The 72,089-nt window shown below is 40.0% G+C and overlaps 2 long non-coding RNA genes across 3 annotated transcripts; one reads left to right on the top strand and one right to left on the bottom strand.

The window, feature by feature from the left end:
• Positions 1-4,370: 4,370 nt before the first annotated feature.
• On the bottom strand, positions 4,371-8,776 carry LOC135308874 (uncharacterized). 2 transcript variants are annotated; one of them, XR_010369272.1, is made up of 3 exons: positions 8,629-8,776; positions 8,405-8,504; positions 4,371-6,949 (listed from the first exon to the last, which is right to left on the bottom strand). It is a non-coding gene; the product is annotated as an uncharacterized LOC135308874 (long non-coding RNA). The 2 variants fall into 2 exon arrangements; XR_010369266.1 differs by having other exon boundaries at positions 4,371-7,510.
• A 30-nt stretch (positions 8,777-8,806) lies between these two features.
• LOC135308871 (uncharacterized) lies at positions 8,807-27,923 on the top strand. The gene is made up of 3 exons (XR_010369265.1): positions 8,807-9,079; positions 17,599-17,732; positions 22,653-27,923. It is a non-coding gene; the product is annotated as an uncharacterized LOC135308871 (long non-coding RNA).
• Positions 27,924-72,089: the final 44,166 nt, after the last annotated feature.

The raw sequence follows: 72,089 nt of genomic DNA on the forward strand, positions 1-72,089 counted from the left end.
ACCAAGGTCATTCTACTATGTGTTTAAAAAAAAGAATAAATCTTTGCTGATCTCATTGTAGAAGATCTCTTTGTAGAGAACACATTTAACTTTCCTTAAGGAGAGGTGTATTGCAAAACCAAGGCTGGCACTGGTTATTTAATGCTTCATAAGCATAAAGCTTAAGCTTAAACATAAGCATAAAGCTCACTTTCCTCTGAAACTCAGTTTTGGTGTTTGGACCATTTTGTTTTGTTTTGCCCTTCCTCACTGAGGTGTCAGACACCTCACCTGCCCTCTGTGGGCATTTTTGGGCAGCCCAGCTGAGAAGGGTCATTGCTGCGGCTGAGAGCTCTTGAAAGAACTGATGTTTTCAACATCACTTCTGGGAAAAACCTCTCTCTTAGCTGTAGGGTTTTTGGACTCAGTCTGGGAAAGGGCAGCACTGAATCATTCAGGTCCCATGAACTTTAGCAGGCACAGAGAATGAGCAACACCTCCCAAAAGCAGCAAAACAGAGCAATGGGCAGGGAACAGATAGCTAGGAATAGTTTAGTTGGAAGGGACCCTCTGGAAATCATCTACTATTTGTATGAACAAGAGGTTGCAGGATGATGCTCCTTCTATGGCTGCTCTGGCATGGAAATCCTCACAGTCCTCTGCTGAAAAAATTATTTCCACCATGACCCTGAGAAACATTTCAGAAATCTTTCTCTTCAGGGAAAAAGTTGTGGCCAAGTGGCTTTAAGCAATCATGTTTCATAAATTTGTTGAAAAAACATACTGCACTTACAAAGAAAACCAAACTGACAGAGAATCTGTCAAAATATATAAACACTTGTGTATATTTTAATTCCTGATTTTTTTAAAATTTTGTTTCTCTCGAAATGTGTCTCAAAGTGTAGGAAGGCCAGATGAAATTCACAGAGAAGCCCATTGAGCTCTGTGCAGCTGGGTGTGCCCACGTTTGCTGTCACCCAGCACTGTGGACAGAAGTATCCCATCAACCTGTTTCCTGATCTAGTGGATTTCCCCTAATTCAGAAACAGATCTTTTACAGCCGCTTTGGAGTCTGCACTAGAAAAACAAGAACAACTTACTCAATGAGAAAGTAGTTATTTTGCACACTTCGTTGTTATTCACAGATTGTCATGTGTATCCAGAAAAGGGCAGTGGAAATCATAAGACTGGAGCACAAGTGTTATGAGCACAGCTGAGGGAGCTGGGGTTGTTTACTCTGACAAAAAAGGAGGCTCAGGGGGGACCTTATCACTCTCTATAACTTGAAAGGAGGGTGCAGTGAGCAGGGTATGTGTCGGTCTCTTCTCTCAGGTAGCAAGTGCTGGGATAAGAGGAAATGGCCTCCAGTTGCATCAAGGGATGTTTAGATTGCATATTAGAAAAAACTTCTTCATGAAAAGGATTGTTGAGCACTAGAACAGGCTAGTTCCCAAGGAAGGAGTAGAGTCACCATCCCTGCAGGGACTTAAAGAGTGGTAGGTGTGGCACTTGGGGATGTGATTTAGTGGTGGACCCAGCAGTGCTGGGCTGAGCAGTTGGAACTGATGATGCAAAAGGTCTTTTCCAATCTAAATTATTCCATGATTTATGTGGGTGCATGAAACACCACAGATCAATGAATTGCTCTGAAAACATTGAGCGATGATCTGGGCTGCAACTTTCCAACACAAAACTTTTGTACCACACCTCTATTTCTGGAAGAAGAAAAATTTAACTTTATTTGGAAACCTGCCCACACAGCATAAACTTAGAACCAGTCCCCAGACAAGTATTTCTCTGCAGAAATGATTGTGCTGCATCCCTCTGGTGATAAATATGAGAGGCCCAGCCCAAGGGGGAAGGAGAGAAGACAAACAGCCTAATAAAGTACTCATCCTGAATAATTCATTAGATTAAAAATGGAAAGCAATGTATGCATTTAATAAATTGTGTTTGTATTAATTATGTGGAGGGAAATGAGCAGGTCCTGAAGAGTCTCCCTGAATCTGTTGGTCAGTGCTGGAGCAATGCAGGAGTGATGCCAAGGTGATGCCAAGGCAGTGCTGGGGCAGTGCGGGGCTGCTGCCAGGCGATGCCAGGCCAGTTCCGGCTTGGTACCAGCTGATGCTGGACAACGCTGGGCAACACTGCAGTGATGCAAGGCAATGCCAGAGGGGTGACAGGGCAGCCAGGCAGCCCTTGGCAGGAGCTGCCAAGTCAGTGCCAGGGCAATGAGCAGCAGTGCCAGCTGCTGATGAGTCAGTGCCAGGGTGATGCCAACTGGTGCCGGGTGGGACCCGGTGCTGCTGAGCATTGCAGTGGTGCTGGGCGATGCCAGGGCAAAGTCAGGAAATGCGGGTGTGGCCTGAGCGCTGCCAGGGCAGTGTCAGAGCAATGCCGGGGAGATGCTGGGGGGTGTGAGAGCGATGACAGCTTGGTGCCAGGGCAAAGCCAGGTGGTGCCATGACGATGCTGGGGGTGCCAGTACAATGCCATCTCGGTGCCAGTACGATGCCAGCTCACTGCCAGGGCGATGCTGGCAGTGCCAGCGTGGTGCCGGGGTTCCAGGGCGATGCCAGGGCGATGCTGGGGGTGCTAGTGCGATGCCCAGGGTGCCAGGACCATGCCTGGGGTGCCAGGGTGATGACACCTCAGTGCCAGGGCGATGCCACTTCGGTGCCAGGGGTGCCAGGGCCATGTCGGGGGTACCAGGGTGATGCCAGGGGTGCCAGGGCCATGCCGGGGTGCCAGGGCCATGCCGGGGTGTCAGGACCATGCCGGGGGTGCCAGATCAGTGCCGGGGGTGTCAGGATCATACCGGGGTGCCAGGGCCATGCCGGGGTGCCAGGGCCATGCCCGGTGCCGTCCCTGTGCGCGGGGGCCGCGCAGGCGGCCGGCGGTGCGCTGGCGCCCCCTGGCGCCGCGCAGTCTCCGCGCCCGCCTGCGGAAACACGGCCAGGCGGGAGGGGGGGTCAAAGCAAGCCCGGCAGCCCTTGTGCTGTCAGTGAAATTGGAAATTATTTAAAGTTGTAAAATAACAGTCCAATAAAAACGTGCGTCTCATCAGCAAAATTCACTGTGTTTTCAAGCTTTGTTATTCCGTTGCTTTGAAGACGTAATCTTCACTGTCCCAAATAATTTTTCCCCCCTTCTGAACCGATCCTTGTAAGTACTGTCGTTGTTTAGGTGTAAACAGCCCAGCTGCCCCATGGAAAAACTTTTTCATTTTGTATAGCTATATGTTTGTTTCATTTGGGCTTTAGTTCCACTCCCCCCCCCCCCCCCCCCCCGCCCCCCCCTTGATTTGGTTCTGGGTTTTCATTTATTGTTTTTTTAGCTTTATTAAATCAATTTTTTTGTCAAAAAAATCAGATGTGCAGGAGTGGAGATATCAAGCTGCTGTGGTGGGCCTGCATTCCCTCAAAAGCTAGTGATGCCTCAGAGCTGTTGGCTTCTGTGTGCCCCCTTGTTTTGGAAAGATGCTTGAACAAAGTGACTCACAGTCCTTTGGATGCTCTCTGCAGCATCTGCAGTTTTTGAAAGAGCAAATGCAGTTTATGCTATGCCCTACATTTTTCCTGTTATCAACTTTGTCCACTTAGAATTTATATTCATTGTATGTTCAGTGCAGAGCCAAGCAGTTAAAAATTACTCTCTACATTTTCAATTTTCTGAATTTGTGAAAGCATTTTACTTCCAAGTCTGTTGAGCCTTACTTTCCAAGCAGGCCTGTTGTGAGGCATCTTTATGCAGACCATGCAACCTAAAAGTATGGGGGCTTCTCCTCCATGCAGAGTGTCTTTTATCCACCTGGCATTCCTCTCCCACCTTGGCTGACCTTCACCTCTCAATTTGAGGACCACCTTGCCCTCCTTTGCTGATGTTCCTCCACATTACTAGAGGAAAGGTGGATTTTGAGACATGAGTGTATTATGCAGAGCAAGGATTAAGCCTCATGAACTACTACAGACACCAGCATGCAATACTGCAAACTCACAAGTCTCCTGTCCCACCCTGTGGGGGATCTGGTTACTGTATTGTTGGAGATCTTGTGAAGATCTCAGGAGGCGAATGTGTGGAGAGAGGATCGAGGATCAAGTAGATTAATATTACCTTTCATCATACTATTAATCCTAATATTAAGGAAAGTATAAAAAACGGGAGGACTCTTTTCAACAGTCATTTCTCTACAAGGACAAAGACAAACAAGCCAGGTGTGTCTCCCCTCCAAAGTCATTTACAGCAACTCCAGGTGAGAGATGTAAGAGCAGCAGAACAAGGAAAGGTAGTTATATCCAGATGAAGTCAGAGAATAGGCAGACTTGCAGCCATGGGATGGCAGCATTGGCAGGTCCCCAACAACATGGAACAGGAGCTAAGGGAGAGGATTACAAGTCAGGGGCTAAGGGAGAGGATTACAAGTCAGGCAAAGTTCATGGTGAAGATCATCTTGTTTGATGAAGACAATGCCACTGTGGAAGGTAATGATCTCCTGTTGGACGTCCAGATGGAAATTACATTGTCCTCAGAAAGCTGCCTGTTCTGTAAATCTCAGTTCATGGGCAAGCTCAGAGAACAGAAGTCCACCAGGGAAGTGCTCAAGATTGCCAAGTGTTCAAAGATCTCCTGTGAATTTCCTCAGGATTCTGAAGGTGTCTGACCAGCTGATTTCTAGGGACAATTTACAAATTTACAGTTTGGGACAGGAATGCAGCAGCCAGAGGCTACGGGGCATGGTCATTTGGGGCTGTGTCCATCACCTCCTCCTCCAAGGCACTGAGCAATACCTGACACAACCTTTCCCCTGAGACTGGAGAATCCCCAGAAAGTCTTGTCCCTGGGTGCCCTGTAATGTCCCCACTGACCCCTATCACTATCTCCGAACCCATTCCCAGCTAATCTCTCCTAACACCTTTTCTAATCTAATCTAAATAGCTTCTGGCAAACCCACTGATTCTGATTGTTAATTCTCCAGCCTCTCTGCTCGATCTGGCTGCTCACACAAGGCTGTCCCCTTTCTACTGGTGAAAGAACCTTATTGCCAGGTCAGAAGTCACACATCCCTGGGCACAGTGAGAATTAGTGGCTTTCCAGACAACGAGGTAGGACTTAGAGGGCATAGCATGGAAGTAGTGCATCATCATTGTACCTGGACAAAAGATACATGTTCTGATGCTGAGATGAAGCCTGTACATGTGTGGAAGAAGATCATATGCATCCAAAACAAGGTTTGTAGCTTGTTCAAACATTGAGTGCCCCTGCAAACCTTGAAAGGCTGGATAGGAAACAAGACACTGCCACCAAATACTCATCTAGGAGACTACATTAGGGAAATTAAGCATAGTACAAATTCTTCTTCTTTCTTTCTTTCTCGGGTAAAAATACTAGGACCTTTAATTTGATTGATTCATTGTTTCACTGTATATTTTCATAGAAACACATGGACATATTTTCATATGTTCATATTCTTCATTCTAGAAAACAGTGCTAATATTGTTTTGCTGTAGAATTTTTCAGATATTTTAGATATAGTTGATAAGTGCGTTCTTTTTTCCCACATCAAAACTCCCACAGAGCAAAACCTTTTACTATTGAAATTTTTTGGATGTTTGTGGAAGGTTTTAAGTCAATTTAATGTAAAACTCCTTCAGATATTTGAATGGTGAAATTAGCAAAAGCAACAAGAAATCTCAGATACTCCCTTTGCATGACTGGGTCAATTAGTTGAAAAAACCCTAATTAACACACAGTGTCTTCCATCTCACTCCAGCTCCTGTCTTAGGTCCTCTAATTGCCTGGGAAAAAGTGTCTACGCTGAGCAGCTGGGACGTGGAGGGGAGAAATCAGAAATGACACAAATTCAGTACTGCGCTACTGCAGGTAAACAGGAGGCAGGCTCACCATGCCACACTAATGAGTCCAATTATCGATTGAAACACATCTGGCTTGCCATGCTCCTTTTTGCAGTTTGCAGAGCTGTGGGGTCATGTAACCCAGCTCAATCCAACAGGGAGAAACCTTCCCCTGCTCCCAGCCCAACGCATCTAATGCTCTCCACAAGGCTGCATTTGTCACCAATTAGGGTGACAGCTGACAAAGCAAACCCTCTCAGAAATGATCTGTTTTCCTGTTTACCATGCTGCAGTAGTTTGTAGCAAAACTTACCCAGAGAAATTAACACTGGTATTAGGCTGCCATGGAAAACTTGTTGAATCATAATTAACATGTTAATATGGATTGCCTGAGCGATTTCTTGTAACAAACAATTCTGTCCTTTGAAATAAATGGGTTGGATCTTTCGCAATGGTGAGACATTATACCTCTTTCTCCACTCCAAGGTAAAAATCTACCTTAAAGGCAAAAAGGCCCTGGTTACAAGCTATTACCTTGAAGAAGACTATTAAAATATACTGTAGAAAATCTGAAAAGAATTTCTGTCAGTCTGCCCAATGCTGTGGTCCTGCAGTAAACTTGACTTGAATGAGGCTCTTTCAGCTCACCAAAATGGGGGTCAATTTCCTTCCCAAGGACTTATTTTCCTTTGCACTTACCCCCAGCCTTGGTGGGACTATGGCTGCAGCCCCACAGGCGACTGGTCTGTGTTTGGTTTCAGGGACCAGGAAGATTTGACAGGCATTCACAAAAGCATTTAAGCTTTCCAGTTCTCATTTCGACTGCCAATTTAAGCTTGCGTGGGTCTATCTAAACACTAGAATTAACTTTTTAAATTCAAAGAGCTAATGTTTCATGGGTGGAAATTGCCTTGAAACACCAGTTGCATAATCTGTCAATGAGGAGAAAATAGATGCAATAAATATTTGACAGAATATGCTAAGGACGTTTACTCACACTTTTGCAATCATTTCCAGTTAATTTCAGCAGGATCCTGGACATTTGGAGACTGGATTAGCCTACTGGTGGTGTTCTTCAGGGCAACTGTTACCCAGGAATCATTTCCAGACTTAGTTTTCTGGATAAAAATGCACCACAATGAACAAATATGCAGCTACCATCATACAGTCAGCCCAGAGTGAATCATTTTTCACAGCAAGAAAGTATTGAAATTTGAGAAGATTATGGATCTCAGGAAAAGGGCATTTCTATAAATAATTAGATTAGAACCAACAAATATGAAATTTATATTGAAAAATGTGACTGTTTATGAGATGTGATCTGTGGTTGCAGCTAAAAGAAATGTTCAGAGACAGATTTCAAAAGCAATGTGCACTTTTCAACCTCCTTCTGCCAAGAGAAAAAGCCTAGGTTTTGGGTTAGAGCAGAAGCCACACTTTTTAATGTAAAGAGGCGTTGTAGGGGACACAGCACCAAGGGGGCTTTATGCAAAAGGACCCTGAGATGAAAATAGCCAGAGAAACTGCAACTTTTATGCAACATCTAATGATCCTCTTATACTTACTAATGGCCAGACCCAGATGCATATAGAGTGGAGTGCTGAACTGCAGCCCTGTGGTCTCTTTGGCTTCTACTGTAGCACTGGTGCAACTTGGGCTGGACAGGGACACTCCTCAGCCTGGTGAGAGCAGGGTCACAGAGAGAACCAGAGAGTCCCAAGACTGAGGATATGCCTCAGATGAATCCCAGCAGGGCATCAGGATGCAGTATCCCTGCCTCCCTGCATGGCACATAGGCAAGCAGGGCACTCTGGCTGCAGCTAAGCACGCTCTACAGCCCAGGCATGGCCCAGCTGGGTCCAGGCTCAAAGCACCAGGACCACACAAAGGGGGGACTTGCAAGGAGGAGCTCATCCATGCAAGCACAGCATGTGCCTAAATCCAGCAGGCACAGGATGCCTCTTTGGTCAGTGTTCAGGGTCAGGTAATTAGCTGGTTTAAGCCAGCACAACTGTTCTGGCATTTGTGGAGTCATGCAGATTTAAAGCGGCTGAAGACACAGCCCAATTATCAGCAAGTAACCACATTCTGAGGCTGTAATTTCAGCCTGAATAAAATATGAGTGTCTTATGTGACAATTAGTTTTCTTGTTAGAGTGATGGCCTCATGAAGCCTCATTTCCCTCTGATGTAATGCACATCACATTGCACCTGCTTACCAAACACATAGGCCTGCCTGAACTGTCACTGCTGCCACTTCATGTGCTTTTTTTCTCAGCTCTGACTGATTTTTTTTCCTGCCATGCCTTCGCTGTTGTTTTTCCAGTTGCAGCCACAGTGCTGTGCTGTGGAGTGCCGCCCACACAGAAAATGCTGCCATCACAGACTCTCCCCACTGCTTTGGGAGAGGCTGCCTGATGTCCTAAAGCAGCATGCAGAGGTATCCCTGGGGTACCAGTTAAACACAGGTGCAGGCACAGCACAGGAGAGCAGCCCCCAGGTCCTCAGGCAACCTGAAGACCTCACTTTACACCTTGGTGGTACCTACCCTGAGAGATTTTAACTGCTCCTTACCTGTAAGCTAAACATCTGGGCGTGCTGCATCCCAAGATTTGAAGTGCAACCTCTTTTTTATTAGAACAGCAAATCTCAGCAAATTGCTTTCTGCTCCTCTCTGGAAAGTAAGACAATCACACTTTAGAGCTCAAGGCTTGCACTTGTTTTCCCCACAGTGTTTTCAGCATCACAGTCTAGACATTACTGCATTTACTGTGCTATCCATCTCTCAATGCACATACGTGCTCGCCCTTTTGCACCATCTGGTAATCCCTGATACACTCCATCACTTTATCACCCAGGAAAGCAAAGAAGGAAAACATTAGGAGCACAAAGGTGCTCTATGGGTTTATATAAATTAAGCATAGCTTAATCACTTGATTTCATTGGTGCAACATTCCTATAATAAGCCTATACTGACCCCTTCAGAATGTTTTCCTTAATAAGCACAATAGCTCTATACCCACCTGTGAAGAAAGATGAGCAGGTGTGCAGACCTACTCCAGGCAACAGGCTCCAGCTGGGATCACTCACCTCTCTACTACCCACAGCTACAAGGGAGCAGGACATGCCTCTGTTGAGAGGCTTGGTAGTCAGTGCTTCTATCTTAACTGGCTTGGTTCTTAAAGTTTAGAAGCAAGCCAAGGCAAAGCTGCACTGTGATCAATGGAAAGCAGAGATTGAAAGGAAAAGGTACTGTGGCTGCCAGTAGTGTGCTCTTAACACTTGTGGTTAAGGGGGGCTTTTCTGTGGGGTTGGTTGCCTTTTTTGAGAGGAGCTTCTCTCTTCCTGTGCCCTGGGCTGACATCCCTGTTCTCCTAATTACTTCCCTTATGTTCCTACCTTTTTTTAGGCTTGATCTCTTCTTTAAATGCTCCTTTTCTAAGTGAGCCCTGGAACAAAAGTTTAGAAAAATCTGGTATTTGTGTGTCATAACTCTTCCTGTTTTGTTTTGTTTCTGTCCACTTTTTTTTCACCTGCTTCCTCTGCTGTTCTCATGCCCTTGAATCCTGAAGCCTCTCGAGGATAAGGCCAAGTTCTTTGTGAGTTGCTGGAACAGTAACTTTCCATTAGAAGCCCTCAGGCATTGTTCTAACATATGAAAAATGTGATGATGTTTTTTTCATGTACTTTGTGACTTACTGCTGTTATTGCTTGCACAACTAATGATTACTTGATGTGTGGTTAATTAAGGAATGTTCAAAGTGTTTCCTATTGTTGTGTTTGTGAAACATGAATGTCTGAATGATCCCAAACTGTAGACAGCAGAAATTCTCAGATAGCATTGTAATCCATTAATCAAATTTAAAAAAAAAAAAAAAAAAAAAAACACAAAAAAAACAAACTCCCGGAAGGAGAAATTGTCATTTAAATGATTGCTACTTATTCTGGAAATGCATAATTCGGGCATACAGCTAAGTGATTTATTCTGTCCTGTACCATAAGGTTTCCAAATCGTGGTGGAAATCCTCACATGAAACAGTGATAAGTTCCAGAGAGCAGAATTTTTGTTTCTGTGTTACTTGCAATTACAGAAAAAATATTGTGAAGAGCACAATGCTTTTCAATTAAACACCTATTTGTCAGATGCAAGGTACCATATTCAAATAGAGGACTAGGAAGAACTAAAGGGGTTGAGTTGTCATTTTGGTTTTGTTAGATGCTGAAAAGAACCCAGAAAGCATTGAATCTGAGAACTGATGTTTTCTCCAAGTTTTTCCTCTCCCTGGCTTAAAGTACAGGATACTTGCTCTTTGGAAAGTGAAACTCGATATCAGCAGCTGTGAAGGGTTTCATTCTTAGGGTGCTGTAGTGCTTTGTTATGTGTTTGCCTTTTGAGGAACTTAGGTAATAAATTGGAGGTAATACTGGCAGCAGAGTGGTGAACCAGAACCACTGGGGCACTGTCTGGGCCCTTATCTCATGTGGGTGAGTGAGGAGAAAAAACATACCTGAGCAATGGGTAGGGAAGTAAGAGTGCACCCTTGCTGCTGCAGCCCGCTATGGTGGCAGGTGTCTTGAAAGAGCTGTTGGATATGTAATTAGGATGACAGTTCTTTATACTGCAAGTTGTGAAGGTGTATGCATCCTTTTCATAGAGTACCTGTTGATTTTGGGTAGGATTTGCTACCCAATATCTTGGTATACTGCTGTACAAACCTTTCTGTCCTCTTCCTACAATTGTTTCCTGCTAATGGTATTTCTGCTCCTGTACAAGTAGTGTGTTCTTGATGTCTCTTTCTGGAAGTGTCAATCTGCTTTAATCATAACAATCTCTGCACTGGAACGAAGAGTCACTGACATTAAACAGAAGCAGAGGAAACCCCACAAGTGGAACAGTTTCTTCCCTGTGTAATGCAATGTTATAACAGGCTGGGAGAGGGAACATTTGAAGTGGCAAAGAAAAAGAACAACTCCAACCAAAATAGCATTATCTCTTCATTGTCTGTCAGTGTCTTCTCCCCTGAAGTTGGGAAAAAGGCCTATTTCAAAAAGGAAACGGCACAGTATGTCCTTTGAAGCTCTTGGTGGCAGTGAAGTGTCACAAATATTTCAGTGCAGAAACTGCAATGGGATTCTGAACATCGGGTTGAGAGTGGAGTCTGAGGACATGTAACATGAATTTTCCTGTGCTGGCCAGAGGCTCCACTGTTATTCTTCCACATTATTTACACCACCTGCCTTTAAATATCACACTGGGGATTTGTCTGTAGATTGTCTGTTCAGTTTGTGCTTAGATAAATGGTTCAATAACGAAGGTAACCAAAAGCAAAGTATATGTTACACTGAAATCCCCTCAGCTTTGCTGTGTGCAGTTGCAGCCCTCACCTCTCTGTATGTCTTTTTGGATTAGTGTTCAAGCTGTTGAAATGTACCTGATATAATTCACAGCATGATCCTTTGAGAGAAGGAACACTATCTTTCCCCCCCACCCCTTTCTGTCTTTAACCAGGGATGCAAATGACTGAGTACCTCTGTTTTGCTGAGGAAAAGTTAATGCTATATAAGTCAGAGTACAGATGTGCTGTTAGCAAACACAAAGAAGCATCAAGGTGCTCCTCCATGTGTTTTTCCAACACTGTAGCGAGGTGGAAGATGAAAAGTGTAGGGCTTTGGCTGCAAACTGGCCAGCAGCTGCCTGCCCTGCTCTGCTGGCTGTAGCTTGGTAAATATTCCCATTTCCCATTTTCCTTGTCCCGATGGTTGCTGCTGATAGCTGCTGACAGACAATTAAAGCTGCTTGGCATAACACTGTCTGCAAGTGTTTGCAGAAGTGGAGTGGAAGTTTCACTTAGGGAGATTAGAGGGGAGGAGCTCTTTTATGAAGACAGATGAATTCAAAAGCAAATGTATTTACAGAAACCTTGTAAAATGCCATTTTTCAAAGCACATAGATAGCATTTTGACCTATGATAAAGATTTCCAGTTTATCTTTGTTAGAAAAGAAGGCTTCTCCCCTCTTCCATCTCCAAGAGAGAAGTTTCCAAATAAGATCAGTCAGTTGTGATTTATGTTTTGCATTTATCACTTTGTAGGCTTTGTTCAAAAACATAATTATTACTTAAATTATCCAAACAAGACAATTCATTTATTCTGTTGGCTAGTATTGTGGGACTCTTTTATTCTTAATGGGTTTCTGAGTCACTTCAGATGTTCCTATGCTTTTTTTGTTGTTACTCAGGATTTGGAAGTTGCTCCATGGCCTTTGGCAGTGTAGATAGTTTTCCTTCTGCACATCACCATGCTGCTGAACATACCTTACTTTTTCCTTTCCCTTCAAGGTTGGCATAAGGCAGTAAATAATTACTGGCTCAACCACCATTCTTCACTTAGAAAAGCAAACTATTTTGAGGATGTTGCCACAGTAGTCAGTGAGCCTCTGTGATCTAAGTGCTGCAGTGGTGAGGATTGTGGGCCTGAATCTTAATGCCTTCCTAGGCACACCCAAGATGTCTGTTTATGGACTCACTTGGGCTTTTTCATGTATTATCCTATTAGTTCCTGCTGTTTGCTTCCAAGGGATCACTGCCTGGACCCATAAGCTCTTTCCTGCATCCAGGTACCCTGCTGCTTCTACTTGCAAGTGACCAGGACAGTTGCAAACTTGCAAAGTACAGTATGAGCAGGAGTGATGGGGCTGAAACAGAGGTACCTTTCCATTGACAAAATCACAGTTAATCTTTGGTTTTGTTTTTATTTCTACCTACCTTTCCCCTTGCTCTCTCCCCTCTGACCTCCTCTCCAGAAGGAAAGCAGCACTTTGTGTCTCTGTGTTCAGGTGAACACTTTCTTCACTAAATATTTCAGAGAAGCCTTAAAAGCTTCAGACTGTCAGCAGAGTTTACTCTCTTGGGGCAGCCAGAATGCCTGTTTTTCACACACATCTGATGGGCAGCATAACACAGTCAAATCCTGCCCAGTAAATTTGGTTCTATGGGGTGGCTTAGCAGAAGCTCACACAATAACAAGGGTTGCTGGCTTCATCAGGCCCCTGCTAGACTGAGCTGTTCTGCTGGAAATACCTCATACTTTTCCTGGAAAAGCCTAAGAAAAGCTGTGTGGTAACCAAGGCCTGGTCATCCCACACTCCTTTTGTTCTCATCAGAATACACAGCCTGGGTCTGCCCTGCCTCATTCTCCTCTTGGTAATGCTACTGCAGAAGGAAATATGGTCTGGCATGTACCAGAGGGCTGGTGAAAAGGTAGAGGTGATAAAGTTACTACAATAAGCATACAATCCTCCACCCTGCCCTGAGGGGTGCAGAAAGTCAAGGGATCTTTGCAGGAGAAGGGCAGCACTGTGCTGCGTGCTGTGGTGGGCAGTGGGGACAGGCAGGCTCTGCTGATGCAGAGCTCCACAGAAGTGGCAGCAGCTGCCTGGCTGGCAGGCAAGGTGCTGTCTGCATTGTCAGCATGATGTTGTTAACAAGGGAAAGGATTTCTTTATGTGTGGATGGGAGCAAACTGTGGTCCAGGAAAGTGCTTGCATGGCGGTGCCCCTGGCAGCTGGTGGTGTCACTGCCTGCTCCAGAGACTGCAGTGACCCCAGAGCAAACACCTCAGAGCTGAGCCCAGAAAGTGAGTGTTGTCTTTTCTTTGAGCACAGCTGTGATATAGCAGGGCAAAGATTCATTCCATGGTGATTCCACTCCATTTTGCCTCCCAAGTGCAAAAGGAAGGATTTGGCTTTTCAGGGATTTAGAGTATGAGACTTTATGCACAGTTATGTGATGTCTTCAAACAAAGAGTGGTAATGTTTAAAAAGATAACTTGGTGCATAAACTACTAAGAAATAGAACTGGCAGAGCTGAGGTGTGCTTGTACAAGCCTGTATGTTCTGTTGCTTTTTTTAAAATTAGAAGCACCTGGTGTATTGACAACATTTCAATGATATTCTGCTTGGGGCTTATTTTGAGGAATCATATCAATAGTAAATCACATTAACAGATATTGCCAAGCATGCCAGTATTACAGCTTGTCTTAAGGTAGATGTTGGATCTGTATGTGAGGTCTAGAAATAGCCTGCTATGGTAGAAGGAAAGTTTGAGTCAAAGAGCTTATGTTTTAGCAGTCAGGGAAGATAGCATTTCTCAACTGCTTCTCCCCTCCTAAATAACTGTGTCCCTCATAGTAATTGCTCCAATTCTGTTCTGTGAACTGTGACTATGTAGTTAATGAAAGTTGAAATGGGAGCTAGAGAATGAAGTACAGTTCTGAACACCCATAATAAGGTAGAATTAAATAGTGGGACCAGAAAGCGATATCCCTGCTCACAATGAGGACCATCCTCTTTCTGTGCTAGCCTCATTAGAGAAAAAGGGACTACAGAGACTCAAGTTCCATTTAATATGAATTAATCTACCAACAGTCTGGTCTAGGATTAAAAGCGGAATTAAGTTTTAATGGAGCATAAACACTTTAAGGGTTTTCCATTTTTTCAAATTTGTTCCTTTCCTGAAAAAAAGGAGATAAGTGCTTAATGCAAATGTGGGCCTGGGTAGCACACACTGAGAGTGAGGGAAAGATGATGAGTGAAGAATGAATTTTCAAATAGAAGGAGAGGAGATGGATGACAAGAGAAGTTAAACAAATAGCACATAATTAATTCTCACAATTTTACCTAATGCTTTGTGACATGGCTGTCACTAACATTGTCAGAAACTACAAGTGAAATGGGATTCAAAAAATTTCCAGGCAGCAGTGATCTCATTGTGTTGGAGGAATATTTTTTTTAAGATGCCCATCCCTGGCTATATACAGCTCAAATATACATGAAAGAGGAGCTTAAAAATCTTAAGTTGTTCTGTAGTGACTTTCATCTTAGATCACTGCTCTCATTCCAACTAGCCATATACAACCCATATGATTTTTTATATTGTATTTATTTTTATGTGACTGCCCTCCAGGGCACTGTCTACAATTATAAAAAGTCCATTGATGCATTTGATATATCAGTATTATCCATACACCATTGGGACATTTTTCCCTATTTGAAAGCATTTGTTTTCCCTGTTAATGCACCTGAGACTGTCAGTGCCTATGGAGCAGAGATTGGCTTGTGACTTGTTATTTAGGATTTCCCCCCAGCCCCACTATATTTAGGTAATGCTCAGCTGGGAAGAAGCTGCTCAAATCCAGCAGGTTGAGAGGGGGTGTGAGCAGAGCTGAAGTGCAGTAAGGAGTAGAAAATAGCAGAGAGCAGAAAGAAAGGATCAGAGCTTGGTAGAGGGCCAGAAAGGAGGAAAGGGAGAAAACTGAGGCTTGAGTTTTTTCCCAGAAGAATGGTTAAGGAACTTCAGTGATGGACCTTTCCCATCTTAGCATTAAGTAGGTGAGGAAAGAAGCAGGGAGTGCGGAGGAGTGGAGGGAGGTGCACAGGGATTCATGGTTGCAAACCCAGAGCAGGACAAAGGCATGGAAGATGGTGTTGTAAATCCAACAGCAGGCAGATATTTATAAGATCTTGTCAATGGAAACAATGTATATGAAGATCCAGTCAGAAATGGACTTTGGATCATTATTGCACAGGCCTTACAAGTTTGTCCAGCTGGACTTTTACTGGGGATCAACTAGTTACCATGACTGCTAATGCAGTTAAACATCTTCACATTGGACCTGGAGACTCTTTGTTAAATTTTCAAGCAAATAGTATACTATTATCAACCCCAGCTGGCCATGTTGGGTCCCTAGCTGGCTGTGCTGGCCGTGTCTTGTTAGTGGTTTACCGGAAAAAATATTTTTGTAGAAAAGGTATAGCTCCTTTGGCATAAGCTAAAAGAATAATAGTATTAGGCTCCGGGACCAGACTTGCTGAATGTCTGAAACTATTGGCTGTCTGATAAATCAAGACTGTCCAGTACCTGGACATGCAATGGCCTGGGATGTTCAGTAGATGTGTTTTAGAAAGCAGTGTAATAATTTGATATTTGAGTAAATATGAAATGCTATTAGCCTAGGCTTTCATTACTCTGTTTTGTTTGTAGAAGCCAATAAGTAGACCATGGATTGTGGAATCTGAATTGAAGTAAGATATAATATCTATAGAAAAAGGTTTTTCACAGATCTTTCATCATCTAGTGCTAATTATAAGATGGAGGAAACTTAAATGTGTTTGCAAGTGGTGTCAACTGGCTTCATGTGCTAAATGAAAATATGTATCACCAGACACCTTGGATTTGTGATTAGAAAATCTTGGCCACATCCTCACCCACTGTTGGCTCAAGCACTTGAATCTAGAGTTGTATTACAGAATTCAGATTTTTCTGGACACAACATGCATGAGTCAGTTACACAACTACTAGGAGAGAGTTATTGTGATTTGGTCTCATGGGAAATAGCTGACTGTGAGTCTTGTTTCTCTTCTTAACTTTGATAATACAAATAAAAAAACCCCCAAACTTTTATTGCAACTCTTAATTAATTCTTTCCTGTGTTCTGGCTTAAATTACTTGTACAAGAGGTCTCCAGGTCACTTGCTTTAAACCTTGCTCATAAAAGGCTGTCAGAAATTCTCACAAACTTGCAAAGCAGAACTCTTCATCCAACAGATTAGTATCTGGAAGAGACAGCATAGTTAGGGGTGAAAATTCTGATGGATGTGTTATTTTCAGGATGTTTAGCATCTTCTTTTAACAGATAAATAAATATTCAGTAAACTGCAAATGTTAGCAGGCACATCTGACTGGAGTACGGGTTGTCAGCCACAGAAGAGTGTGCAACAAATAAGCACTTGCTTGATAAGACTGTTTCCTCTCTCTGCTTTTCCCTCCAAAATGTCAGGGACATATGACTGTCACAGCTATTGGCAATGACACTGATGGCTTGAAAAGGGCAGTTTCTAACTTTTGAGGTCAACATCGGTGTCTAAAATTCTATATCTGTTCCAATCTTTGTCCTAATGCTTTCCATTTACCAAGTTTGCAATAAGCTGCAGAGTTTTACTGGGGGTTACTCTGAGGAAACTGCACAGGGGTGCCAAAGCCCCAGTGGTTGCAGGGAGGGGACAAAAAGAAGAATCAAAACTCCTGACCAGGTCAAGACCATTCAGGGAGCCAGGCTGTGGCCATTCAAAAATCACTAAAGGAATAATCAAAGGACCCTTTCCACAGACAGCAAGTGGGACAATTCTCACTAGGAGCCCTTTGAGGAAGGAAGAAAGATGCACCAAATGAAACCATCCTCTGATGAGACACTAAAAGCATAATACTGGTTACAGCAGTAAAAAAGATTATACTGAAACTTTGTCTAGATTCTGGGCCAGTTTCAGGGGTCATAAAAAGCAACTGAACAAATAGCTAAATTGGAAGCCAAAGAGAACTTTTTATCTTGACTTGCACCAAATTTTCAATAACCATAATCATTAAACATAAATCCCTCCTGGTTTAGGAAGATGGGAAACTTTATACTTCATAGAGATGAAAGTCAAGCAAGAATTGTTTGATATTCCATGTTTTTCAGTGACAAATCAATGCTGAGAGCTGCAAAATGTCTGAATATATTTCTTGGGGAAACTACAGAAGTGTGCAACTTCTAGCTGCTGTGGGATGTTAGAAGGAAGATTTATCCAAATTGCTGGTGACTATTCTTAGTCCATGTATTCTTGGTAAAAACTGATTTGCAACTGTCTCCTGGGTATCACTTACCTAAAAACTGAAAATTAAGCTGCAGGAGGATAGAAGTGACTAAAACATTCCCATATTCTCCTTTACAAGGGATATAAAGGGATGGAGGTCGGCACCATATGTACTGGTGGGCTCTAATCTGCTGGAGCTGCCCCACTCTTGGTGTGTGTGACAACCAAATACAACTTACTGGTGCAGCAGAGCACATTGCTAATATCTGCCAGGTGACTTGATTTTTTTTTTTCCCTGTCTTTCCCCTTAAGAACTTAGAAAAAAATTTTATTCTGCGGACAACCATGATGCTTGTTGCTATTGAAGGGAAGACAAATGGGATTTTGCTTTGCTGGGGCTGGGGTGTAAGTATGTGGACCTGGGGTCAAGTTGGCAACAGTACTGAAAGTTCTGTGACTTTTTTTTCTAAAGGTTGTGGTAATCATTTAGCTTAATAATTGGATGTTTTAAAAAATGTTGGGCAAAAGCATGTTATAGTCAAACTGTGAAGAGCTATCAGTCCTTGAAGGGTAGGAGATCAGATTCACCAACACCTGGTCTTAAGTTTTGAATAAGGAGGCAGAAGCTTCCAAAAGAGAGAGTCTACCTAACATGGCAAATTTCTTCCCCACCCCACATATTTGTTTGTTCTTGTCAGGGGTCTTTTTTTGTGGGGTTCTTGGCAAGGACAATGTCCCAAGAGCTTTGGCATGAGGCTGCTGAGGCTGGAATAGTGCCACAAGCTGTCTTGCACTAGGCTTCATCTTGCTGTGGAAAGGCCAGTGCTCCAGCAGCAGTAGGCCTAGAGCTACAGAAATTGAGGCAGATGAAAATCTGGACATTGAGGAAATAAGATGTTCCAGTGTAAAAGATGCTTAAATTAGAAATATCATCTAACATTTGTTGGTTTAAGTAAGTCAGCTTCTTTTTTATAGCTGTTTTATAACCAGATTTCTGTTACCATTGGCTCAAGTGTTTCCCTGTGCCTAGTCAGCCCTTGATGAAATGAAATGTGTGTCATTTGTGTCCCTTGATAGCTCCATGAGCTTCCCAAACTCTGCTGTTGCTTGGGGATGTGCTGAGGGATACAGCTGGAAAAGAAAGTGGACTCTTGGGCTGACTGCTGTCTGTCTTATGAAAGCAAACCCTGGGCTTGACAGTGGCCCTTCTCCAAAGCAGCAAGAAAAAAATCCACAGCTCCAAAGGATAAAAATATCTTTAGGTCCCCAGTAGCTCCAGGAGAACAGCTGCTTCACAGCATGTTAATCTGTTACATACTCATTTTCCCAAGAATGTTGAATAGATTTTTTTTTTTTTTACTGTTTTGAAGAACAGTGTGAGGCAGGTAAATTTTTGTGGGCTTTTTTATTTTAAAGTTATGTAAATGTATGCTTTGGGAAGACTTGTATGAAATGTTATTTATATACTTGGGAGACTGTTTGATGAGGTATTATTGTCATTTGCTCTGTGATTCTAGACACTCTGAAAAGGCCTTAATGTCACATGTTAAGCACAAATAGAGATGCAGCAGAACAGGGGAGTGATTCATAAGAATAGCATTGTGCTTTCCTGCTGCTGCTGCTCTGTTCATGATTTGTAGGAAAGCTATAGTGAAAAGCAAACCTGCAGCTTAAAAAGGCTTTTCAGGTCTTAAATTACAAAAACCTCTCTGTTGGCATGGCTGACTGCTTCTGAGCTTTAAGCTGTCCAGTTTCCCTCAGATGACCTAACTTGTGGTACTTTCATTAGCACAGTGCAGTTTGGTCCCTGGAAAAGAAACTTGCAGGCAGAGAGCAAGTGTGGCTGTTCACAATGCTCAGGGCTCCCAAAATTGCAGGAAAGTTGGTGAAATGCCATATGTAGCTTGTGTGAGAACTAGAATTATGCTGGAGTCTGTCTGCTTAAAAAAAAAAAAACCACACCCAACCCAACATACCATTCAGTTAGAGACTACAGAGCCCAATCCAGCCTTCAGCCAAGTGGTTTTCTTGGCAGGGGAAGGTGCCACATGGAAGTTCCTGTGTGTGTCCACACAGTGACACAGATTGGGTGAACCTTTTCTGCTCCCTGAACATGCATGCCTGAAGCAAGTGTAGATCTCTCTGCAGGGTTATGGAGACTGCAAGCCCCTGTCTCACAGCACAATCCAGAGCTCAGGAGAAAGGAAAGGTTCTATTTTCTGCTGCTTCTAAAGTGTCTGAAACTGTCCACTGCACAGTTTTTGGAGGAGGAAATATATAGTGTTATCTATATTTTCAGATGTTATGGTCACAAGAGACTATTCAGTTGACTCACTTCTGGTCATTTACTGTTTAGGGTTTTCTTTGCATGATGGATTTCAAGAGGTTATTTCCTACATTGGATTGAGTGATCTCTTTAAATATTTAATCTTTAAAGACTCCAGTCTCTGCTGAGTCTACCACCTACCAGATAAGATCTTTCAATATCTAATTATCCTCACAGCTGAGAAAAGGCACCTTATTTCAAGATTGAATTTGTGGAGTTGTTTTTCTTTTGTTTTGTTTTTTAATGATTTAACTCTTCTTTCAGATTATTTTTTTTTCTGAAAATCCTTGCTGCTACATTAAAAATAGCATGAACAAATCTGAAATATATAGGTATATTTATAACCTTTGTATTTAATTTTCAAAATTGTGTTGCTTAACAGAGCAGGTTTTATTAAAAGAACAACACAACTGGGAGGAGGGATTACTAAGGTCTAATTAGTAAGCCTGCTCTCACTGATTAAACCCAGAACATTTGGATTAACAAATTTTCACCACTTTCTCTTGCTTTAATTGCTCCTTGCATGTGTCTATCTACAGTGTCTTTATCAGTTCCTGACCAGGTCTTCCAAGTCCTTGACTTTGACAGCCTGTGTCCTATTTTGATTCAAATGTGTATCTCAACACTCTTTGGAATGAGCTGTTTAGCTGCAAGCCCTTTAAATGTGATGTGAACTTCTGCCCTTGGAGGATGCAGAACACCCGTACTGGGTCAGACCAGAGGTGCATCTTGTCCAACAGCCTCTTTCCAGGAATGTCTGAAACAGATGCTTCTGGGAAGACTATTTAAAAAGAAGAAAACCAAACCAATCTCCCTCTTGGCTGTTCCCCAAATTACCAATGCAAGTCAGCGTAGATGCCAAAGCAGGAAGGCCTTTAGAAAAGTAGAATTTGGACGTAATTTTTGCTTCTAGGTCAGGCATGAGGTTATTCATGGATGGACACATCCAGAACCACACAATACTATTTACTGTGAAGTAATGTGCATGATGATCAATTTAGGCTTTCTGAAACTTCAATGTGTGAACTAAAAAAGCTCTATAACAAAGTGTGTGAAAAATGTTGTTTTAAGGTTTTTTCTTTTACAGCCCAAGTAAGGCTAAAATAAGCACATAAACAAATTGTCTTTCCATTTAAAGGAGAAAAATACAAGGGAAAAATAGAATACTTAGTAGTGGTAGAAGGTAAGAGAAGAAAAGGAGGAATAAAATGGAATGTTTAAGTGTTACCCGTGCATGCTTTATTGACTTGATTTGATTTCTAAATGGAGGAAGATGATGATGCAATCAAGGAAAAAAATTCTTGGCTACTGATTCTATGTATAACTCTAGCTGCAGACATTTTTAGATATTACAGCCATTTTGCATTGAGCCTACCCATATGAAATACAAATTATTTCTCCAACACATATCTCTGTGCAACCCCTTTCTCATATTTAGGATAACCAAGTTTCTCTCTTTGTAACATGAACTGGACTTGCCACTCCACAGTATGGAGAAGGTATAAAAGAAAATCATAAATTTGTAGGAGAAAAAAATATGCAGTTTTTTGCAAGCCTCCTGCCACTACTGAAGGGCTGTGCTATAAATTTATGCTTGTATCCCAGGGCAATTTGGTTTCAAATGGGTCTACCACAGACATGCAGGTGTCAGGACTATTGAAAAAAGGGAAGGAGTAATCTGTGAAAAGGGGGGAGAAGAAATAAAATGCAAATTGTCTGCACTCTCTGTCTCTGCTCCAGAGAACTGAATGGACACAGGCAAAACCACAAAATGAATGATGACTAAGCACAAAATTATTTGCAGTGCTTGGAATAAAGTCTGGAATCATCAGTCTTTTTAAATCGCTTTTATTTTGCTGTCGATTCTGTAGGTCTGAGCCACAAAGCCAAACTTTGTTCCTTACAGCCAAAGCTTGACTTGAAAGTATTTGATTTTCTCTGCTATGATGATGGAGGGCAAGAAAGTCATGTAGCTGAGAGCCAGATGCCAACACTAGTAGGGGTCTGAAATGAGAATAGGAACAGCTTTTGCTGAGCAGAAACCATAATGCCATACTGCAGCAGAACATAGTTTAGTGCTTCAGCAAACCCATATTTATAGAAACCATCGGCACACAGCTATGGTCACACATCTGAAGGTTGCCTTTCACCCCCTTGTAAATATTTTTCAAACAAGACAGAAGGGTGGGAGATGGGAGAAAGCTCAGATGATGTTTAAATTTCTACAGCATTGGAATTTCAGTACCTGCTGCAGAACAGCTAGCCTTTACCTCCTAATCTGAAATACCAAAACTCACTCTTCTGAAGCTCTTGCCAGTTTTCACGCCCCCTTCCCACCCCCACAGCCTCACCACTACCGTCAGCATTTGCTATGCCATTTTGCTTCATTGCTCACTTGCTAAATATGAGTTTTTTCTTTCTTCTGAGAGCTCTGCTGTGCCATAAGCACTGAATTTTGACAGCTTCTCCACCTCAAACCACTGAAAGCTGTGGGTTGTCTACAGAGGGGCACAAGTCCATCTTGGGTGAATTCTTGTCTCCTGCATCCAAGACAGCTTTTCAGTCTGCCTGGTTGTGGTGTCATCTGGCAGTCATGACCCGCCCCCAAATCCAAATTGATCCAATCTTCTTCAGCTGCTAAGGAAAGTTTATAATCCAGACTTGTGTATTCTTGTTCATTATTGACCAGTGTGCTTTTGAGGCAGACCTAAAGTCCATTTAGTCTCTCAGTTTTGCTGGACAAACAGGTAGCTTCATATTCATCTCCTGCCGAAAACTGGAGCAGTCAATGTTGTTGTTTCTCTTTCTGTCCACCTCCTCTATGGGGGGGGGGCAGGAGATCTGGACTTGAGCCCCTTCTGTTCCAGGATCGACAGCTCTCAGCTTCGAGGTATTGCCCCAGTTACTAGGCTGGAGACCTGCTTGTGCACCCCAAAGGAAGATGAGCTACCAGCTTGAGAAAACATCCCCTGAGTAAGCAGTGGGAACATGACACGGAGACGGATGGAGTTGCTGTGAAGGTGACAGGGTGGAGTATTGTTGCCTTTCAAGGTCAATTTTTTTTATGGACACATATGAAAAATGAATTCACTGGGAGCAGGGACTTCAGCAGATCTCTGGTTCAGCCTTCTGCTCCAAGCAAAGTGACTAGACTACTATGGGATTTCAGGTCTTGAAAACCACAAGACTTATCCTGCACTGCCTCCCTTGCCAATCTGAATTATTGCACAGCTGCTTTCAGGGTGCAAAAGTCTCTCTTCGAATCCAGTCTCTGCCTCTCAGTTCTTCCTATACCCAGTGTCTTCCCACTGTGCACTCAGCAGTGCAGTGAGAATGCCTCCATTTACTGGGTAACCTCAAAGGGTCTCCTGCTAGACACCCCTGAGCTGTCTTGTCTTCAGGTTTAACATGCCTGGGTCCTTCAGCCTCTCCTCAGAGGGCAGGTGCTCAAACCCTGGCCAGCCTAGTGGTACTTTGCTGAACCCATGTGTTGGGGGACCCAAAACTGTGTGCACTATTCCAAATGCAATACAAAAAAAGGCTTATCTTAAAGGGGTCATCCCGTGTCTTGATCTGGTGACTGTGCTTCTGATACCAGCAGCCCAAGGTTGCTGTATAACCTTCTGTGCTGCCAGAACATGCTGCTGGCTCACATTTAGATGCTTGTCCTTCAAGGCCTCTGAGGTCTTTCGGAAGATGAACTCCACAGGCAGTGGAGTGGACTTGCTGAATGACTCTGGAGCGCTCTTCAAAAGCCCTTATATCTCCATTGCCCATATAGAAAATTGACTGATTTTTTTCTCTGAAGGAAGCTTTATAAATCTGGCCGTGTTTACCCTACCAGTCTTTGTTCAAGAACAGCACTGCGTCATCTAGAGATGTTAACTCAGAAATAATTGTTGCCTGGATGGCTGTTAACTATGCAGCTCCTTGTTAGCATTTTCAGAGGCACCTGAAGATTTAATGGGAAAGAAAACATTTATTCCAAATTACATTGATTTGTAGTACAAACAGAATGTATGCAGGTATTCCAGTATAAATAGGTGAAAGAGAAAACATCAGAAAATGCATGTACATAAAGATTTGCTTGCTTGCCACTGCTCCTGAAAATAGCAGCTGCTGGTGTGGCATCAGACTGCTTTTGCACAGGAATGAGTGCAAACCATGCACCTTCCTTCTTTCACCCTTGTCCATGGCTTGTACCCAGCAATAAATGATTGGGACAGCACCATTCCTCTTGCATCTGACTGTAGCTCAAGTTCTTTTTTCTGTTCTCCATTGCCTTTCAATGTAATCTTTCTTTTTCTTATTTTTTTCTCTTTTTTAGCTGTTTCTAGATGTGCCTTTTTCTTAGGATGAGCTGCATCTCTCAGATAATATGCCATACTCCCATACCGTAGAGAGACAGATCAACTTCTCAATCTCTGCAATTCTGAAATGCTGAGATTGTAGGTTATTGCCAAATTGTCAGGACAAATCAACAGCGAGGGCTTATCCAAAGGTTCCTGTTGGCAACTCAGGCTGTTTCTAGAGAGTGGATCCAAAAGTAGTCTGCAAAATTGTTGTTTGCCAGCAAATGCAGAAGCCTGGTCCTATAGCTCTGAGAATGACCTTACTGGCCTCAGTGGGACTGTTGTGTGACAGGGATTGCAGGATCAGATCCTCCAGTATGTTTGATAAATGATGCATGTCCATGGGGAAATTGATTTGTTTAGCCATTCATGAATGCATGCATTTTGAAAAAGCAAAATTTTGCTTACAGTTTCCAAAGTAAAAGAGCAAATTTCCTGTCTACTTCTAAAAATGTAACATTGTCTTAATGTCAAGATGACAATCTGAAACAACTCATATAATAGGATCTAAATTATGGTGCAGAATCATTATCTCCCATCATCACAGTTAGCTACAAATAATGAAGTAAAGCTGTATGGCACTGAAACAGAGGGAAATGTTCACATTAACACAAAAAGTAAATTAGTGAGACCACATTCACGGTTAGTGGTCTGTTTGTTTTCCTTCTGTCTGCATGAAGCAGGATGGGCTACAGTAATAAGGAAATACAGGTTTCTCTTCTTTCTCTGCTCAGTTTAACACCAGTTTGTCTTCTTTCTCTGCTCAGCTTCAGAGGGCAGGAGACAGGTCTGCTTTGGTTCTCTGATAACCCAGTATCGCAGAGCCAGGACAGGAGGTCACTGTGTTCTGTAGTCTGCAAAAGATGTGCAAAGCACAACAAGGGGGAGACGAACTGGCCTTGATTTAAGGTATCTATAAACAACAGTGTGGGAAAGCTGAGTGTCTTCTACTGCATGCTTCTGTTAACAAGGTAAAAAGCTGTAAAATCAGCAAAATAGGATTACAGTGTAAGCGGTACTCAGCTAACTGCAGAGTGATTTGGCCTTCAGGCTAGGAGGAGTTACCCAGCTGTCATGGTTTAACCCCAGCTGTCCATCAAGTACCACACAACTGTTTGCTCACTGGCCCCCTCCCCAGTGTAGTATCTGAAGATGAGTATCTGAAACTAAAGATAATCCTTCTAGGTTGAAATAAATATAATAATGGGAAAAAACAAAACAAAACCCCAAACAAAAAACCAGAACAAAGCCAAACTATGATAGAAAGAGAGGAATAAAACCTAAGAATAAGTGATGCACAATACCACTTATCACCACTCACTAACCAATGCCCAACCTCTCCCTGGGCCGCCCTCTGTGGCTCCCAGTCACTTTTCCCCAGTTCATGGAGTGAGAATGACATTCCATGGTATGGAATATCCCTTTGCCAGTTCAGGTCACCTGCTCTGGCTGTTCTCCCTCCCCGTGTTGTGGCAAAGCCTGGGCAACAGAAAATACCTGCATTCAGAGGAAACACTACCTAGCAACAACTGAAACACCAGTGTGTTTTCAGCATTATTCACATACTAAATACATAGCATTGCACTGCACAAATTTCTTCTATTTCAGCTGAAACAAAACCACCAACTTGTCAGCATTGTCCTTCATATAGATGAAAAGCCAGTACCTGAGCCAAGGGTTCAGAAATAACCAAGTGTGTGCTGCTGCAGCTGTGTGTTCTGTGGGATGTAGCTGGATTCTGTCTGTGCCTCCAAATGGGTGTGGGCTACCTACCTGCCACCTTCAGAATCTGGCCTGGGTGTTGCCCTTCCCTTATAGCAGAGGCTGCTTCAGCTTGTGAGAGTACTTTATTGCACTAGTAGAAACAATTCTGGATGGCTGAAGATCACAACACAGACATCTACTAGAAAGAAAACGTCAGTTTGGAAAAGAAGGGCTAAATCCTTTCTTGTTCATCCCAAAAACCTAGAGCACAAACTGAAAACATCTGAGGCTGAACACCCAAACATCTGCATGCAAATACAGCAAGAATATGCTGCCTAGTCCAAAGGATCTACAAAACTCTCTTCAGGTGTCTTACCACACATACCTTATACCCATGTCATTTGCTGCAAATCCTAATCTGTCACAGGAGCAAAGCCAGAAGAGGGAGGAAGAACGTACCAATGTCCTACTTCTCACAAGTACAGACCGTTAGAGGTGTGTGGGAAAAGTGTACCTTGAGTATGAGCAAGTGCAATGTGCCTCACTCTGTCTCAAAGTCACGAACACTGTCAATATATACTGTTGTCCTTATGGACCTTGGCTTTGTCAGTATCCAGGGCTTCTGAAGGGCAGCAATCCTTGCCCTTCAAAGAAGGCTAACACCTCAAGGGAATAAACTTTTGTGGTCCCCAGAGGTGAGCAGTCTGGCCCAGTCGCACTCCCAGAACACAGACCTGCAAAGGAGTCAAGTCAGGTCTCCCTCCTTCTCTAGGACATCACAAACGAAAGACAGGCTTAAGGTTTTTTGTGAGGGAAGACAAATTGCCTCAGACATGAATTTCTCAAATGTTATTTGGAAGTTTAAGTCCTTTTGCTTATTGAATTTCTCCCAGAGCATGCACAGAGATGCTAGGGTTTATTAGCATAGCTTATGAAAGATGTTGCACTAATTACTTAGTTCCACATGATGTGTTAGGAGATATGGGATTAATAAATGTAGTTTGTTATTAAAAAATAAAAAAAACTTGTTGAGGAGGGAAGATATGCACTGCAATATGCTTGCTTATCAAGCCCTTGGTCTTTCAATCTTTAAAGCATATCAGCATTTCCAGATGAATAAACTGTTTGTGAAGTATTTGTTGTACCCTGCTTGAGATGGATGACAGAAAATACAACTGTCAAATATTCAACTTTCTCAAAGTTTAAGCAAAAACCCAAACAAATCCAGATATTTAAGCACATGTACAAGTTGTTAGGTTAATCTTGCATAAATAGTTTTTCTTAGCATGCTGTCCCAAGGTGTAAAGGCACCTCCTAAATAAGTTGGGTTAGACTATATTCTCCTTATTGTACACACAAAAATTAGGAGTTACAAAAATCCTTTTTTGTGACCATCTTTGCTCAGTGTTTGGTAACTCCTGAGAATTGTGTGCTGATGGGTTTGGGTGAGTTTTCTGTTTTAGCTTGGTTTAGGTTTGGTTGTCAGGTTTTGGTTTGGAGTTTTTTTATTGTTTGGTGGATTTGGGGTTGTTATTCTTCAAGTAAGTAAAAATTTGGAGGTTTACAAAGGACTCACAATTCAAGTAATGAGATAGTTTTAAAAAGTCTCTTGCTTTGAGCTAGTTGTGTAATGATGGGTTAATGTTTTCTAAACAGATTCCTGAATCTATTTTGAAGATGGATGTGTTAGATTCTCTCATTATGTACACCTGTGTTATGTAATTCTCTGATAGATGGGGCTTATATATTTGGACAGTTTTCTACCATTAATTTCTAATTAGATACTTGTCAACAGTGTGAATTGGTATTGCTTTTGTTCAGCAACCCTGTGATTGCTCTGTCCACCCTAATTAATGAACAGCTTCCTTATAAGTAGATTAATAGAGGTAGTTCCATTACCTAAAGTTATTTCGGTCACTGTGTTATAGTACACCTCATTAGAGAATTGTAAAATGAAGCAGCATTTCAACTAGCTACGACTGAATACCTGATTCTTTTTGTTCTGTCAGCTATTCTTTTAACTGTTTTTCTTTGTGGATCTTTTTGAGAAAATCCTAGCTTCTGCCCACTGTTCTTGTGCACAGCCCAGCTTTGTGTAAAATGTTAATGTACTTAAGAGCAGCAAACCTCTTGCTGTATTGCTAGAGAAAACTGTAATGGAAAGTTCTCCACATTCTGCTTGATGCAAAGATAGAGGTTTATCTATTAAAAAAAAAAAAGTCAGTGACAGATACTGTGGAGTGCCCTGTGTCTGTTAGAACTTGTTACCCTTGCTCAGACCAAATGCTGAATGACTGTTTAAAAGGGTAAGACCATAATATAAACTGGAAGACTGTAAGCAGCATTCACACAAAAAATCAGAAATCATGGTAGACAACTTGCCTCATTCTGTGTGTATTGGCCTAGTACTGCAAAAAACACTCATGGGGAGCCAGGAGTGTTGTGTCCCTTTGCCCTGCAGTACAAGAGAGACATGGACACACCTGAAGGGTAGGATGCCATTCCAAGGAACATGGTTAAGCACAAGAAATGGGCCCGTGAGAATCTCATGTTCTCTAAGATGACCCAGTGCAAGGAAAAGCCATGATATCAACACAGACTGGAGGATGAAGAGATTGAGAGCAGCCCTACCCAGGAGGACTTGAGGGTGCTGGGGGACGAGTGACTGGACATGACCCAGCCATGTGCATTCACTGCCCCGAAAGCCAGATGTGTCCTGGGCTGTAAAAGCAGCCTGGCCAGCAGAGTGAGGGATTTTGCTCCTCTATTCTGCTCTGGTGAGATCCCACCGGGAATACTGCATCCAGCTGTGGGGTGCCCAGCACAGAAAGGGCATTGACCTGTTGAGATGAGTCCAGAGGGCCACCAAAGTGATTACAGGGATGATGCCCCTCTTCTGTGAGAAAAGACTGAGAAAATTGGGATTGTTCAGCCTGGAAAAGAGAAGGCTTTGGGGTGAACTTATTGTGTCCTTCTCCTATGTAAAGGAGGACCCACAAGACAGATAAAGACTTTTTTACAAGGGCATGTAGTGACATGTAGGATGAGGGACAATGGCTTTAAACTGGAAGAGAGTAGGTTTAGATTAGATATTAAGAAGAAATTCTTTACTATGAGGGTGGTAATGTACTGGAACAGGTTGCCCAAAGATGTAGTTGGTGCCTCATCCCAGGAAGTGTACAAGGTCAGGCTGGGTAAGGCTTTGAGCAACCTGGCCAAGGGGAAGGTGTCCCTGACCATGGCAAGGGGCTGGAAACTAGATGGTTTTTAATGTGCCTTCCAACTCAAAACATTGTTTGATACTGGAGAGAGTTCAGACATTCAAAGTCCACCTGGATATGTTCCTATGTCAGCAGCCCTGGGTGATTCTGCCTTGGCAGGGGGGACTAGATGATCTCCAGAGGTCCCTTCGAACCCTAACTACTCCGTGTGATAAGGAAAGCATTCACATTCACAAAGTGTCTGTTCTTGTTCTGAATCAGTGTGTGCTCAAGCTCTCTGAAGTTATTGGCAGTTTGGGTCAAATGGTACAAGGCAGGGTGAAGCGAATGAAAACATTTCTATCTTTAGTTCTTTATGTTGTAGCTACGACTAGCCGAAAGTTTAGCAAGCACACCCACAGGTGGAGGACAGACAGGAAAAAGAAAAGTTCTCCGTTACTTCCCTGTGGAGAAATGTTACTGGTTCACTCCTGAAAAATTCAGTCTAGGGATTGAGCAAGCTGGCTTTGGACTAGGAGGACATGTTTGGTTTCCCATCCCACCCACTTTTCTGTCTCCTTTCCTCTCAGGGAAGCGTCAAACCACTCCAGTGTGGGAGTAGTGGATATCTTTAAAAATGGGGCAGAGTGAAATGTGGGCACTGACCCCCTCAAAACGTTGTTTCTGATTTATTTTTTTTTCTGAAGATGCTTGTAACCATAATTTAGATCAACACTGAATTTAGAAAGAGAGTTAGATACATGCTCCTTCTGGAAATGTCTGGGTAATACCTGAGCCACGTTAGTTCCTTGAAACATGAACACAGAGAATATCATGGTGGTCTTGGACTCTGGTGTTCTATGTCTCTGGAAAGATGTAAAAAACTGCAAACATGAAGAGAAACAAGCAGGTTTGTTGTGACATAGAAGATTTTTTTTCTCAAAAATGAGTCTTCTAGGCTGTTTTATAGTTTAAAGTGCATGTATTTCACATCTCAATGGCATCACTGAGTGGAAAATAGTAATTTGAAAGGACCTGCAAAATTCTGCTCTGAAATGAACACACAGAAACTTTAGATGATATTTCAAGCAAAGCTAGACAAAGGTCACAACAAGAATTAGTGTCACTATATGCTAGGATAATGTCTCTTCAATAGTAAGGTAGCCAAGAAGAATATAAAACACAAAACATTAATATATGGCATGCAAGATTTCACTGTTTAAAATTTATTGTTCTATAGCAATTAAACAGCTATCAGAGTAGCCATGCAGCAAGGGAACATGTAGGCTGACAATGCTGTTCATACAAACTAGAAGTTTAAACAAGAGTATAGAATTATTGTAGCAATATTCCACGAAAAGTGGTTTGTTTGGGTTTTTTCAAATGAAATATCATGGCATAAAATTCAAAGATAGGGGTGTTTATTACAATGCTGATGGTGTACAGAAGAGCACAAAAACCAGATCTGATATAGAACTTGACCCAAGGCATGAAAATCTAATTGGTTGGGAAGCTGCTGCACTAAAATATTTGAACCAGAGTGTCTTAGGTAATTTTTTTTTTCTTCCCTCAAGGCTGTTTACATGAATTGCATGATTGGATGAATACAGCATGAATATCAATCCAAGGGAAGTGTTGGACAAATTTTAAACACAAAACTATCTTTCTAGTAGTATGCAATCCAACTGTTATTCCAGTAGTCTAGGAAGATTGTTTTCTATTTGTTTATTTGTGTCAACATACACAGCTACCCTCCTTCCAAGGATTGAGCACAAGAAGACTAAAATATCAGTTAATTGATTTAATCTCTTTGGTTAGTAGGTTTGCCAATCATAATTTTTTTTATCCTTTGAGCAATATGAATCTACTTGGGGTAGTCAGACTTAAGAGTGCACCTTGATTTCAATGTGTATTTCTACTTTGGAAAGCACAATTCAAGTACAGTCATACTTACATGAGAACTGAAAATAAAACAATTCAGCAATTGCCATGCAGAGATCAAAGACACAGGAGGGCAAGGGCCGCTAGAGCAGGTCTGAAGAGGGAGTTGGATCATTTCTTCTGGATAAAATGGGAAAAGTGGGAGAGATGGCAGCTACATTATGAGCCAGCCCTTCAGGTGCCAAACAACCTGGTCCCTCTCATGCTAGTGACCCCTCCCACCACGGGAATGAGCACCTTGGTCTCTTATTTTACTATCTTTTTTTCTGTCTCTCTAAGTGTAGTGTTTAAAACTGGAGACTCAGTGATGGCTGTCATGAGTGTGAAGTAGAACAGACCATTTGCCATAAATGCAGCTGTCATAAATGCTGCACATGTACCCAATTCCCTCTGCATTAAATGGTGGTTTTGGTGAGAAGGACTCCTACTTTTTTTTTTGCACTTGAAACTCCAGTCCTTGGAGGCTGTGGTCCTTGTTTTGCAGTTACGTGTTCAATTTAGCAATAGAAAAATCAATCACTTCATTCTTTATTGTCTTTCATGTTCTTGCACCACTTGTCCAATTTATCATAGTTGTGATGGCTTTGTCCTCCAGAGTATTTTGCTACTTCTTCATCTTGGTGTCATCTATGTACCTCCTTTTTTTTCTATAATTTTTATATGAATGCTGTATCTGCTCTTTCCTCAAAGTCGTCAGGGGAGAGGCAGAAGAGAGACCAACTCAGGCTTCATAGGTGCTTTGCACTGGAGGAATTTCTCCAAGCCTGGCAATAATCTTTGCTAATGTTTTGTTGCAAATAGTTGTGTATTTCATCCAAACTTGTGTATACAGCCTCCCAAATATACTTTGTTCAAGCAGTACCATTTCTACTGCTTCCTCTCTGCCTTGGTTCTCATCTAATGCTAATGGAGACTCTCAAGCCAGAGTGCTCTATTCAAGAAGTCCCTTGCACTTGCCCTTTCAACTGCCATATATCTAGCTATCTTTTAAAGCTACCTAACTATTTAAAGCAGAGTTAAATGCAGCAATCCAAGCAAAGTATAACCTGACCTGTAACAAAAGTTTAATATCTTACCAGCAATTTACACCAGCACATGATTGTTCTTAGAGCTCAAAGTAGGATCCAATCACTCCAAATAATGGTAGGGAAATACACATTGAAGCAAAGTTTTCTCTTGGTTGAATAATATCTCCTAGTCTTTCATTATTCTCTAAAGGTCAAAAATGGCAAGTGGTTTTTAATATTATCCTAAAAAGTTACAGCAGTACAACAAGGTTAATTGCTTTACAATTGCTGCTTTCTTTGCTTAGTCTCTGCTCAAGGTCCAATACCATTAGCCTTACAATTTCAAAAAGCTTACTTGATAATTATTACAATCATTACAAGGTTGTGTTATCTGCTTTCTGCATGTATTTAAAATTATATCTAAAATTTTTAAGCAAGTGTACTATTTTTATGGCTGTGTAGGAAACTTTTCTTTTTTTGTTTCTTTTGTGCCTTATCACGCTGTGCCTGAGTGGAAGAGCAATCACTTCTCATGCACTGTTTATACAGAAGCAGCAATGTCTGTCATGGTTTTAGCATAACTTCATGGCAATAAAACATCACTAATCAACAAACTGCAAGCTGTGTAGCCAAGGTTTCCAGAAATAGTCAAATTTTTCTTGTTTCAAATTTGTTGCTCAGTTGACCTTGAACAGGCCTCTGATCTCAGAGAACAGTAAATGTTTGTCTTCTCTCTGGTGTTTTTTGAAGTTGTACACAAATGTGCCAATTGTTGCTCAAAATCTTATCTATGTTGGAATGATCATGCTAAACATAAGATGCTATTTGAAGTATGACAACATATTTTTGGCATGTCTGTAAGCTACAGCTTTTGGCACTATCAAACAGTAAGGGGGCCAAAGCACTACAGTTTGCAAGACTTTGCACTTGGTAAAATAACAGTCTAAAATGTTCTGCTTTGAAATCACTAAACAGGAAAAGTGAGCTATAAAGATATAGTGTCATTATGAACTTTTAATCTTAGAAATGGAGCTTAATAGTTAAACTGGGAGAAACAGTGAGGGAGAGAAGGACACAAGTCAGGGATGAAGAATTAAAGCTTTGGACTTTGTGAAAACTTCCATTTTCAGCTGATTTTCAGAATCATCCCCTGTGAGTACAACTACTACTGGGTTATCAAAAAACCCAGCACAAGCTTCTCCATGGCTGCAATAAAGGCCATTAAATTGAATATTTTATTTGTTGAGCAAGTTAGACTGTGAATAGCTAAGTTTACATTAGGCTTTTCTCAAGGTGAAGAAGACAAATCACATTTCTTTAGGAACTTAGTAAACTTTGGGTTCTGTTGTATCTCTAGGGGGCAATACACATTCTCTTGACTCTTGCTGATCTCTTCCTTGCTTCTGAAAAAGATGGAGGAGGAGTTGCTTAAGGAGAAAGTGTATATAGTTCTGGTAGCTGGGAACAAGTCTGGATGTTGAGGACAGTCTTTGACATTTGGTATTTAAGAATTTGAATAGCCTGTTAGCTCAGACTGTGATATTGCATAGTGATTGTGCATTTCATGCAATGTACAGATAGCCAACTATGATGCTATAATCAGTGTGGCCCTGCAGTTTGTCAATATTGCACACCCTCACAAGCTACTTTATTCAGGATGGAATAAATATATCCCTTTTGGGCCAACATTTCTGTAAAGGAAAATTAAAACAGATGGATACAAAACCTTCACTATGCATAAAACTTAGATTGCACTGAAAACTTCTAAAACTTTTAACATTTTCTTCTAAATGCAAATTAAGAGGGATTGAAGAAGTACTTGAAAGGGACAAGATGCAGTCAGTTTCGGAAGTAATTCAACCTCAGGAGGACTTCAGAATGCTGTTTACTAACATAAGGATAGCTTCACCCAGATCTAACCTGGCAGGAACATAAAGCTGTACCACATTAGTAATGCATCCTTGCAATCTTGTAATCTCCAGTCAGCTCTGAGAAGACCTCACAGATATATATCGTTTGTTTGGGAACTGCTTCTCAAGGATGTTGATGGCTAACTTAAGAGCTGAAATAACACAAAGTCAGTAAGAAAGATCAGACAGCAAAAATTCCAACTTCAATTGGCTTCAATTCCACTATTAAAAAGAGCAAAAAAAGAACAAAATACATGCCTGCACACCATGGAAATAACTATTTCCACTACATTGTGGTGGAGATAATGATAGGAATAATGTTGTCTGGATATGAAGGGATGAACAGCAGAACCTATGACTGGCATTGTATAGAAACACTTTAATCTGAGATCTTGCACAAAATTGTTTTGCTGTTGATGCTTTCACCTATCATTTTGACACATAAATGTTTTTCAGCAGTACAAAATAAGCTGTTTCAAGGTAGCCCCTGAGCAAGCATTGCCACCACTGTTCTGGGTGTTGGATATGAGGTGTACAGGTGTACATAACATATTATGTTATGGTCATTGAAAGTTTCTTTCTCTCTAGTTTCATTAATGGGTGGTAGACTTGAAAAGAAAATAAAGCACTTGTTATGGCTGCAGTTGCCATTCTCTTTTTCCTTTGAAATTAATAAATTAATAAATCAGGTGTAGCTGTGAGGTAGCAAGCTTCCTGTTGGAGCACATGTCCCCCTGTTTGTAAATTACTTTCTCCTACAATGTCAAAGAGCACTATAAAATTGAGTTATAATGTTATAACTGAAGTGAAACACTCCATGGCTGAAGTGGGAGCTCTAGTTCTATGCAGAAATTTCTGATGTGCACTATTGCATGCCTCTGAGGACACAACCAGTTGAATGTGAAGTATTACTGTTGAGGCTTGGCAGGACTTGTTTTAGCATCAGCTGCATAATATTCTCTGTTCAGCTTCCTTTTTCCAGTTGCCAGCGATGACTTCTTGTTTTCGTCTTTTGAACTGATATTTTTCTGTAATTCGGCCTTCCCTGTGGAGCCAGATGTTTGATTTCAGATGTTTGAAAAAACAAAATTTCTACCCTTGAACAGAGAGTATTCCTCTGCTGTAAAAATAAATTCTGGTCTTCTATTTTTATTTGAAAATGGAAGTCTGGCAGGGAAATAATTTTGGAGCTATTCATGACCTCATTTTGAAAGGCATTGACTTTGATTTCTTGGTTCTGAAATACACATCAAAAATTTTAAAAATGCATACAGAGGGCTTGGTAGGGGTTGTTGCTGATGTTGAAGAGAAAAGCACTATATTCATGTTAGAAGACATTTGCTGCTTATGATCATCTTACAACTGCATTAAAATGGCAAGCCATTCTGTGGAAAGCTATTAATGTTGTATTCAGCAGAGAAAACTGAGGAGTAGAGAAGCTTTCTGGAGAGAAGACCTTCTGAACTTCCTACTAAACGCATAGTATGTTGATAAGATGCTACCTTTTTAAATGTCTGCATAAGACTAAAAAAGCAGTACTCTTATAGGTGCAAGATCAAGGATGCTCTAAGGCATTAAAGTGTTGAGGAAAGTGGCTGGCATAGTTCTCAAGAAGACAGGTGAAGGGTGTTTGGTTTTTTTTTTTGAGGTTTAAGTTTTAGCAATGGAAGGACTTGTTCTTGGGGACCTTGGTTTAATTTAAAAATTGCTGATATTACAAATTAAAAAGGTGTCTCAATGGAAACATTTGTTGCAGGTAAATACAACCCAGTGCTTTTGTGAAATCTGATGTCCTAAGTATATGGCAATGTCTTTGTTCTGAACCTCAGTGCTGTTGGAGAGGAGTTGATGCCCATCATAAGTCCCAAATATTTTGTTTCTGTGATTGCTTTTTGTAGTGTGACATGGAACATCAATCCCAAGTAAAAGCCTGGGACTAGGTTATGGCCTTCAAACATCCAAAGCCACATTTGTAGCAATTGAAGGAGCATCTGAGTTGGAGTTGGCTTGGTTTAGGCCTCCAAAACTGGGAAGGTTGGTTTTTTAAAATTTTTTGTTAGTCTCCTTGTACAAAATCCTTTTAAAATCCTTTTTTAGAGGCAGTGTGTCAGCTGTTGACGATATTCCTAGTGCTGCAGCTATTTCTGTGCTTATTTCTAAAATAATTCCACAGTTTGAGAGCATCTAACCTATGGCAAACAATATCAGTCTAATAGCTATACTTAATCATTAATAATCAGTATATGACGAAAATAGTGATTCTAAGTATTTTGTTGGTGTTTTTTTTCCCAGAAGAAATAAACAACCAGGTATTAAAATGCAGACAACCTATGTCTATGGCATCTAAAAGCAGAAAAAGGATTTTTTTTTGCATCAGAAGTCATTGTGTTTGACAATATTTCTCAGTTCCCCAATCTTCAGAAACTGCCTTTTATACTCAGACAAAAATAAATTTTCTAATCCTTTCTGAGTCTAGTTAAGTTACCTCTCAAACTCAGCAGGATTCCAGAGTCTCTATGTTATTCCTAAACTCTTAGAAAAATTACAAAATAAGCCTAATTCATAAACAGTTACATAGAAATTTCAACATTGTCATAAGCTGTGAAGGGAGGGCAAGCTAATAATAAAAAAATGAGGGCTGGAGAAAAGGAACACAGTAGCTGATAGTGGACTTTTCTTTCTGCCCTACAATTTTTTCTATTCCTTGTCTATTTTGTCCCTTCCTTTTGCTTCTTTCCTGCTTCAGTGTGCCACAACATTGGCCTGCTGTAATGATCACAAAGCTGAAGGTAGTGCTGAATTTCTTCATACCTGGCATGGGCTGAACACAGAAACTGCTCAGGCTGTAGTACATCTAACAGGGGTTGGAGACAAGTGTGGGGAAAGAGTCACCTTGATTCAGTTGCACTGTGCTCACTTCAATAATCTGTCAACCCCAATTATCCCAGAGTATTAATGAATGGGCTGTAGGAACTACAGAATGAAAAAAACATTAAAATCACTTATATTACCAGTCTAAGTGGGGTGGGAGTGTGCATCATCCATCAACTGTATTGATTTAAGTTGGTCTCAAGCCAACTGTTTTGATTTGAAATATTGACAATTTCAGTCTCACAGAGGTGGACAATTACCATTGGAAGTCAGCTAGTACTAGTGATGATGCATCCACAGAGAGACTAATAATAACTTGAATGCCTTTGAATCAATAGAGGAATCATCAGTGAGTAAGTGCTGTGTTTTTCAGGCTTTGATGGGGTTTTGAAGATATGCTGTATATGAACCATTAGTGAAAAAGGGGGGCTAAAAAGATCATTCCCACAGTAGAAGCAGGGTGCTTTGTTATAGCAACAGCATTAGAAGTGGTTTTGATATGTAGGATATCGTAGACAGAAACCATTATTTGTAGAAAATTGTCATGGCAATGTGTGTGGAAGCTTTATTTTGCTTCCTCCTTGAAGGACACTATTGCTTCTTACCTTTTTCACTTTCCCACTAACAGGCGAGTTCATTAGCACAAAACAATCTCTGTTTTATGAAAGCATTTCTTACTGGGATTTTTCTTGCACTTACTATATGGCAATAACATTTGAGATAATAAGCCAGACTCCCTCCTGATGAAAGCAAATGTGGTTACATTCAAAGTAAACATAGTTACACATTCAAGAGATGAATAAGATAAAAGTCCCAGCTTTGTAAGTTACAAATAACCTTATAATACACTTCAATTCTCTGCTAATAAAATAAATGAGTACAGCATGGCAGTAATAATGCATAATTGAAATAAAGCTTTTTATTGCTGCTTTATATATTTTGATTTATGGCAAACAGAGGGACAGTGGGGTTTGCTTTTGGATTTGGGGACTTTTTCTTCCTGTGGGTTTGGTTTTGGTTGTTTTTTTTTATCAGATATAGGGGAAATAATATAAATGCCTTAGGGAGTGTACCACATGAAATGAAAATAATGAGAACCACCTTCTATAGTGGTTGAGGAATTATCATCTATCACACATGGAGAACGTAGAAAATCCTTGCAGGTAGCATTAAAGGACAAAGTCAGTGATGCTGCACCATCGTTCCTGCCTGGAATATTGTTGCCTGAGCTGCTGGCTCACTGACAGGTACTTACCTTTTAAAAAGTTAAGCTATACTCTGTCTGTGATATAGTCCTCAAATACTGTTTTTCAGCATTAGATTGACTCTGAAATTTTCATTTGGAGAAATTCTTCACGTTTAAGAAATTTTTAAAAATAAAATAAAAAGAGTAGTCATCTCACCAACACTTAACCTGCAGGCAGGAAACCTCTGCCTGCTAACCTGTCTTGTTTTCCCCACCCCATGCTACAGTGACTCCCCCCCATTTTTGTTGGCTGAACTGTACAAGTGAGCAATCCTTCCAAATCAAGGAAAATTATCTGTTGTGGTTCAAGCTGCAAAGATTGGTCGTTGTGTGTTTTGGTGGAAGGGGATTTGAAGAAGACAGAAATCCCCAGCACCAGCTGCTAGTGAACAGCTGGGTGGGCTGGCAGGAAGGAGGTGCCACCTTCCCCTGGCACAATGCACTGGTGGGAATGCACATTTATCTCCTTCCCATATATTGTCTAGGAACAACTTCGGCTTTTTTCTTTTCCTCCTTCAAAATGAGGAAACTGCAATGACAATATTGGTTCAAATTTGTCTCCTCTCTGTGAACATCATCAGGAAATAAATTAGGTCCTGAATTCTCATGCATAGGCACACAGATGCTGCTTGAGCCATGGCATAATTTTTAACTTCCAGTATTTTTGTTCTATCAAACCCTCAAATTCAGTTCTGATTCTGCAAGTATCTTGACCTTTGCTATTTCTTTGTTGTGGTCACAAATAACCTCTGAGGGTAGAGAACAACCTCGTATGTAAAGTCTCACGCTCAACTTCAATAAGACGTCTATTTGGTAAGGAATCTTTTAAATAAATTCCTAATATATTTCTATAGATTAGCATAGGGCACACTTGGCTTGTTTTCTCTCATGCTTTTTTCCCTTTAAGAAAAACAGAAATGGCTGGGGACTGTGTTTTGTTGTACTTTGATTTTCTTAAGGACAAGAGCAGTGTACCATTGATTGGGTTTTTCTTCCCTTTGACTTAATACTGATTAATACTAAGGAGCATTATACAGACCCCATGACAAAACAGATAAGTCTTCTGTTTTCAAGATCCTGAGGACAGTAAGCTAAAAATCTATGCATCCTGAGCTCAGCGTTTAAAATTGAATTTTACATATGAGCCTGTAATATATTGTATCATGCTTTCAGGCCTAGTTAAGCACAGAGAACAGGTCTTCAGCAGCAGATAACCATGAGGCTTTCATGATAATTCATCTGTTAATAAATACACAGAATCCCTGGGAACATACAGGAATTTAGTATATGTAAAACAATCCACCCATAAGTTTTTTGGATGTGTTAGGTTTGCTTGTGGGGTATCGTGAATTCTCTTGTAGGATAAACTGTTGTGATATTTTATTGTACCAGAAGTGTTTGCTCATGAATTTTGTCCTTGTACAACCCAAGGGTTGTGTTTGGTACTGGTTTTGCCAGGGTTTCCATTCACTTCTGTCTTTTCAAAGTGATTTGGTGGAGAGCAGATCCAGCACACTAAGAGCAAGGTCAATGGTTCCATTACATGGAATACCAAATGGTGTTAGGGGATTCTTCGTGCCAAAGTCACTTAGAGTGAACTGGGATCAAATTCAAATATAGGTACTACACTTGTCCTCTATGGGGTGACCATTAGGATTTATTGTGTTATGAAAGATTATTTAATTACTAAAGAAAGGTACTGATACATTTAGCATAGTACCTTCTAATAATAAAAGTAATAATGCATCCTAGCAGCACTGTAATATGGTAACTTTTTTTTCTGTTAACTCATGAAAAAGCTTTCTATGTATCAAAACAAGCAAGACAGCTTAGCTTAAATTCAGGTTAGGAACAATGAATTCATAATCTCAAGAAAGTAAGGATGGGAGGAAAAGGCAAAAAATATTAAGTTTTCTTTTTTGTTTGTTTGTTTTTGGGTTTTTTTTTTCCCCTGAGTGGCTGCTGCTATTCATTTCTGTACAGAGAAATTGGGGAAACCAGTCTATATTTCTTATAATTCTTTGCAGACCTGTCTTGAGTACTTAAGGAGGTGGTGGTAGAGAATTCATGGAAGGAAAATAAAAGCCTATGCCAAATGAGGGCTGTACACTTTTGCAGCTTTCACCTATGTGCAAAAGAAGGGTGTGAGAGTGTATAAATGTTTTATCTGCCAAATGGTTTTTAAAAAGGTGTGGTTACCACAGCAACTGCCACAGATTTGTGATTTACAGTATGACACATTGTGCACGCTCCACAGCACAGAGGCTCTTTCCCTCTGGCTGGAGTCTCTGGGGTTATGTGGTGCCTGTTCAGTGTTACCTCCACGGCAGCTCCTACCCTTCCCCTTAAGGCAACTCATGTCTCAGCTCATGGGGTGGAGGCACGTGGTGCAGACCAATGTCTGCTTTCATATTTCACTGCATTCTGGCTCAGGTGAAGTGATGGTGGCCTTGAGTTCCATGGCCCCATGGCCAGCCCTGCGATGAATGCAGCATACAGCAGAAGCCATGGGAGGTTTGAGTTTCAGCTCAAGAAGAAAGGGCAACAAGTGCAGAAATCAAAGAAAGGTTTAATTAAAGTTGCTTGCAATTGACCTAAAGTATCTGGTCTTCTCTTTGTCCATGTCATCTTTGGCTTTTCTTATTTGCAAGGTTAATTTGTGCCTGTGCTGATAAGTTATGTAACTGTGAAACTTCTCTGGTGGTGGTAGTGCAAATGTGTGCTCTGCATGTATCCACTGGGTTGTTGTAGAGTTGCAGTTTTGTCAGTGCCTTATGTAAGGGGGTAATTCTCTTGTGAAATAAAGTCATCAAACCCAGGGAAAGGCTGTTTCTGTAATAAATAGATGCTGTAACAAATAGCTGCTATCCATACTTCTACAAACAGATAAAAATCATGCATGAAAGAGGTCCTGAGGCAGTTTCACTTCCTTGGTTTTCAAAACTAATTTGAGCCACAGATTTTAGTTTGGCCTCTTCTTTTCTGTTTTGTTCAGAAGCATTTTTATGTCTTGCTAAGGAGAAAAGTAATTTTGATTGAGTTTTCAGAAAGGTGCATTCTAATGAAATCATGGAAATACCTTGAGGTGGTGACATTGCAGGCTGGCTTCTTTATTGTTGTACCTCAGTAAAACATGAGCATTTGAAGGGAAAGATAAAGGCAAGCCTTCTGGAAGACAGGTTCATCTTGCCTGAGGTAATAAGGGACACACTAAAACCACTTTGTCTTGCCTTGGTAAACAACTAGATTAAGTTACCTCAGATTTTGCTACCACACTGCAAGTGACTAATATTTTCTTTTTTAAAAATTGCATCTTTTCTAAAATAGGCAAAAGCGAAGCCTGCAAGAATAAGTAGGTAAACAAAAAAAATTTTTAAAAAGAGTGCAGAATTATGGGTAAATAGTAGAGAACTGCCTTATGCTGGATTCAGAAAGTTATAAAAGCCCTTGCAAATCTCTTATGTCAGCTAGTCCCTTCAGAGAGTAGAAGTACAAAATGGTAATTATTGCAATTTTATTTTTGACTTTCTGCTTTGGCTTTTTTACATGAGCAAAACAGAAGAGATATACTCACTAGAAAAGCAACATCAAAGGAAAACAACCCAGCTGGAAAATAAAGAATTTTCACATTGCTGTGTAAAGGAACATAAGGAAGTCAGCTCAATAGTACATATTCCATTTGACACAGAATTAGCCACCACTGCTGTAACAACTAGGGAATACTAGAACACAGCATCATCATGATATTGTTGCTATAGTAAATATCTCCCAAGCCTCCTTGTCTCATTACTGGTTTGAATTTCAGATACAACATTAATAATTTGACAAGCAGCATGATAGCAGGAGACTTCTTATGTAGCTCATATCTGTGAGGACATAAGAAACTGGGGAGAAATGATATTCATTTTGTGGGGTTTGAAGTTCAAGGAATTTTGCCAGCTTTTCCCAAATCTGCCTGGAAAACACTTAAGATTTAAAGAGTACAATTAAAAACTGTTGGAGAAAACTCCCACTAAGTTAAAGTGGAAGAAAGCAATTGGCTTTTTACGCATTTTTCACTCCATAAATATACACTTTCATGTTCATATACTACAAGATATTTATATAACACAATATTATTCATGCCTTATGCAACAGTTATTTTTCATGAACTGAAGACAGAGAGTATAAGATGGAACCAAATCTTCAGGGCTTTAGGAAGAAAATAAATAGGATTAGGTATTGTTTGCCTTATAGCAAAGCAGTAGCTCATTTTTCTGCATTTATCTTCCAAAACAGTAATGCAGTCTGGTGATATGCAGCTCAAAATGGAGTCACAAGTCCAGGTAAGATGTAAAGAAAGTTAAATTTTAGGAATTGAAATTAAACAATTTTTTGCTGCTGTTACAGATTGTGCAGCTGAGAAGTAAGCTGGTATAGAAATCACTGACCTCAAACATTGTTGGTGGAGTCCAGCTATATTTATGCTGGTGGAAGTGAGATAAGTCTTGTTGACTGAAGTAAGGTAGGCACATCTTTTTTTCCACAGGAATAAGTAGCTGACATAAACTGGTTGTCTTTTACAGTACCCTTTTAAAACAATGCCCCCAAAACCTGGAACTTAGTTTGTACTCTGTTTGGCTCCACTGAAGGGGGATGAGTGTCACCATGATATTTTTATGAAAAATCCCTTTGTCAGGATTTTTTCTCCTGAGAAGCTAAGAAGTCTCAGAAAAGAAATGTAAACAATAATTATCTGATTGCTTTGGAATGTGGTCTGGAGGTTGCTTACCAACAGGTGCATCTTTGATTGGTTCCATGTGAATTGGTTTTACTTAATGACCAATCCCAGTCCAGCTGTGTCAGGACTCTGGTCTGTCACAGGATTTTATTATTCATTCCTTTCCTAGACTTCTGATGTATGCCTTTCTCGCTATAGTTTAGTACAGCTTTAGTATAGCAGAGTAGAATAGAATATATCAGCTTTCTAAGAAATACGGAGTCAGATTAATCTCATCTCTTGTCCTGGGACCCACAAACACACCAACAGATGAGGATTTAAAATCTAAAGTAAATATGATTGATTCCCTTAGGACTAAAACAAACCCAAACAACTTATTGAAAATAGCCCTTGGACTTGGTGAGTTTATGTAATGTTAATAGACCTTATTTTTTTTTTCTCCTTTTTAAAGGGTAAAAATGAAGCAGACCCAACTACCAACTTGCATGTTGGTTGTATGTGGTTACTTGGTAGAGAGCACAAATCATAACAGAAATTATTTACACATCATTTGCTTGAGGTAAATGTCTTATATTCATCTGATGGGGAAAGATATGAAAATTTCACGTACTTTAGTGCCTAGACCTGAAAGTCTTTTAAGGATCACTATACCCTGATGTCACAATGGAGACTGTAAACATTTTTAAGAGGCACATAATAGAGCTGTTATCTCTGTAAAAAAATAAAACCAGATAAAAAAAAAAATCCCACCCCAAAATTTTCAGCTTGTTTTTCTGCTCTTTGGTATGCATCATTTCCATGGAGACTGGCTATTTTATCCCCCAAAGATAATCCTTTCAATGTACACTATGTTCATGTCAGTGGAAATACTTCAAATAAACGGACAACCTGGGTAGCAATTCTTGCTTTGCTTAGCAGCTTCATTTGTCCTTGAAATACTGATCACAGTTCCTGAGAAAGGTGTGGTTTCTACAGCTTTTAAGATTACAATTCCTGCTAATACCAAACGTTCTTTTTGAAACATTAATGTATTTTGACGTAAGACTCCTCATTTGTCTTCTGTGAAAACTGTCTGAAGTTGTTAACGCTGCATAATTCATTTGACTCATTTGAATTGAACCTAGAGGATATTGTGTCAAGCGCTTTTCTCACACACTTTTGTTCGACAGCAGCAGTGTAGAACAAAAGGAGGAATAGAGAGATGAACTTGGAATACGTTTGGAAAATATGTGTTTATGTTTAAGACCTTCTAACTCAAACTGATCAGTTTGAGTTAGAAGGTCTTAATCAGCTTCTAGGTTCATTTGTACTGTTGAGATTTTTGGACAACTTGTGCACTAATTGGTGTTTGCATGTGCTTAGGTAATGCTGAATTTGCAACAATTAAAATTATATGAAACACTTGAAAAAGTCTGAAAGATTATTTTTTTCCCATATTCTGAAAACTATATTTTTTCTAAAAATCTCAACTTTAAATGTTCTGATTAGAAATCATGCTCCTGAAGAAATATTTTAGGGTATACTGCACAGGGAGAATATTTAATCTTGGAGATATGACATAGGTGTTCAGATCCAAATTTCACCAGCTGCAGATCTTTATTTTCTTTTCCCATTTCTGCTAAGCTATGTCATTGCTTTGGTCTGATCCTCAGCACGTGCCTGTACACATAACTGTATTAAAGTCACTGGAGCTCTGACTTTCCTTGAGAAGTTGAAGTCATCTGTGCATTTCAAAATATCTGACAGGTGCTTGTTGCAAAGTCAGTGTACGGCAAGGCAATTAATCTTTCGATACCTCTTCATCCCTCTGTAAAATGTCATGCACATTTCCCAGGGTGTTATGAAACTCATTAGATGTTTATTAAGCATTCTGAGGATCTCTCATGGAAGGAATGTAGATATTATACAGCATGGTGCAGAAGTATGGCATCTTCAAGGTACTTACAAGACACATGAAAAAACACTTTTTTACAAGGGCTTTTAGTAATAGGAGAAGGGGCAATGATTTTAGTGAGAAGGGTAGATGTAGATTCAATATGAGGAAGAAAATTTTAATGGTGAGGATGCTTAAACACTGAAATAGATTGTCCAGGGAAGTTGTGGATTCCCAGTTCCTGAAGTGTCCAAGACCACATCAGACAGAGCTTTGAGCAACCCGGACTAGTGGAAGGTGTCCCTGCCCATGGCAGGGTGGTTGGACTAGATGGCTTTTGAAGGTCCCTTCCAACTCAAGCCAATCTCTCACTCTGTGATTTAGTCCTAGGCCTCATTCTCCCAAACCAAGATCATGCATTGAATTACAGACCAACATCACTAATTAGATATGAAGCCATAATCATCTCAAAGATTTTTTTCTTTTGATCGTACAGTGAGTGAGGAGTGACACTAGTGACACTACACTAGTGACACTAAAGGCACACAGAAGAGGCAGACACTAGTGCAGCTCTGTCCTTCCTGCCTGCTTGTTCCTGCTCAGTGCAACAAGCTGTAAGGATTTTATTCTGTTTCTAGAAAACTTTGTTTTGCCAAGGCAACTGCTTCCAGCATAGAAGCTTATGTTAAATACTCTGTGCCTGCATTAATTCAACAGTCTTTTGGCTCTGTTTAGGGCTTTTCCCCAGCTGTACTTTGCAATTCAGTTTCACAACCCGAAATTGCCTCGCCATTACCACAGTTATTTCATCTGATGTGACATTTCTTGTACTCAGAGGACCTGAGAAAGCCACATGTACCTTTGAAAGACAGGAAGCAAGAAAATGATATAATAGGGTGCTCGTCGTAATATCAGTTGTCAAATGGGTTGAAAATGACATATGGTAGCCTTAGATTACTTTTTCCTTTTTTCTTGTCCACTTACCTTGTAGGAAGGAAAAAAACTGTTCCTATGTAATCTGTGAATTACAAGAATATTCATAATTTAGCTTTGAGGTAGCATATACCTTTTCCATATTTAACAGATATGTACTGCACAGAACCTAAGCCAGGTTCATGTTCTTCAAAATCCAAACTAAAACAGCCCTATTTTTTCCTCTCTCCTAGAACACTTCACCTGCCATTTTCTATGTCAGGAGGCTGGTTAATTTTATTCCTTCCCTGGGGTATTTTGCTAATACATTTGTCTGTGTGTGGCTATTTCAGCCCCTACACCTGCTTCTCAGAAGCAGATTGTGTTGCTTTAGTGTGTGCTCAATTTGCCAATTATTTCTTTCCCAGCTGCTAGTAAAACATCTGTCAGCTCACAAAATGTGATGTAAGGATTGAATACCTGAGTTTCATACTTTCTGCTGAAATCCTAATGCAGCTGTGGATTTTACAGGTGTAATCATAGCCTTCAAGTTTGTGAGTACAAAGTGGGGTAGAATGTCATGTGGGTGGTAACTGGCTTTCAAAAAATCTTGAATTTTTGTATATTTTTTAAAAATTAATATCAATATGTTAAATAATTAGTAAAATATGTTTTGTGTTTAGGCAGCAAAAGAATTATACTTATTTAATCAAAAGGCACATTTTTTGAAGTTTCTCTGTAACTAGGTTTGAATGTTCAGATTTTTTGTGTCAAGAAAATTACTATGTTATCTGACCGTTCCAAGAATAAAAACCAGAATAAATTGTTTCATTAAGTAGTTTTTATTTTGAAAAAAAAAAAAGTTTTTTGTTTGAAACACTGAGGGAAATTTGAGTGATAAGAAATCTGTAGAAATAAAATCACTCTCTTTAAGAACCTTAAACTTCTCTTTTGGGTAAGTCCTATAAGAGTATTGCCTCTTCTGATAATATGCTGAACTGTTCTATTCAATTGATCATTTTGTCCTAAATACAACAAGATAGTCTGGTAAGACTGAGTTACTGCTTTCAGAAATTGATATCAATTTGACTATAAGTTCATCACACAACTCCAGGTGCTGAACTGCCTGTTCTGTGTGCACTTGCTAGATGGGACCTCTCCTTGAACAATGTAACTTGCCTGTTCCTTACAAAAATCCACTAAAGAAGAATCACTTCTGTTATACTGAATATCCTGGTACATCAGGACATTCTTTTGCCCAAATAAACCTGTCTCTTTCTACCTGCTGCCTGACCAGTATCTACTACTCCATTTGCCCTTTCCTGCATGTGTGCTTTAATATCTTTGCAATGGCAGATGAGTCTCTTCAGCGATTTATTTGATCTCTTGATCAAAATGTGCTTTCTTATAAACAAATATCAGTATGTTCATGTCTGCGGAACACTTCCAGTGGAAGAAATTGTGAGACTGTCAAGAAATACTTAATGATACATTTGAATCACCAACTGATTTTTTTTTTTTTTAACTCAGCACTGCTATGTAGCCTGCTTTGGTCCAGCCTTCTGCTGCCTCTTTCCTTTCAGCACTAATCACCATTGCCTCATATTTTCCCAGAAATTCCCAGATTTTGCCTTCCACATAACTGTGAGATTCTTTTCATGGGCAAATGCTAGACATCCACTTTTCTTCCACTACAGTTTGCCTTTCAAATGCCAAAAAACCTTGCCACAGTCTATTTCTAACCCTGCATGATAGGGCTACAAGAATAATTGCTGTTACTTGGTCAGCACACAAGTATTATATGGACTTTAGACACTTTTCCCTGTGCATATCCTGTGTGGATGTGTAGAAGGGCAGAGTGTGTGTAGGTGGTTCCAGGACATGTCTCATGGTGTGCTGGAGAGTCAGTGATGAAAATTTTCATGTTCCTGAGAAAAATGTGACTTCTGTGACCGGGACTTTGCTGGCTTCACTTCAGCACTGAGTGTAAAAGGGCACTGTCTTTTACTTCAGCTGTACTCTTCTCAGGGCTTGCTTTGGAGCATGCAAATACACCTGCTTGCTTCAGCTGTGGCACCAGGGGAAAAAAACCTGATTAATGGATCCTGGAGGCAAAGGCTGAAAGTAGGAAAGCTTGTGGCTGGCATACGCAAGACTTTGGCAGTTTTGATGAAAATGTTTAAAGCAGATATAGGGGATTGCTATAATCTGCTAAGGTGCTCCAGACTATGCATTGACTGAGAAGGGCTGCTCAGTACCTAAAGGCAAAGTGCTTTTAGGGACCTTTCTCCATAGGGGGCTTCTGTGATAAAAGCTGGGAAAATCCCACCTTCCAGAACATCCAGAGGTGAATGGATTTCTTCAAGCTGTAACCTAAATTGAACTCAACTTTAGGGCTACTCTTCTATTATTTGAGACAAATTTAATCCATATTCAGGCTTTGTATGGCCTTGAGTAGAATGGCTCCTTGCAACAGTGATTAGTGCATGAGCTGGAGAGTGGAGTGGGAAGAAGGCTCCTGAATCTCTGCTAATAAAATAAAATATTGGACGTGTTCCTGTGGGTGAATTCATTTTCCCTACTCTCTCCAACAAACTGTTTTTAATCTAATAAGTTTCCTTCTGTCATTCACACTTCTTCTGAGTCACAGCATTACAGGCAAGTTATTTAAAAATTAAAAAACACCACCATGCTGTGGAATGTAATGTGAATCTTTGATATTTGTTGGGCATTTTAATTTCAAGATTAATTCTAGCAATCAAGCAGATGAGGACAGATGATCATAGGTAATGCAAAATGCACCATTTCTGGGTGCTGCTGAAACCTAGGAATGTATTCATTCTGTGGGGCTTTTCATGTATATGTATAAGTTGTTGAATTCAGGTAAAAATGTATGTAGAGGGTCAAAATATTTGTCTCAGCTATCCACCAATGCCTATTTGCTCAAGGTATTCGGGAGAATCTTTATAAATAGCAACTTATTTCCTTGTTATATGCACATCCAATATCTTCAAAAAGAGGATCTATTTCAGGCAGTATATTTTCTTAAGTATAGTTTGGGTGTTTTTTAAATGAAAGCTGTGTTGCTGATATGCTGAGCTGAGGAAAGAGTTCCTTCCTATAGTTGCAAAAACCCCCACCTTGCAGAGGTGCACTGAAATGATCAAGCTTTCCTAGACCCCAGATAGTTGTATGTGCCTGTGCTTCAAATATCCTCATATCTTCTTTGGAAAGTACACATGACTTGTTTTAAATGCTCTGTTGTGAAAGTTTTGATTTTCACCACTCTTCCAGGATCTGTGTTCTAGACTATTTTTGACATTTGATTCCTGGTGTCCAGACTTTGTTTACATTTTTTGAGAAAACTGCTCGGTTTGTTACAGGAACTGAAGGGCTGGAACCAACAAAGGTGAAGTTTAGGGTGCTAAAGCAGGAACAGCCCCAGGTGAGGCTGAGCTCAGTTGCCCAAACTCATTAGCAGAGAAGATGGGATGCACAAGGTCCTGAGTGCCCTCTGAAATGAAAGTTATCCAAGGTCACCATGGTACCTTACCTTGATTACAAGTGTGTGGAGAGTGATGTGGGTCTGAATCACACTTTAACACACCACATCTCTGCTGACTTGGAGCACCTGCCTGAAAAGCCCTCCTGATAACTTGCACCTCATTTGCCCTTCACAAACTCCTCCTCTTCAGTAAGTCAGTGGAAAGGATCCTTTCTCATAAAATGTGCTCAGAAGGTAGAGTGACATTAGACATCCTTAGTAAAATGTGCTTGATGGCAAGAAGAATTAATCCTGTTAGTATACAGTAGTACCAATCTGGGTATGTTTTATTGGATTAAACTGTCAGAGATATGGGCACAGAAATGTTGAGCCTTAATTAGATTTAGGTATCACTGAGCACTGAGCTGCTTTGGTATGGGCTTATTCTTTCACATCTGTGCAGAGCTAAAACTTTTAAGATTCTAAGAAACTTCCACACTAGCTAAGCAGGTCTCTTCAGAGCTGTGGTGTTGGAGGAAGTTCCTGAAAACTTCTTGGTTGCTTCTCAAACCAAATCCAAATCTTCAATTTTTTTTCTCGTCTGTGGGAAAAACATATATTTTATTTCTTCCACTTAGTGAGACAAACAGATGCTCTGCTTGCATAAATGTTGGGCAGTTTGTTTTTCTTTGTGTGTTCAGTGTTTCAACAAAAATTATTTGGAAATCAATGTTTCCTAGAGCCCTTTGTGCAATCTTTCAATGCTGTTGTATGCAAGTAATTTTAAAATTTATGCTGCAGTGTCTTCTCTGAACAGGCAATCTAGAAGATCATGATTAAAACAAACAAACAAAAAACAAACAAAAACCACAATCCACCAAAAGCACACAGGTATTCAGTAAGCATTCCCATATTTCATAATAATTTTAAGCTTGTCATTCCCATTTTCTTTTCTTTGGGAAAACCAAGCCATCCTAGTAATGTTTCTTCTGAAATGAGCTTGCTTTCATGACAGCTGGTACTGAGGCTTCACCAGTTCTGAGTCTTTCTCTGAAGAAAAAAATATGGTGAATGAGGACATGAACCCAATACAGCAAAATGAAAGGTGAACTAAGGGCAAGCAAAGAGAAAAGGAATGTGGGTTCTATTTTTGGTGATGAATTTATAAATGCTGCCTGTAATTGCTCGCTGTCTTCTTCAACCGTTCACACAGATGTCTAGCTCAAGTGTTGGCTTCCTGGTTCTCCCATCTCTGCTCCTGCACTTCCACTTGTACAGTTCACCTTCTGCCAAAACAATTTGTCTTGGTAGTTTCAACTTTCTTTTACATGTGACTGCATTTTCAAGCTAGGTTTACCTCCAAAGACTCAAATCAGCAGCAAAAATGTAACTTAAAGCCTTTGTCTAATATTGTGAGCTGCTGGCAAGGTCCCTGGCTCAGAGTTTTGGAGCATTTTCTCCCTAAAGAAGGGCTATGACCTCTCAGGCATGTTTATGCCATCTAGCTGAGCCAGTCCATGAAACCTCCACTTTCACGCTCCTCCATCAATTACATGCTTCAAAACCCAACAACCTTCAGAGGGTTTGCAAGTAAATAATTGACGTGCATTAACCTTTGTAAATCTGCTTTGAAAATTCAATAAAACTGCTGAAATGTTTCTGACACCTTCCAGAGCTCATCAGAGTTTGGTAGTGGTGTTGCTATGGTACCTATCAAGTAAAGTTATTGATGCCATTAGTGTCTGTCTTTTAAAACTTATTTTATTCCACAGTAAAGACCAGGATTCTGAAAGGACTTTTTGGTAGTGTCCAAACAACTGACTGAACTTCCTAAATATTTCTCAGCATAGAAGATGCAGTAATATCTATAGAGGGCATTAGCTCCATTCTGTTTTAACACCAAGCAATATCCAGTGACTTATTTAAGTACACTGGAAGAAAAAGATTATTACTCTCAGTTTCTCCCATCTGCTCATTGTAAACTCCAAATGGAAGAATCCTTTCATGCACAAAATAAATCTCTGCTGCCAGGCATCAGTCAGTGAGGGCTTAGTGCAAATAATTGAATGCAAATAACATAACACATTCCATGATAGTCTCAGATTTGCTTTGCAGATTTGTAGCAGACAATCCTTTTTAAAACCTTCAAATATTTTTTTTTCCATTCAAATACCTTACAATTCTCTGTTTATCTGTGTGCTTTGTTTACCTTACTGTCAACTTAACTATATGACTTTAGAATAAAAATAAAAGTGGAATTGAAAAAGTATGGCAAATTAATGGCCTCAGGCTTGTCACCATTGCAAGCCATACATCTTATTGAGACTTCCCTTGGTTAGATGTGAGTTTTTTGTGCTGCCATGTTGGTGGGATAAGCATTTTTACAATACAAATTTACACAATTATATTATTGCAACAATTTGAATTTGGGAGATGGTTGTTAGGATTAGTATAATTTCCAACTGCTGCATAAAATACATTTTTAAACATTTCTTAAATGTGCATTAAAAGCTCAGTGAGGTTTTTAAGTGGAGAAAATATTTTGAAACAGTATTTTGAGTTGAATCCAATGTCCTTGGCTAGAAAGAGAAGAAAAGAGATCTTTCAAGTTGTCATTAAAATATGAGCTTGTCTATTTCTATGATGAATGAACAGCAAGTATGAGAAGCAAAAGACAAAAGCTGAAAGGAACCCCTGATGTTAGTGAGATGCTGCAGAGACGGTGCAAAGCTCGCCTTAGCTCAGGCTTTATTCTCTGTCCCAAGAGATCATAAATTCTGGCAGTATTTCTTTTCCAACAGCAGGATGAGGAAGTGGAACAATTTTTTTCTCCCTGCACTGGCTCAAGGCCAACAGTAAACCTGGATCCTGCTTTCATGAGTGGCAACAAGGAAGGGGTGGACAGGGCTAAAAAGGAAGCGCATGTCTGAGACTCCCAGATTTCAGCGTTGATCTCTGCATGTGTAAAAAAACTACATCTTGCTATCATCTGCAGTTTTAACAGAATCATTTGAGTTGGAAGAAACCTTAAGGATCCTCTAATCCCATCTTCCCACCATGGGCAGGGGCACATTCTACTAGACCAGTTTGTCATAGCCCCATCCAACCTGGAAAACTTTTGGGAACAGCACATCTGTTCTCTGGGCAACCAGCTCCAGTGTCTCGCTACCTTCATTGTGAATAATTTCTTCCTAATAATCTACATCATCTAAAGACACACTTATTCAATATAAAGCCATTATCCCTTGTCTATTATTATATGTCTATGTAAAAGTCTTGCTCAAATCCAAATTTGCCACAATTATCTGAAGATGCTGCACAGATGCCACCATTTCACTCTGTTGGCATGGTAGAGACACTCTGTTCTCTTGTTCTCTGTATTTTTACTATGGAGTTTCTAGAGATTGGTTGCATGATGAAATAGGGCACAAAAGGCTCAGTTTTAAGACAGACCCATTAACAATCTAAAAACCAGGTTCTTAAAGCCTTGACAAACACACTGGGTGCCATTTGGAATTATCGAGTCATAGAGTGGTTTGAAAAGGACTTCTAACACATCTAGTCCAACCTCCTCACCATGGGCAGGAGTGTCTCCAACTTGAGCACATTGCTCAGAGTCCCATCCAACCTGACCTTGGATATTTCCAGGCAAGGGACACCTGTCTGGGCAAACCATTCCAGTGTTTCACTACCCTCATTGTAAAACATTTCTTCCTTGTGGTCTAAATCTACCCTTTTTTAATTCAAAACTATTACCCCTAATCCCATTGCTACAGATCCTTCTAAAACATCTGCTCCATCTTTCTTAGAGTACCTGCTTTAAATACTGAAGGTCGCAATGAGATCTCCCTGAAGCATTTTCTTTACCAGGCTGAACCACCCCAATTTTCTCAGCTTGTCTTCATAGGAGAGGTGTTTCTGCTCCAGAAAGTCCATGTCTTTCCTGTGCTGAGATTTCTCTGATCCCATACTAACTATACTAATTTTTCACTGTTTTTATGGCCATTTTAGACATATTTATTGCACTAAACTGACCTCCCATCTACTTCAATCAGATTTTTTTTTTCAAACTCTCTTAGTAAGCCTTAATACTTTTCTTATTTGGTAAGTGGAAATTGCCTTTAGTGACTAAAAAGCTCCCAGTCCTAGTGATGTTGAACATTGCACGTGTTATTGTGGGGTTTCAAAATGATTCCGCTGTGGCTAAACTTGTGCATAGCTGAAAATGGAATTCTACTTCTTTGAAAAATGTCAGAAAAGGAAAACATAGAGGGGGGTGGAAATCCAGCTGCTTAGGCCAGTGATGTGTTAAAAATAGCCTCTGCAAAGACATATTAGTGTATAAGGATTCAGGAATGTATCAAATAGGATAGAGGAAGGTAAAGGGAGAATGCAATGTGTCATATGTCTTCACAGTTGATTAGCTGGTTATTCTTGGTGCTTATTGGGGGTTTCCTCAGGAAGAAACTTCACATCAAGGTCATGGTGTCACAGTGATCAGTACAATAATAAGCCTGTTGAGTACTCTGAAAAGAGGGGGGAAGGGAAAGGGAGTAAGGGAGCTTTCTTCTTGAAGTAGTGATTTCTTAAACAAAATACAATATAATAGGGAGAACTGATTGAATTTAACCAACTGTTATGTCACCATAGCAACCATATATGTTAGCTCCACACTGAAAATAATCTTTATTTCTCAGGGATTAAAATGCTGTTTCTCTTTCTTGGGGGGAGGGGGGGGGTGGGGGAAGGGGTGGGGAGAAGATGTGTCAGATATGCTAGGATCTTGTATTTGAAGGAAGAACTAGCATTGTATTGTTTTAAGTATTGTGATAGGAAGAAAAGATGTGGGTGCTTTGTGCACTGCTTTGGCAGATTTTCCTATGTGGTTTCCTATATGTTATCTTCAATGGGAGAATCAAAAAAGCAAAACAATTGCATGCTGCCTGACAAGGAAAAAAAGTCTTGACAGTTATTATTGATTATTTGTTTGTTTTTAACCTTTTGTACTTACAGGTCATGGACCTAAAAGTGTGATCAGCTAGGTCAGACTTTTTCTATTGGCTTACTGTCTTTTCTTTGGTTAGGTCAAAAAGCTACAGCTAAACTATTCTTTTAATGATGTGGTATATAAATGGAATAAAAACTTTGCTGATATTTAAAACATGTCAGCTTCTGCAGTGAGTTGTATTAACAGTCAGAAAATGACCCAGTAGGTTAATCCAAGGGAAGTGTCTCACCCAATTTGGCGCCTTCTGTTGAGGGAACTGCCCCAAAAACTGGGTAATAATAACTGTTGGCCTGGTATCAGTATGAGACAATTTCACATGCCCATTAATTGTCTGGTTTTGTATGACAAATGTTTCTAACTGATGGCAGCAAACTGTGGTTTCTTACAGTATTTTAATGTTTTACCATGCAGGTAAAATTATTTCTATACTAACAAGAACCCCTCTCAATCAGCTGTATTTGACTTATAGCGAGCAAACTCCTATCAAATACTTGTGGAAAGAAGAAGGCATCCTTTACAGCTAAGAGGTATATATGTATGTGTGCTGTACTGTATTCGGAGAGGACAAATGCTCCTTTTGTTCTCCTCTAAGCAGGTTGTCACTGGGCTTTCTAAGCAACATTTATGAAGAACAAACTGAGAGAATAACTTTATAGTGGAGACAGGGAAAAGACTGTTCAGAAAAGCAGAGTGGTGCTTTCAGGGGTCCTGCAGGCTCCCCTGGGGATGCGCAAACTTTCTGTTAGCACTGAGCAAAACAGAGCAGTGCTGGGGTCAGGCAGAAAACAGAGCTCTGCTGCTGCAGTGCTAATCTTTTTGGTAGCAAGTTTTGCCTCACAGCAACGTCACAATTGATGCTGTCCTTCTGCAGCAAGTTTGGTGGGAGTAGAGGTATGGAGAGGAGCACTGCTGCATGGCACACAGCGTACCTAATGCCTGTGTGACCATGGGCACCGCGTCAGCCAGAGAAACAAAGACAGCTTTGGAATGACAAGTGCTCTGTCCTTTTGGGAAATGGACAGTGATACAGAGAGCTGGGGATCCCCAGTCCAAGCATGTCTGTAAATCTCTCTTTCCTTTAACATCTTCATTAATAAAATATTAATACTAATAACAGGCTTCATCAGTGGGTCACAGAGAAAAAGCGATGCCTGAAGCTTTGTATCTTCTTTCAAACTGCTGCCTCTGTCTCTGAATGATGGATTAGCTGCTGAACAGCTCTGTCAGTGCTACCTAGCAGTGAACTGATGATACCACTTTCCCACAATTAATTCAAGTGTTGCAGCAAGGCTGACCTGGCTAATTAACGTGAAATAGCATTGAAATTACCACAAGTATATTATCTGTCTCTTTATTGTTTTTAATTTGCTGACAGCAAAATCACTGAAAACAGAGATCTTGGAGATATAGTTTAAAGAGCCTGATTATTCTGGAGAAGTGAGTTGCAGTGGGGCTGCCTTTGGCCAGCTGCAGCACTCGTAGCCATACTGAGTTGAAGCTGTGCTATTTTAGCTCCCCTTCAGGAGCATTTTTTCTTCCCTGAAGGTGTGACGTCAAGTGTTATTAATAGCTAAATTGCCTAGCATCTTATAAAAGCTGTATATTTCCATGTAGTTCATTTTTTTGGTACTGGTTTTCCACATAGGGTAGGGCTTGGGGATGTGGCGGTGGAGAAAGCAGTGGTTGAGGCAGCAGGGAAACATGCTGGAGAAATACACCCCATACATTCACAACATTTGTGGCTTTTTTTGCTGTTTCTGAAAATGCATAACAGTCTTTTTCTTTTTTTTTAATTGAGCTTTGAGTACTGTAGTATCTGTGCTGATGCTAGAGATGATGGCTCCCATTGTTTTGAACATCTGGAGATATGCCCAGGGATGAACACAGCTTTCCCTCCTCCATTATCCACACACATACATCCTTAACTGCATAGAGCTAATCACCATGATGTGCAAACCTCTGCAATACCTGTGCACACCATAGTATTCAGAAGATTATTTTGTAGTAATTATATAAACGTCAGTCATTGCAGGTAGCACATCCACACCCGTGAAACAAAGTGAGAGACAAGCTGTGAGCAAGTTCTCGTGTGTGATTTCTTGCTGTCATCCATTTGTGTGGAATTTTGCTGTGAATTTCTGGTAATTTTTATTGTCAATTAAAAAACACACAGAAGATATTATAATTTAATAAATGCTTTTCACAAAATATGCAAAGCAATAGGAAATTTTAGCAAGACATGCAAAGTTCCTGAATGAAAAGAAGCAGCTGTTTTGAAGAAGATGGGGAGCTGGATTGCTTTTGATTGTAGTTTTTCCATTACATCCCTAAAATCTTCCAGCTGCTTTCCAAATAGCACCAAAATGATCAATCCACTTAATTGCTAACTGCCTATAAATTGCTAATGTTTAACTGGATCAACAGTTTCCCATTTGCTGTTTGTTTCCACAGCATACCAAACACTATGTGATACCAAACTCTACAGACCATCAAAACAGAGGAAGCACCAGTGAGAAAAAAACATGTAATACACAAACAATTGCTCTGTGATGCAGTGTTTGCTATTTGTTTTGTGTTATTTCTGGAAAAAACCATAAGCTATTGCTCTCATTGGGTTTTCCACCTATCCCTCAATCATTGTTAACATACAGTAGTCAAGATTTTTCCCCACTGACTCTTTTCCTATGGGTCCATAAAACCCCCAATCTGAGCAGGTTTTTTTTGCTTCTTTCTTTGATTTCTCTTACTTCAGATAAAACACATTATTATGGAAGAGTTGCTTTCATCTACAGTTAGTTCCAATACTATCTTAGGCCAGTATAATATATTACATTGGGCTAACATAAGAATATTGAATTTTCTAGAATTTTTGTATTGCCACACAATTGATTTAATACCTTTCCTTATTCAAGACAGATATTTTAACCTGGTATTAATTTGTTTTATATTTGAATTATTGGGGTTTTTTTAGTTTTGCTCCTTTTTAAGATACATTATGGAGTATGATAAAGATGCCCAGGAAGACAGCTTTTGTTTCTGTTTTCTTTCCTTCTCATTTTGTCTGGACTAATCACTGCATGAATAAGGGTGATTTGCTTGCTCACTGTCAGACCTGGAATAATGAAATTGTCTTGAAAGAGTGTTTTCTTTTAAAAGATGATGGCTTTTGCAACAGCAGCAGAAAGGCCTATCCTGAACAGTAAAAGTGTTTAGGTCTTTAACACTATGATGGCGACCATAACAATCAACAATCAGCACATATCATCTCCAAAGCTGGCTGCTGATCACTCCCTTTGTGATGTCCCTTTGAGACACCTCCATGTCCTTGCCAGGTGACAGTGGCTGGGTGAGCTGTGTGCAGGAGACTCTGAGGCACAGGGTTTCTGTTCTCCCTGTGTTTCCCTTAGAGCAAACACTTGTAAATGGCTTTGACTTCTCTGCAGTCTGTTTCCCCAAACCTTTTTGCTTCATGACCTTACACTTACCTTGTAGAAAATCAAAATGGGAGGACAGGTCATGTAGTGGCATTGTGTGAATGTTGTTTTATTCATAACTGTTGGAGCCATCACTAAATTCCTACAAGGCATGTTATCATTAAGGAAGCAAGAGCCACTGCTTCTGGTATGTTCTTTTGAACAGTCCCCATTGGCAGCTCCGACCAGCAATGTTTTTTCCAAGCACTGCTCTGCTATAACCAATGCAAAGATATCTCATATTGTGGTGATTGTGGTGGTCCTAAAAACCTTGCATATAAAGGTTAAGGGAGTTGAGATTGTTCAGCCTGGAAAAGAGAAGGCTTCAGGGTTACCTAGTTGCAGCCTTCCAGTACCTGAAGGGGGCCTACAAGAAAGCTGGAGAGAGACTTTTTACAGGGGTGTGTAGTGATAGGACAAGATTGAATGACTTCAAACGAAGAGCAGGCTTTGATTAGATATTAGGAAAAAAAAATCATTACTCTGAGGGTAGCGAGGCACTGGAACAAGTTTGCTCAGAGAAGCTGTGGATGTCTCATCCCTGGAAATATTCAAGGCCAGGTTGGATGGAGGTCTGAGCAATCTGGTCTAGTGAAAACTGTCCTTGACTGCGGCAGGGGAGTTGGAACTGGATGATCTTTAAGATCCCTTCCAAACCAAACCATTCCGTGATTTATATAACTCACAAACAGCCAATTACCAAATGCATGACAAAACTTTCCTTCTTGTTGCAAGGGCTGCCCACCCTCCACCTGCTTCCATGTATGCAGTGGGCTGTGAAGCTTTGCTGGGCATCCCCATGGGCTCCCTTGTGGGTCTGTCCAAAAAAGTGTTGGATTTGGGGGCCAGAGATGGTCCAGAGTCCTGGCACCTGTCATCATCCCTGCAGTGAGCAGCATCCCTGGGGAAGGTTGCTCTAGCCTGCAACACAGCTGTCTGGCACAAATAGAGCATCTCATCTTGACTCTTATCTCAAGTGCCTTCAAACAGTACTTAGCATGCCCACTGCGCTCTCTATTTCACAATAGGCTGCTTTCACTAGCCTGCAAGTGCATTGCAGCTGATCTCAGGCAGGATTTACTATGGGTGGTGAGAAACCACCACCTGTGATGGCTCTTGTTTGGTTCAGGAGATTCCACCTTCCCTGGGAAGATGTCTCCTCCCCCCCCCCCCCCCCCCACCACCAAACGTCTCCATGAGACCTCATGCCAGCTGCACCAGGTTGCAAATAACCTGCTGCACTGGTTAAAGAGAGGTGTGCACCTTGCTTGTCCCCTTCCTCAGCAACACCAACCCGTATTTAAAAAAATAGCTTGATGGAATTATATCTTCCATATTCACAGAGATCAGACAGTGACCTGAGAGCCATTTTTGGGCAGCAATCAGGGAGAAGCACGGCATTTCTGACCTGTTCAATAACATTTTTTGTAAAATGTTAAATTTCTAAGTGTTTTTCTCTGCATGTCATATTTCTCCACCCACTCTCCCTTGCTTAGAGGTGTTTAAAATGTTTGGAATGGAAACACATGAAAAATATTTAATCACAGCAACAGCCTTGTATAGAGTGTTCTGTTTAGCAAAAAGTCTGTGTAATCTGCATGTCAGCAACCACTTGGAGACATTACACGAGCTGTTATCTCTAATCACTCAAAGATGTTTTGTGCTCTGGGAACAACAATGGCAGACTTTCCTGGACTAGTACAACATTGTTCTTGCCACTGACACCATCTCTTGGAGTATCAAGAGAAACATTGCTGTGCTCGATGCTGTGATTTGGTGGATGTTGGTTTAAATGGCAATCAGCATGCAGCTGTTTTCACAATTGTTTAAAAATCATATTTAGAGTGTCTGAAAAAACTGGAGCAGGAATCAGTGTGATCCAATTTAGAATGCATAGCAACATTGGTGTACTAATTATAATTTTGCCACAAGCAATTGTCACAGTCATAAAACTGCCAGTTTTTGGTGGTGGGCAGCTTTCTATTTCACAGGCATCTGGTAGAATCAGCAGAGGACGATTAGCTTGCCAGACTGCCGGCTGTGTGCGAGAACAAAAAAATCTCAGTGTTGAGGTAGGCTGGAGAAACCAGTGAGTTCTGCAGCAGAGTTGGTGGGCTAAAGCACTGAAAAATGGAATATCGTGTGGCATTTAACAAATAGCGCTGTGAATGCGTCATGTTGATTCTTACAAAGCTTAGTGTTACTCTCAATCTATTCTGCACCCTTCAGAACACAAATAGTTTTGATATTTTTATACCTAAAAATACCTGAGGTGCTTGTGTATCAGGGAGGTAAGATTTGCCATCAGTTTCAAGTATTAAAGAACACACTGTTGCACTCTTTTAGGTCAAGACTGAGGGCCAACACATAACTTCCACTTTCCTTCATCCCAAAGATGGAGATATACCTCTCATAAGTCAGACATTTACCCAAAGTCAGTTGGACATTTTTCAATGACATTTTCCAATGACACAGACTAGCACTGAGAAAATTCCATTTTGAAGCAGGCACAATGTGAGAGCATCATTTTTTCATTGCAGATCTTTCCAGCCCAATTTCAGGATTTCATTTCAATAACACGGCAAATTTTATTTCAACTTTATATGAAAACATACAGAAAGGAAAAATACTTTGTCTGAGCCTTTCAAAGGGTTTCAAGGGATTTAAATTCACAAAGGATAATTGGGTTTTTTTTCCTTGAACATGGAGCAGAATTCTTTTTCAAAAGCTCTACATATACGAGTCGGACGTTGCCATCAGGTACAGTATGGGCAAAGCCCTCCCTTTTCACTTCTGCTGCCTGAACAGCCATGGGAAGCCTCTCTGGAAGGCAGTAGCTCTGTTGTCACCTCATTATTTACCTGTGCAATAGACTGGTTCTGCCTCTTGGAGAGGGAGGCAGAACTGAATGTGCCCTACGCCTTCTTTTCCCTAGATGCATGATGGCTGTTTCTGTATTATAATAAATGAACTATTGCAAAATTTATAGCATTTTACATGAAGAAGTTCCAATTGATTTTAGGAGATAAAAGTTGTGTGGAACAAGGAGTGTTTTATCCCACTGTGTACTCCTTGTCTCAGTAAAGGTTTGATGTTTTAATTCTGTTGCCTATTGCATGCTTGTCATTTATGGAAGGGAATCTTTTCCTTTTGATGACTGAATTGTGGGTGTTGATTGGTTCTCTGTATCAAATGGGTCAAATGCTTCCCTCAAAGCAAAACTTTGTTTGAATGCAATTTACCTACGTAAACATTCATAAAAGAGAAAGAAACAACCAAGTTCTTTCCTGGGGATACTTTGAGACTATGTCATCCATAGTTCAACGCTTAGCTCAGGTTGGAATAAAGAACAATCAGGTAAATGAGAAAATTATTATAGGGCAGGCTAGGCATGCTTTTCTCTCAGAGAGAAAATGAAGATCATGGCACAGGCTTGTGCTATCTTTTTTTCACTGTTATGCTTGGTTACATGTTCAAGCTAGCAGAGATAATAATTGTAAAATGATAATCTAAGAAATAGTAGTGGCTGTAAAAGCATAACTTAGCTGGAACTTCCTGTTTGTTACTTTCTCTGGGGGTCACAGCCCCATGCAACTGTGTTTGTAGGTCCTTCACTGAGCTCTTCTAAATCTACATAGTTTTCCTCAGTTTTAAGTACACTAAAATTCTATCTACTCTTTACTTTACAATAGTAAATTGGATATTCACAGTAAGTTCACTGATGTGATGACTGACAGTAGGAAGACTTTAGTTTGTGTTGTTTGGCATGGTAACATGATTTTTTTAAATCTCCAGGAACTGAAATGCTGCTTCTTTGCTTTCATCTGCTAGTGCACATGATTTTATTGTGTAAAATGGTGGATATGAATACAGAGGCCCACAAAAGGACTCGTGAAACAATTAATGTGAAAAAGAACATGTCTTGGAAAATCCTGGTTGTTTTTTTTTTTTTTAATATTAAATGGTAGCACTGGATTACAGTAGATACATTTCAGCAATATTTGTGTTTGCTACCTATCATGTGCTTAAAAGTACCTTCCCAAAATAGCAACTAGATTTGAATACCCGTTAAAAAGTAATTGTCAGACATGGATAATTACTTTAAATAAAAACAATTGTACTTCTTTTTCTGTAGTTACAGAAATGAAAATAACTTACCCTTGGGTATTTTAATATTTTTATGGTGATTAAATATTTTTCCGGTAACCCAGTTAATATATGTTAAGTCTTTGAACATTGCAAGGAATATTATATATGCCAGAAGAAACATTGGGGCACTCCTCCATCCCTTTCTCCCTTCCCCCATCCCATCTTTTGTGTTCGTTCCTAGACAAAAACTGGAGAAGGAACGAGGCTCTCTGTGTTGGCACTGTGAATTGCAGCACAGCCACAAAACAACTCTTGTCCTTTAAAGGACTGCTCTGAGTAGCGGACGGAAGTAGGGCTTGCTTTGAGCTAGGAACAGGCAGCGAGAGCAGAAAATAATGACAGAGGGCACAGATACCCTGCTGAAGGCAGCGCTTGTCCTGCCCATATGCCCTCTAACAGTCAACAAATTGTTTTGTGTGGAAAACACTGGCTATTCTTTCTGCATCATTTGCTCAGTGTAAGGGAGAAGATGTAAAGAATAATGCGATGTGGGGGCAGGGAGGAAAGGTCTCTGCAAAGCAGTTTCCAACATGCTATCATAGAGGGGGAAAGGAAAAATATTTTGGGAAAGCACTACTGCAGCTGAAAATGTGCATGCAGAAAGACTGGAGTCTCACTGTAGGATGCACCTGTTTTTCCTCCAGTCTCGCACATCTTTAGCATATGTTGGCTCCTGCTAATTGCACTTCTACAGGAATATAATAGCCATGTCCTTCTGCCACCTGGGTAAAGACTGACCCCAAAATTTTTGATTAAGCAGTGTGTTGAAAAAGAAAGGATTTGTAGGGAGAGGCAGCACGTTTTACTTAGACTTACTGATAGAGCTGGAGCAGAGGAAACATGAGAGCTTTTGTCTCAGAGTAACTTTATCACTTTCTGAAGGAACAGTGTCTGCAAGCTTGCCTTATTTGTTTACAGCTACTTTACTTCCTTTCCATGAATACCTTAGACTGTAATGCTGCAAGTTTACTGCTACATATTAAAAATATTACATAATATAGAGAAATGATATTTTAAAGTCATATTAACTTTGTAATTTCAATTGATGTTTGATTATCATCTGTTCCTTTCTCATGTCTCTTGCCTCTTGTGGAACCAGCTTGAAAAGGACCATGGTTGCTGAAGAGGTTAAACCCAGCTATGCAGAAAGTCGGCAGTGCATCAGGTACTGTGCATGCCTCTGGACTGGTTCTCTTATCATCTTACCTGATGTAACCACCCTTTTTTTTTGAGATGTCTTTTAATCACATGTATGAAGAAATATCTTATTGCACACAGGTAATTTAATAATGTTAATCACAAAAATACTGTGTTAAAGAGTTTTTAAAAGTTCAACTCAAAGTAAATTTTTCCCCATGGGTCCTCTGTCAGGAACAGTGAGAGAGATGTCAGGTAGAATAAATTTTCAAACCCTCGATCATTACAAGACTTCTGATTTTATCTTTGGAGGAGAATATGATAATGTATTTGCTCTGCAGGAGGATGAAGCAAGAGAAATCCACAGGATTTCTTTTAATTTTGTAAATACTCTTGGAGAAGGCAAATTATGACCTCTTTCAGACATGGAGTCCTCAGTCTTAGCATTTAAATAAGGAAGGTTTGAAACACCAGAGTGACTTGATTTATATACAAAGACAGTAAAGCTTGTTGTTATCATTATGAAGTTATTGATGTTAGCTGATATGAGATCAGAAGAATTTCAGGAGAGCACTGTCAAAGTGAGAGGCTGAGAAAGTTAAGTATACCTAATATAGGGGAAGTGTATTTCAGACCTCTCAGGCATTTCCTGAGAAGTTTAATTCTAACCATTCAGAGAAAAATAGCAAGACACCATCAGAAGAAAATTGAGGTTATTGTCATGCACAAAACCTGTCAATAGGAGTGTTGAAAGTATTACATAGACATTTAAAACCTTTTCTTATTTGAAGTGGATTTCTCTAACTGAATTTCTATAACCACTATAAAGGAAAGTGCCACTGGGCAACCTTTATTTTGAGTTACTGACTTCCTGGGGAAATGAGGAGTTTAGCCATGAAACTTAAAGCATTGAGTTGCTGGGACAAAGAGTTTAGCTGGATTCAGTCAAAAGCATGCTTTATAGACAGGTCTCATCACACCTTGTATAACTTAGTTAACTCATTATACAGAAATTTGAGACAACACAAAAAGGGCAGGGAAATAATAGAAGCTGTAGAAAGCTTACACCTTTTCTGCAAATAAAAAAACTTCGAAGCATGCACAAAAAAAAAAAATTAGATTAAGTGACCACTGGGAGAAAAAGCAAAAAAAACCCTTTGGTCTTCTGTTATTGCTCTGCTGGGACACAATGGGGTGCTTTTGGGGAAGTCTATGGTGTTTCACTTCAATGCTGCCTACATATTTCTGAAGTTTACTGCTCTGGAGACTTCATGGATTGACACATGTAGGTTAAAAATTTTATAAAGGACATATTTTTTGTGACACTCTTTCCTAGGTTTCAGTGACTTGAGAATAACTGAATGAGGACACAAGGGAAATTGTCTTAGCTTTGGATTAAAAAATCCAAGGTCAGAAAGTAACAGGACAAAGAGTCTAGTTGGGTTCAATGAAAAAATATTGTGCTGAATTTGGATCTTTGTAGACAAGTGACATCTGCAGAAGAGTTTTCAATCCAGGGGCATACACCTATAAAATACTTAGCATGGATTTTCCTTTTTTTTTTTTTAATTAAGATGCATTGTAAAAATGTTGTTTGGGATTTTGGTTTTTTTAATATATATATTTGTACTTTACCTTGATTTTTTAACTACATAAGCAAATCATTCCTTGGTGATATGGTATGTTTCCACATCTTGGGATAAACATGTCATGGATGAAAATGCACACAGCAAATTATTTGTTTAGGAGAGTTCTTTTTTTTTTTCCTAAATTGACAAGAAACTCATAACTGGGAAAGAGTCTATCTTCAGTAAAATATTTACTTAGCTACTGTAGCTGATTAATCTGATTTATGAGTAATGGACCATGCCCTGTGGTGGGCATGATTATTTCTGCTATTGATAATGGAAATATTTTCTTCTTCTTCATTCATCACAACGTGATTTGGCGGTGGTATCTAAATCAACCATTTTTCAACCTTCTTTGTCATTGAAAACTTGAACAATCCAGGACTTTTGGGGAGTCTGTCTTCTAAAATTTGTAACTCTGCAATTTGTCTTCATTGATTTTTTTGCAAGCCTTCCACTCTGTCTTTTTAAGATGAACCCCTAGAAAATTCCTTTAAAATATACTTTTTTAGTAGTTTTTTTGTCTCCCAGCATGTCTTCCAATGTTTCTTACCTGCATAACAAATATGTCCTTGACTTGTAAGCACTGCCAGTCTTTCAAATCAGCTTCTTGGAGTCTCTTGAGAGTATGTCTTCTCTACTGGATGGTTCCCTCTCTTCTCTGGAAGAGAAGGATGCAAGCTTTTTGAAAGACACTACATAAGTCTTTGGGATCATATGATTTTCAGTGCTGCTTAATGGAGCTGTATAAAATTTTGATAGTGTGCAAGTTTTATCAATAAAAGTGATCCCCCCCCCCCCCCCCGCCAAAATCTGTAGATAAAACCAGAGCATTCTTATTTGCTTGTTTTACAATTATTTGATCAAATTTGAAAACATATTTTAATGCAATGGAGCCCTTGCTCAATTTCTCATGCTGCCCTCAACTACTAACTTGTTCATCAAACAGGAATTTCAGATATCTGAAATACTTGGATTGGGAGATAAACATAGGCTTAAGATGACCATCTGACCTCTTAGGTTCGGAGCTCTGCCTACTTTTTTCCTCCATGGTTGTTGTAAACAGAAATCATTAACTCTAAAATGTATTTCACAGGCATTTTAAAAGGGCCGTAAATACCACCAAGGAAATCTGCCATCCTCATCTTGAAACGACACTCCAGAATTGTTAAAAGGTTTATTGAAACACAAAAATGAATTATGATATACTTGGCACTTATTTGCATGGTGTTTTTTCACATGCTCCTCACCAAGTGGCACAGCAATCATGAGCAGACCTCTTGGGCATTGCAGGAGAAGCAGAGCACTCTGCTAAGGGAATACTGCCCAGAGCGCTGTCCCTAAACCCGCATCGCTTATGGTGCCCAGTGCTGCGGTACACGGGATTACCAAGCCTTGCTAAGTTTAAAGTACAGTAATCCTCTTTCATGCAGTAACACGTGTAGGTTCTTTATAACAGCTTAGATGGTAATTAGTGGGGGATTTCGGATTCATTGACTGGATACAAATATAGCACAGGGGAGGGAAATACCTAGGCAGCAGTTCTCAAACTCGGGGTCACTAATTCATTAAGGGTTCCAATATTTATAGGGATGGGCATGAGCCAGCAGAATTTTGCAGAGGGGTGAGTGTTACTAGCATTTTGGGATGGCAAACATAGCTATAAGATCTTTATCAGAAACGTACAAAGACTGTCTTGGCTGGTAGAAGTTTCTAGTTCTGTGTTTTCTCCAGCATTTTATAACCATAGGTGTAAATCCTTCCGGGCTGACACTCCAGCTGGCTGTGTCAGCGGTTATTGTTCTGCTTTTGAAGCGTTTGGAAAATGTGGTTGTTCAGTCAGCCTTATTGGTTTAGGGGCTTTTGATGTGCCTTATGAGAACAGGCCTGGGGTGAGGTGAGAAAGAAGGAAGGGAACTGACCTTGTTTCATCTGCAGGGACATTATCATTGCAGTTAAGGCAAAGTGAAAGATTTTACAAATTTTCATATTCAGCAGATCTGTGTAGGCACTTAATGAATTTTACTGTAAATGCATTGGCTCTTTATGCTTACAAATTGTCTGTATTTTAACTCTTGGATTGGAAATAGTGAAATATTGCCAGCTAGCAAAGTTGAGCAAAAAGAGAGAATTTGCTGGTTTAAGGTTTAAGGGAGCAATAAAAATCCTTTAAACTTCTTTTTTAGTACTTGGGAGAAATTTTTATTTAGATAAGAACAAGATTCATACTGGCTCAAAATGCAAACTCAGATCCTAGAAATACAAGCTGAATTTGCATAAATAAGACTTAAAATCCCTTAGTTCAGCTATTAGTTTACATATTGGTCGTTGCATGCTTAATTTCTTGTCCCTTGAAGAGCAAGGGACTGGAGTATGCAGCCCTAGGTGAGAGCTGGTTTTGAAATACCATTTTGAATTAAAAATATAAGCAAACAACAAATGTCAAAAATTTATCTGAACTGGCATTTTTATATGTATGTTTTTGAGTATCAATAAGGGCTTGATTTTGATCCTCACTTTACTTCTTGGGAGCTTATAGGTTTGTTTACCAATAATGGGCTTTGCGAACTCTTTTTTTAAACATTTAGTAAATACTTAAATAATAATTTGTTAAATATATTAAAATATTAATTCATTATCCCTCCTATAAGGTATTAATTTAGCTACAAAATCTCACCTATATTTTATTTAGTATATTGAGTAGTTTGTAATTAAAATTAATTGTTTCTCATCAAAATTCTTATTTTTTGTGAACATTGCATATCTCATCTTGTTTAATCATTGTATGAGTTTCTCCCTCTCTTTCCCTTTCAAAGAACTGAATTAACAATCCTCCTGCTTAAGCTGCCCTTTGATGAACTTTGAAATTTCATGGGGTTTATGGCAATATCTTCTCCTGTGACAATAGTGGCTTCCTCACTTTGAGTAGCATCTCTGAAAAAGTGCACGAAAGAAATATTTCAATAAATATGAGATTGAAAACAAAAGGCTGTTGATTAAGCCTATGAAAACACTTGCCTTTGGGTTCATCTTCCAAGATGAAGATATTGTATGTGTGGGCAGAAAAACACACATTGAAACTTCAGTTGTATGGAGGCGGGGGTCAGCATTCAGGCACTCCTGCAAATGGGGAAGGGCCAGATTTTGACCCATTCCTTCTCAACGCAGATTTGATTGTCAGGGCTGAGGGCTGGGCTTTGGGCTGGGGTTCTGAGCCCAGGTAGGGGCAGTAGCAGGGCAGCAGCTTCCTCTTGTGGAAGAGCTCTTGTGTGAGCTTGGCCTGATGTCAGCCCCAGGGGTGCAGGTGGACCTGCTCAGGTAGAGGTGAAAGTGATGCCAGCTCCCAGTTCTTCACTGCAGAAAACGTGTGAGCAGCTGTTTCTCCTCTCTTCCCTAAGTCAGACATAGATACTATGCAGACCACCCACAGAATCATGCAGAAAAGCACATCCCAGGTTGGTCTTTTATCATGTTAACTCTGTCTATGTCATACAGCAAATGGGTAACATTAAATACTTTATTTTTCAAGCAAAGAAACAAAATCTGTAGCACTTTGGTCAAAAGATGCATCTAAGCCTTTATCTACTTCTACTTTATTATTCAGTTTTCATTTCATTCATACATTGTTATGTATTTTTAAAACCCAATTTCACAGATAATTTCAAAACATCTGAAGTGGCATTTTTAGGTCACGAACTAGTTGTGGAATATTTTGACCTACTTCTATAGATGAACCCAGAAATTTGAAGGGAACATAAATGTTTACTTCAATGAATCTTATTACTATCTATATTGGAAGACATCCTTTTTCTTTATCTGAGAACTTTATCAAATCTGTATAGAATATTATTAGGGTACAGAAATAAACTTCCTTTTTTCTCAAACTTTGCAAAAGAAAAATATTTGAGTGCAACCTGTCACTAGAATGCTGATACTTCCTCTAACCTCTTAGGTTACTGTTTTGCTCTTGTGTCTGTGCCCCCACTCACTATGTACATAGAGCCTGTGACTCCTTTGGGATTTATTTCTTGGGACCAGAAGGCACACCAGTCTGTTGCACTTACAAAACACAATGGTATTACTTCATCCTTGATGAAATTTGTAGCATTTCTTGTTGAAAATACTCACTTTACATCCTGACTTCTGTGGTTCTCCTGTGATCACTTTTCTTGCTTTAATCACAATTAGGAACTATTTTTTTCTTACTGCCTTGTTTTCAATTGATTTTCTTAATTAATGCATCCAAGCTAGTAAGCAAATAGAGAGGAACAGAGAAAACTGTGGGGTAGTAATTTCTTTTGTTGATGTGCTGTTCTATTGTTTTCAGTTCCATGTAACTCTGGCTCAGATAATCTTTTTTCTTACTCTGTATGACTCACAGGCTAAACCGAGCAGATGGGGGAGTGATTTCAGACAGTGACCTCATTTCTGCAAATACTACTTCTCAAAAAGAGACAGCAATCAACCTGCGTCTTACAAGAAGAAAAAGGTTGCCTTCTTTTTTTCTTTTCCTTTGACTGCATTATAGACATGAACAATTTTGAAAAGATGAAAGGGCAAGGGGGTAAAAATGTGCGCTTCCAGCACTACCAGTGTGTTCTGCTGTTCTGAGCCTTGTCAAAGACGCAAAGAGCACTGTCAAACCTTTGGGTTCAGTTACCTTGAAATCTTCTCTCACGCTATACTTCTAGTTCCTCTCTGTGCACAAAGTGTTCAAAAGATTATTTTATTCCTGAAACGGTTTTACATTTCAACACATTAAATAAGAGATTGTCTACTCATCTCGGTATCTGAAGTTAATCAGGAATTGGTTGTGATGTTCAGGTCATAGATGCCGACACTATTGCTGCAGGAAAATACCCATAATAATGGTTATGAATTGCTATCAAAAAGTACAAGTTCTCAGAAAAAATCAGTATCTGCGATGAATAATGATGCTCATTTTTTCCTGTGGTCTTTATTGCCATGACTAGTCCAAGAGAAAACACAGCTGGATGAAACCTGTAGGACAGAAATTTGCATAATGCTGGAAACACCTGACAATTTTCATTTTCTGTAGATGCTCAGCAGTACATATATACTGAGCAATAAGCTGTCTTGAAATCATAGGGCAAAATAGAAAACTGTAAGAGGAAAATGAGAATGCAATTTCAGTAGCACCCTGGGTTTGGTATTGATCTTCTCTCTAATAGTATTTGCATCATTAAGTGGACAGCTCTCCTGTCTTAGTTTCATATTAAGCTGACTGCTAGGAATACCTCCTTAAAACCCACAATATTGTTGTATTTTCATCAAATCTCAAACCACATGGGTCAAGTTTTATAAAAGAATCTGCCTTATCAAAAGAGGAATATTAATATACTCAGAAGATATCTTTAGAGTGAGGACATTCTGAAGCTTAAGAAAATAAGTAAATAAATGCTAATTTAAGTCAATAATGACTAATATTAAATTTCAGTATATTAAACAAGTCTTTTGAGTTTTGGAAGGTGTACAACATCATACATCTAGAGTATCATCAATATGAATAAGCTTTAATAGAAAGGAGCTAATAATTTTAATTTATTTAATTCCTCTCCATACTATTACCAAAGGATATACATATTAGTGCATATTATACTTAATTTTCTTAATGATCAGGTAGCATGGTAAAACCAGCGATTTGCTGCATTGCAATCATGTATATTTTTACAAACATTTTTCAATTCATAATGATTTATTCTTTAGATAAAAAGTTCCTGAAGTTATAAAATAATGGAAAGGATGACATCAGTGATATTAAGTTATCTTGGATTAATCTGTAAGGAGCAATTATCAGAAGGAGTAATTACTATGAGACACTGACAGAAGAGCAGGGTGTTCTGGATTCCAGGTGAAATAATTGCCTGATTCAATAACACGTGAACCCGTGTTATGTCATGTGAGTTGACATTGCCCCTTTTTAAGACAGCTTTTGTCATTATTTGTAACTTTATTATCAGAGGTGATCTCTGCTAGAATTCAGTTATGATGGAGACCTTCTGTGGATATAGATTTTCTGCGTCTGCTCAGCTTGGACTTGCTAGTTTTGATGAGAAATTAGCATTCCTTTTGTTTTCCTTTTACCACTAAAGGTATTTCTCTCCATTTGATATCTTTGTATTGTTCTCCGTAGGAAGAACTTTGTGGGTGGATGGTAATTCTGACCAAGGCACTCAGAGAGGTGTTTATGCACCGAGAGCCTCTGCCCTACTTCCAGCCAGGGCAGGGGGAAGGTGCAGACAAGCTGAAGCTGAGAATTAAATACACTTTTTTACTTTATTTTCTTGAAAAAGACCCCAAGCAGCTGACAGGAGTGGTGATTTGTGGCTTTTTCCTATGTCCTGTCCTTCAAACACCACACACAGCCTGTAAGCCAGTGTCCCAGATCAGAGGAGAGCGATGCCAAGCCCTGCTGTGGGAGACCAGCGCTGCCCAGGGCTGCAGAGCCCTGAACCTGCCAGTCATCCTCAACACAAGCCAAGGTTTAACTTGTCATGGAGCTGAAGTTTATTGCTCTCATGTTATTTCCTTTGAAAGACTTTAATGTAGTTGCCCTTCAGCACAGAAAATGAGAGAACAATCAGGTAACTTTGGCTTCAACATTAAAGGAAACAGAAGGTGATATGAGATACCCACATACACCTCAAAACATGTGTAATATATAGGGGTTTGTGACCAGTAAGGAATTTTTCTTTTTCTTTTTTTTTACAAGCAATGAACTTCTATTCAAGGTGTACTCGGAAAATTGAGGCCTTAAAAACACAGTAGCCACAGCTATATATGTAGTTCTGCAAGTAACTTCAAGAATGTTCATTAGACAAACAGATTTTCACATTACTTGATAATTGTTTAAATCTCTTTAAATGGTTGAAAAGTATTTTTTATGGTGGGGGAGGATGGAAAGCACTTTTATAGGGTAGTTAGGAAAAAATCCCATTACAACTGTTATGTAAATACTGTGAAATCAAATTAGAGGAAAGAAAATTGAAAAGCTGGGGTGAGGGGAATATTAAGAATTTCCTTTTCTCACAAACAAGGTAAAATGCTTCATCAACAACCTTCTTTCACAGTGAAACTTGCCCTGATTAGTTTAATTATGCAAAGATTAGTCTTTGCTTCATTTCTCAAAGTCACGATAATGATCATACTGTCAGATTACAGAAAATGTACTAAGCATTTTCTAAGAGGTCCTTTCTAAACCCTTTCTTATGAGCTCAGATTAGAAATCTATTATTAAGTGTATTTTTTTTTCTGGAAAATGATTGTTTTAGTAAATTACATGGAGATACTACTCACATTCTAAGATGCAGATATTTCTCCCCTGGATTCCTGTTCTCTTTGATGTAAAAAGTGATTTAAATTTGTAAACAGAGAATACCATTTCATGACTATACCAGTATCAAAAACAGCTCTTATACAAGAACTGGCCAGCTGCACCCCACAAATACTTTGCCTAATACAGAGATTTTATACAAAATTCTCTCATCTGTTGGCAAAATCATGGGAGAAAGTTGCCATTTGGGGTCAATGTTTGTACATTACAAGGAGATTACTCAGCAGCTGGAAGTGTCTTATCCACCTGCAGATATTCTGATATTCACATATCAGAATATCTGTAGTGTTTCACCATGAACTGCAAGAGTAAGACAGATGAATGTGGAAAATGTG

This window comes from Passer domesticus, chromosome 1 (assembly GCF_036417665.1).
Source record: "Passer domesticus isolate bPasDom1 chromosome 1, bPasDom1.hap1, whole genome shotgun sequence".
NCBI classification, from domain to species: Eukaryota; Metazoa; Chordata; class Aves; order Passeriformes; family Passeridae; genus Passer; species Passer domesticus.